The sequence below is a fragment of the Mercenaria mercenaria genome, chromosome 17, assembly GCF_021730395.1.
Source record: "Mercenaria mercenaria strain notata chromosome 17, MADL_Memer_1, whole genome shotgun sequence".
Classification (NCBI taxonomy): Eukaryota; Metazoa; Mollusca; class Bivalvia; order Venerida; family Veneridae; genus Mercenaria; species Mercenaria mercenaria.
The window spans coordinates 39,417,620-39,489,708 of record NC_069377.1 but is presented as its reverse complement, the minus strand read 5'-3'; the positions used below and the strand labels follow the sequence as shown (position 1 = coordinate 39,489,708).

Sequence of the window (72,089 nt, the reverse complement as noted above, 5' to 3'; positions counted from 1 at the left end):
AAAATGTACCTATATAGCACGTACATCTTTTGAAATAAGCTATAACCAAACGTGTTTCAAGTAATACAAAGTGTTTATTTCCATAGCGAACATATAAAGAAAACAATCAACATTAAGATTTAAAATATGTTTTTTAGAGGAGTTGATAACAATTTAATACCAAACATGAGAACATATACACATTGAATCTAAAAGTGTAGGTTTTCTGCGAAATTAGTAAAGTGTAATGGTAGAAAACAAAATTGTGTTTTTTATAAACATGATAAAAATCAAAGAACAAACAATCTAATGACACCAAAATTTTACCAGCATTTATAATGTATACTTATTACAGAAAATCAAAACTACAGTTCGAAACAGTTTCAATATATTTACCGTGCATCTTATTCACTTAATAGAGAGGGCAGATCTACAGACCATAAGTGCTTCGGCGTGATTTTCAGAGGGAAGGGGTGGGGTGGGGTGGGGGGGGGGGGAGGAAATTTACCCGTGACAGTTTGACAAAAGACGTTGTGACTAAATTATATACAACAGTCACAACACATTTAAAAGAATTTGAATTTGATAGGTTCATTTGAATTTTACTGGTGTATAAATTCAAATTATATTGTAATACACATCCTATACCTAAGTATATGTAATAACATTGAAATGGTCTAAATTTAGATATATCATTAATAACATGGAAAAATGTGTGATGCGTGTGTTTGATCTAGGTGTAAATAATAATCGAAAACCTACTTGCACGTAAAAGTATATTTTATATACATACACTGAAGAAAATACATAAAATACTAATAAAATACACAAAAGAAAACAATAAAGTTCTACTTTCTTCAAAAAATGACGACAGACCATGGTCAACTGGCACAATGCAACCCCACAAACCACATTTCTGACAGATACCAATGTACTTAAATTAAAGTTTGGCTGATTTGTTTATGTAGAATTCATTCGAATTACGTCATTGAATTCCCACAAAGAAGATGATTCCAAGGCATCAGGATCAAACGAATTCACCCAAGAAACGTTGACTCAGCCGAAGATTATAATGATGATTGCAAACATTAATGATTTTCATTAATCTCAAAGTTAAATAAAAGACGTCAATGCATTAAACCATCAAAGAGGTGAATTACAGCTGTTCATCAATGTCATTAGAAATCTAATCAAACGTATTTAAGATCACGTGACAAACCATGGCGGCTCATTAGATTCATAGAAAAGTAAACGGCATCTTGATACATACTCTCACAGTTTGATATCGATACCAAGTCACTTATTTGTTGCTAATTCTAAAATTGAAACGCAATCATCAAACTCTCATAAGTGTAAACATTTAATTAAATATGTTTGATCTATTGTGCCAGATTTTAGTTATTTGGGGACAGGGACAATTCTAAAATTTTTGAGGGAACGGATTACTGGTAATATCAGCAAAAATAATGCAACTCTATATTTCACATAAACTTATATAGATAGAACTTGCAGATTTGTAATTGCTGATTGAATTTTCCGAATCAAACCTTGTCATAGTGTCATAGATAACAAATCATGTCTAGCACTTCATTTTGACTGTTTTGTATGAAGTGTAATTAGTTGTTACAATGTAATTAATTATCAGGATATAGCGTTTTACGCCAACTGTCGGTTTAAGAGTCGTTTGTAACAATGTAAAACAAAAACTTATATATGGCACTTAGTATTTAAACTGTAAAACTGAAAATCTAACTTCAAGTTGGTAACACTGACAACAGCATGCCGACTAAGAGGACATTGAACCACTCACACGAGCATACTTTCTCCTAAAGAGGAGACAAACTACCATCGAGTGTTGTAAGTGTGTCAAACCATGTTTTGTTTTAACAAAGGTGTCAATTAATTGAAGATCCGATATAGATTAGACTAAATAATAACCGGCTTCTAGGAGCGGTTAGTCTCTTAATATTTATTGCAAATACACCGTTCGGCGGGAAGCTGCGTTCCGACTTGCAAATCAAGAAAGAGGTCAGAATTTGAAAATATACATGGCAGGCATAACGCGAAAATGTGCTTAAAGTAAAAAAAAATGCCGAGGGAGATAACGCGTTTCCTAGTTAAAATAAGCCTAAAATACAAGATATCAGGTAGGCTGCATGTTTGCTTAAGTTGATATCAAAGGTTATTTCGCAAGTAAATCCTTTGAAAGGGCGGGCCATCCTGGAGCACTAAAATCAAAAACATTTAGACTGTACTTATTTCTAATTTCTAAACAACTACACAACTATAACAACGTACTGGATGACGTATGTAGACAGTGTATTTTCTGGTATCACTTTGTTCATGTAATGCATTATTGGTACCAGCTGACAAACAGTTATGCGTATCATGGATGTAATTCATGCAGACAGTGTGCATTCTTCAGCAAAAACTGCAGGTACTTTTCGTAACTGAAGAACTCAACATTTATAATGTTTTTGTTTGGTTAGTGAAACATTATAAAATTTATCAGTCAGTTATAAATCATCTTCTAGACGATAAGAACTCTCGATTTTTCATGAAGACAATGTTTTAAGCCATGGCATATCCTCAAAACGTCCATTATATGGAGCAATTGCCCATCTTAGTATGTTGTGACTTTGTTAGTCCTTATTCAACGTTATTGGGGACTTTTCAGCTTTTTCATCTCCACTACGACTGTAGAAATTCCGGACTTTTACGTAGTTTACTGTATCTAAGCGACTCTCTACCGTCATGCGATTAAATATACTAAGCTGGCCTGGGAAAATGTCAGTAATTAGCATTTGCTCTTATAAAACATATGCAATAACTCTGCATCAAACACCCTGTTATACTGGTACTAATGAGTGACCATTGGCGATGTACGCATGTCTGACCTTATCGCATGTCAATGTGCTCATCCTTCAGACAGTTTTCCTTTACTTTCTATCATAATAGTCTACAAATCATAGGAATGTGGTACTCGTCAAACAGATGTAGTGCAAACTCATAAATATATGACATTCTATATTGATTCGTTCTGTCTTACTTCAAAAACAATATTCACCAGCGATCTATGCGGATAAACCAAATATTAAGTCTCTGTAGAATAAAATAGTATTCTAAATTATATTAAATATCTGCAACATCAAATACCCAAACTTAATTAATTGAGACCTCAAGGAGGAACACGAAGGCGATATTAGTATATTACGCACTTAATTGATGGAATAAAAATTGCATATGTTAAAGCGACTAACCCACACATTGTGAATTGTGATTTTTACAATAATTTATCACCGAAAGGCAAAATGCCGCCACTATTTCATATATCTACATGACACTTAATGGTTGCTAAGACGTACGGGAACATTAGTTTCCGCAGTTTTTCTCACGCACTTTTATAAACCGTTGCAACGCGATGTTTGCAAGGTGCTCGCTAAAGCCGGGAATTCCGTTTTTTATAAACCGGAAATCCCTTATCAGAAATAGGTTTATAGAAATAGAAATTCAATATTTTTATTTTTGATTTATTAGGAAAACAACGATTTTGGACAGAATTCTATGAAATATACATTGTAAGAACATAAACTATGCAACATAAAGGTGAATATAGGTAAACATTTGATTTTATAAATTCTTTACACCACAATGTTTGGGTTAGTCGCTTTAAATAACAACATATAATAGGTGACTTGGAAAACAACGAGTCTACAAAATCCTGCATGCAAAGTTTTGAACGAGCTAGTAGCGCATGACGATTTTCTCTCTGAATGCTATTTTAAAAGGAATTAAGAACCTACTAGTAATAAATCGCATTTGAGGTACTCAAAGGATCTCAGAGAATGACGAATGTTTTAGACATCTTGGTAATATGCATAATGATTTCGGAGACAATGCATTGAGTTAAATAACACAAACAAAGTCATATATATGTACCGCAAAACAGGCAACCAACAACATCAGCAACAAAAATTTTGAAGTTGAACGTTTAGGAGTGTTTCACATTATATTACCTATTGTGAACAGATTCGGTCAAATGTAATCTGCTATTATATTGCTTGGTTGCGTTCTATGCTTTGATCTTTTCACAGATGTTATTATTTATCAAAAAATACTCAGCAACGTATCTCTATTTTGCCTTCTCTCGTAAACAACAAAACATGAATAAAATACATTTGTTCTCAAATTACATCCTTTGCCAATTTGATACTCTGAAGATCCTTTGGAAGCATAGAAACAAATAAAAGGAAACAATATCACACTAGTAATGAAAAGTGTAAAACCCCTTACGCTCCTAGCAGAATTCAATTGTAGTTTATGCACATGAGCAGAATGATCAAGAACCGCACCGCCATATTTACAAATTTGTAGGATATAAATAAAACAAATAACATTTATAGAAAAGTGCTTTACACTTCCCTACATTTCCTGTATAAACAAATCCATGCACCTGTCACAGTATATTTTTACCTACGCAAATACCTCCTCACAATGTCATATCAAATAGAAAATGTTTTCCTTTCATCAATAGTTTAGGAAATTTTCCTTCATCTCTTACCTATATAAACTCAAGTATTAGATATTCATTGCCTCATTTTTTTCTGTGACAACTTAAACATTAGTCTTCAATGCATTTTGTCAGTGAAAATGAATGCACTAGAATTCTCGCACAGCTCGTCGTTCAGTTTCCACTTATGCAAATGCTTTTGTTTTTTATACAAACTTATACATTTAATATATACCTGTGCAAATACATCCTTTACTTTTTTTACTGCATTTCTTACGGATACAAACACATGCATTACTACGCGCCTTTTTTGTAATTGCTGACACTGATACGCATTATTTCTGTTAATATATATCTTCTCTGCATCTATGTAAACACTAGCATCAAATATTTACTACATAATTGTTTCTTATGACACCTGAAGTACTACTCCTCACTTCTTTTTTATTTTGCTACCAAATTCGTTTAAAACTCTACATTGAAACTCTTTATATGCAAATTTATGCACTGATTTTGATTGCATCAATTTTTTGTGCAATACATTTTTTCTTAGTAAAAGCATGCTATATATTACTCATTACTAAACATATTTGTTATGGAAACTCATGCATTAATTTTCACTACATCTTATTCTATTAAAACGTAACACTGCATTAACTTTCACTCTTATTCATGCAAACTCGTACATTGAATCTCCTTTGCCTTTGAAAATAAGGCAAGCCTATTTACTGCATTTCTTATGTATGCGAATTCATGATTTTACTGTAAACTGCAACTATTTTTGCTCAGCAAATTCAAACATTAATCAATCTTCACTGAATACCCCTGAATACCCCATTGTGAAAACTGATGCATTACTCTATGAATGCAATCTCTTGCGTTTACTCTTCACATCCTTGATTTGCCATCTATTGTTCCGGCTCGCCTCGACTGGTCGGTTTAATGATGGGATTTTTGTTTAAAAACAACGTAAAAGACCGAAGCCATCAAATCACGTGTAGATTTTTACCTTACTTTCTTTGCGAGCAATTGCAAATGCATTGGCAAGCTGAGAACCATTTATTGCAATATAAACCCATCGAAATAAAAGTTGAGTCCAGTTTATGTAACTGCTGATATACCAGTTTATGTACTTCACAGATTTTTTTCAGTTGCAGTTATTTTGGGCATTAGCATAATAAATGACCTGCTATTCACTACTCATTGCGTCTCTTGCATGCATATACTCATTTCTGCATTTGTACTCACATTTCATCCCTGATTGAGATTAAGACTAAACCATATCTCTCTCTTTTATCTTTTAAATAAAAAACAAAAAGTAAGGGTAGATGTTCTGGAAGAACAGAGCACAGTAAACACAGGCAGAGACACGCATCGTTAAGTAGGCCCACAGCAAATAGAAACTGTGTTGGAGAGATACAGAAGACGGATTGCTTCCAAAGTCCAGTGACAAGTGCATTCTAATTATATGCAAGATGCCAAAATGGATATGGGAAAGTTGGGGAAAGTAGAAAAATACAAGACTACATATTCACAAGATAAAACAGATAAGAATATACGTTTTTAAGCCCCTCAGAAGTTTGTGTAAAATCCTTTAAACACCCGACTTTTCACTTGGTCCGGACAGGGTTCCAAAGATCTCTTACAGGTTAAAAATAAAAGGGCATCGAAAGTCACTGGACCTTAGTTAGAATCAATGGTCACCTTGTAAACTAATCTTCTAACAATTAATAAAACTGTAATTGACGTTCTAAATCTAGTCTATATAAACACCCTTTTAATCGTGTTGTATGCAAAAAATCTGTATTACCAGCAGTCACATTGTATATTTAGTCACGAACCAATCTGTATTACCAGCAGTCACATTGTATATTTCTCTCTTTGATAATAATAAAACTCAATCGTGCAAGTTATGTAAACACTTATAAATTAAAATGGAGAATATAAAACATTTTGTAATCCTTAGCTCGACTAAAAGGCAATTAATCTGAACTACGTCTGATCTTTACAATGAGACATCATCAAAAGAATTCACCATATGTTTGCTAAAATATTTTCATATTAACCCTTTGTTCAAGTACCCTATGCCGTTCTCACTTTTCACTTGACACATGTTTGATGAATGCATTTTTGCCCGGACATAGCTCACACTTATGTCAACTGAAGTGATAATGGATTTCCTCCTTCAAGATAAATTGTCCATGTCTCTTGAGACGCATTATCCCGTATATTCTGCACAATCTATTTAAAAATAGATTGAGTTTGTCAGTAAAAAATAAAGTGACGAATGTATCACATAATAAACCGTTACAGTTGCCTTTATCGTGTTCAAACGACTTTGTAGTTTGTATCTTTGTAGAAGACAGGTTGAAAATCTCTATAACCGGTGGCTTTCGACTCTAATCCGTTTTCCTACATGTATCTTTTGTATTGTTTAATATGAATTGTTTATGTTGTAAAAATTGTTTGAAACAAACTATGTTTAAATCAAGAACAGGTTGATCAAATTCAAAGACGAAGGGTCATTTCTATTTCCAGCAAATTAAATTAGTTTGCTGTATTTAAATAAACAAGTGAATGGAGTATTGTCAATCAATACAAAGTCCCCTACTGAAAGGCAACTAATTTTCTCTACTGCGGTATGACATAATGGATGATGTATAAACAATGATGAACAATGTATACAATACAGTGTATGTTATAACACAACGTTTGGATTAAGCATATATAAAAATTTAGAGTTGTTGATTGCTAATAACATTTATAAATACAAAAAGGAATTTAATTTCAATTTTAATAGCATTCCGTTTTGAAATTGTTGGGAAAATATGAGAATAATTGTAAGAAATCATCAAATCAAAGGGAAGTTATTCTGAAGAAAATACTGCAATATTTTATTAATTGGGTCCAAATAACAAGTGAGTTTATATTAATATATTTAAGGAGGTTGGTTACTTTGTTACCAGGGTAAATTCAAATTAGTTGAACCGCAGCAACTTTTTTATTTTTTGTAATATGATGTTTTAACAGCTACAGTCTCACTTTCGTTTTCCTCTGGCTCTTCTAGTTCAATTTTTATCCAGGTTTAAAGACCATGGCCCTCCAAAGGTATTTTATAATGAAAGAAGAAGGACAACACGGATATTTAACACTTTTCATTGTATTTTAGTTTCATTGATATTCGTACAAGTCTGCATAATTGACAATTTTACTAGTATGCGCGTTAGCTTTCTAATGGTAGAAATGCTCGTGTTTCCATGGTAACGCATTTTCGCTCATTTTTAAACAACTATGTATAAAAACGGGGGTTTCGACGGCTTCAGTGCCATTCTGTTAATGACCAACATGGAATATTTGGGTAATATTATTAGCAAAATACCAAGCACTTTACATGGTACCCTATTTTTCTTAAAGTTTAAAGTAACCATGGCAACAGAGATGTTTAACATAGCTTATGTCTTGCTTTTTGTCGCAATTTCTTATAAAAAAATATGGAATAAAATTATCTTTCTTGTTAATGTAGCTGCAAAACATAATTTTTTACGTAAGTTATATTTTCGTGTTATTTGTATTTATTCAAACAAATTTCACAGCTTAAAATACTTACCGCAGTACCTTTCGTCTTGCATTTTTCATAGAAAAATCGTTCAGCATGCTGCTATTATTCTCATGGATATTGTTGAAAAGAAAATAAAAAGCCGAAGCAGTGTTCCTTAAATAGACCAGTGTCAACGCTTTGAATTTTACATTTAGACTTATAGGTCACGGGCTTCGTTTCCATGGTAACATCACTTCAATTCAAGAAATCACAATTTTCTACTGAAATTTGAACAATTTTAGAGCTTAGTTTTAGTATATAAGTAACAAATTATCAAAGAAAACTGAAAAATAGGTATTACAAATCAAACTGCAAGTTTTTTATTTGAAAATGGCCGTAACAAGTAACCTTTCACCCACCTATATTCCAAATAACATCGGTTACCATCATCCGTTTTCTTACATTCCTCATAACATTTCAATATTACTACATAAAAGAAGCAAAATATTGATTGTTATTCAGAGCAAAAGACTCATAAAAAATATTTCAGTAAATAATGGCTGTTTGAAATTAGTTCAAAGGAAGAAAATGCACAGAATTACGTACTTTCAAAATAAAAGCTATTAATTTTGCGCGGTAACTGACACATAACGTTATGACGTCAATGGCGTCATTTTAAGGCAACATTGTTTTGAAGCGTTTCTGTGGCAATTTATTTATTATTTCTGCATAATTAAACCATAAAGTATCAGATCGGAGACCTACCTCCTTAACAGACCTTACAGGAAAAGATCAATGCTGACATTTGATCTTCAAATGTGACATTGCCCTTTAAGCTAGGGGTTAGACTATCGCTCATGGCACGTTGTCCCATTATGGGGAAATCTGTGTCAGGTAATATTAAAATCCCTTCAAAGATTACGTTTAGGTATGTACTAAAGTGAAATTGTTATCCCTTTGTATAGTTACACACAGGACACAGGAAAGCCTTCATGTTAATTGACCTCCAAGTGTGACTTCGACCTTTAGGATAGGGGTCCGGGTTTTGCGCATGACAAAACGCCTCAGCATTGGGAACATTTGTGCCAAGAAATATTAAAATCCCTTGACGAATGAGTTATGGACCGGAAACGAAATTGTAGACGGACGGGCGGACGCACGGACAGAATGACGGACGGAAAAGCGCAATCATATAGTCCAAAAAACTGAAATTCAACCAGTAGGGGACTTATAAATTTACATCAGAAAAGCTACTAAACGTAGTTTGGGGTATTCCGGTGTCTCTTTTTATGTATTCTTTTGTATTACTCATTGAATGTTTGAAATGTCCTAGTTGATAAATGATCTTTAAATATATATATGGATAAAGTGCTGATTATGTTCTTGAATGTAGGTATTATTATAAGTGAAGTGTCATAGGGGTGTGCGACAAGTTATTAGCTAGATCGCTATATAGATTGTCAAATTCTGATACGAACCTATATCAATGAATATATACATTGCTGTTTCATAACAATAAGTGATTGAGATAACAAAATATTCATGAAGAACATTCTGTTGCCTATCAAATCTGAAAACTTGAAGAAATTACCTTCACTCTTTCAAGAGTAAGCCGCCAACAAGTTCAGAAATTTGACACAAAATCTGCCCTAGCTTGACATCATTATATAAATGAATATTAAGCAATTTTGATAATATCTTAATTTAAAAAATCTCTGTGTATTTTGGTTTAGTTCTAATCCTGTATTTTCTCATGATTTGAAATTTCAGTTGTTATGACAACACAAATAGCGTTTGTTTGTAAAATATGGTAGAATTTGATTTGTCTAAGATAACTGAATTACAATATACTAGTTTCTGCAGGAACCTGGCAGATTGTAATGAAACGAACATTAACTAGTTTTGGTAAAGAGAAAATGTCAACGTAAGATAAAATAGTAACAGAAGTGAATTACAAGTTTCGCATCAACTTCCTTTTTTTATTCTGCCGGGATCCTTATACTTCCAACCGAACATATAATTGAGTACCATGATAAAAATTGAAGCCATAACGACTGTTTTACTATGACTCTGATTTGATCTTCTATTGCGTTTTACTCATTTTTTGTTGGATTTAACGTCGCACCGACACAATTATAGGTCATATGGCGACTTTTCAGCTTTCATGGTAGAGGAAGACTCCAGGTGCCCCTCAGTGCATTATTTCATTACGAGCGGGCACCTGGGTAGAACCACCGACCTTCCACAGGCCAGATGGATGGCTTTCTCACATGAGAAATTCAACGCTACGAGTGAGGCTCGCACTCACATCAGTGAGGGGCAAGTGTTTAGTAGTCAGCGACCTTAACCACTCGGCCAAGGAGGCCCAGATTGCGTTTTATGTTTTGTTTTGTATAGTTTCTTAGGAAAAAGTCAGATTTGTAATGTTATTCATGTAGCATTGTGTTGAAATGATTTTAATAAAACAAGGACACAACTCTAATAGGGATATCTTCATTGAAAATTACGCTTCCTGAAACGAAACCCTACAGAAGTTTAATTATATTTTTATTTGCAAATAGTTGACAGTTTCACAAAAATATAAATAGACAAGGTAAAATTTACAACAAAACAACAACAATTACAGTAAAACAACAACGACAGACACAAAAAACATAGACAAGGTAGAACAGGAAAACAATAACGACAAAAATATATAGACATAGCAGAACAGTAAAACAACGTCAAATAACAAAGACTACCTCGTAAAATAACAACGCGGCCAACAAAAATATATGGACAAGGTAAAGCAGTAAACCAAAAACGACACACAACAAAAATACATAGACAATGTAGAACAGTAAAAAAACGACAAACAACAAAAATATATAGACAAGGTAGAACAGTTAAACAACAACGATAAACAACCAAAATATATAGCAAAGGTAGAACTGTTAAAAGAGAATGACAAACATTAACATACATGTATATATAAAGACAAGGTAGAACAGTAAAACAACAACGACAAACAACGAAAATACTAGACGCGGTAGAATACCAAAACAACAACGACAAACCACAAAAATACATAGACAAGGTAGAACAGTAAATCTACAACGACAAACCACAAAAATACATAGAGAAGGTAGAACAGTAAATCAACAACGACAAACCCAAAAAGATACATAGACAAGGTAAAACAGTAAATAAACACCGAAAAACAACACAATGCAGACAAGGTAGAACAGAAAACAACAACGACAAACAACAAAAAAACATAGACAAGGTAGAAGAGAAGGCAAAAAGAAGACAACAAAAATATATAGACAAGGAAGAACAGTAAAACAACGAAAAAACGACAAAAATATAAAAACAGGCAGAACAGTAAAACAACAACGACAAACGCCAAAAATACAAAGACAAGGTAGAATACCAAAACAACAACGACAAACTACAAAATACATAGACATGGTAGAGCAGTCAATACATAGACATGGTAGAGCAGTGAAACAACGACAGCAAAAATACATAGACAAGGTGGAATTGTAAAACAACAACGACAAACAATAAAGATATATATAAATAAGGGAAAGCAGTAAAACAACAACGACAAACAAAAATATATATTCGAAGAAGAATGGTTAAACAACAACGACAAACAACAAAAATAGATACATATAGAATGTATAGGTATAACAGTAAAACAATAACGATAGACAACAAAAATATATAGACAAGATAGAACAGTAAAACAATAACGACAAACAACAAAGATATAGACAAGGTAGAACCGTAAAACAACAACGACAAACAAGAAAAATACATAGACAAGGTAGAACAGTAAAATGAAAACAAACAACAAAAATATATATACAAGGTAGAACCGTAAAATGAGGACAAACAACAAAAATACATAGACAATGTAGAACAGTAAAATGACGACAAACAAGACAAATACATAGACAATGTAGAAAGTAAAATGACGACAAACAACAAAAGTACATTAGACAAGGTAGAACCGTAAAACAACACAGACAAACAACAAAAATAAATAGACAATTTGGAACAGTAAAATGACGACAAACAACAAAAATATGTAGACAAGGTAGAACAGTAAAATGACGACAAACAACAAGAATACATAGACAATGTAGAACAGTAAAATGACGACAAGCAACAAAATTACATAGATAATATAGAACCTTAGTATGACGACAAACTTCAAAAATATATAGACAAGGTGGAACAGTAAAATGACGACAAACTTCAAAAATATATAGACAAGGTGCAACAGTAAAATGACGACAAACAACAAAAATATGTAGACAATGTAGAACAGTAAAATGACGACAAACAACAAAAATATATAGACAAGGTGCAACAGTAAAATGACGACAAACAACAAAAATATGTAGACAATGTAGAACAGTAAAATGACGACAAACAACAAAAATATATAGACAAGGTAGAAAAGTAAAAAACAACGATAAACATACATATAAAGGTATTAATGAGACACTGCACTAGAAGGTTCAGTGACGAATTTTGACTAGTAAGTGGTGAATATCCGGAAGCAGTAATGATATATAGAAACAGAAGAAACAAATGAATGAAGTATTGCCATGCAGTACAAAGTCCCCTACTGGAAGGCACCTAATTTTCTCTACTGCAGTATAACATAATGAAACTGATATCTGTCAATGATGTATAAACAATACTGTACTATATATACAATATAATATAACAAAGCACTTGTATTAAAATTTGCATATATAAAAACGTAATTGTTTTCATTTGGAATTTTTTGGCCGATTATACAAAAAGTTATCATAAAAGTCATTTATAGTAACAACAAAGTGAAATTAATCCTAAAAAAAAAAAAAAGAAAAAAAATCAATAAAATGTAAGTCCACAAGAAAATCTTTACCAGGTAGAGAAAGATCAAAATACACCTAAATATTGGATGTAACATGCATGTTGTACCACAGAAAAGTGGTCTCGATTTTTCCCTACGGCCAGTAATAAAAAAGTTGCAAATGTAATCTATTTATAGTAACAACAAAGGGACGTAATTCTAAAAAAGTGTGCCTCATGGTGGTGAACATTTGTGCCAATTTACATCAAAATCTCTCCATGCATGAAGAAGAAATGCTCCGGACAAAGTCCTTCTTGAATTTGACCTTTGACCTCTAGTATGACCTTGACCTTAGATCTAGCGACCTGGTTCTGCCGCAAGACAATTTATCTCATGGTGGTGAACATTTGTACCAAGTTACATTAAAATCCCCCCATGCATAAAGAAGAAATGCTCCAGACAAAGTCATTTTTGAATTAGACCTTTGACCTCTAAGTATGACCTTGACCTTAGACCTAGGGTCCGGGCTTTGCACACAACATGCTGTCTTATCCAGGGGAATGTTTGTGCCAACTGATATTTAAATCCTGTTTGCATGACAAAGTTAAAGACCGGACAGGAAAAAAATGCTAATGACCTTCGATCTCAAATTGCGACCTTGACTTTTAAGCTAGGGTTCTGGGTGTTGAGCATGACACGTCATCTCATCATGGGGAAAATTTATGCCAAGTAATATTGTTATCCCTTGATGGATGACAGAGTTCTGGACCAGACAGGAAAAAAAACCTTATTGACCTTGGCCTCCAATTGTGACCTTGACCTTTGAGCAAGGGGTCCGAGTTTAGCGCATGACATGTTGTCTCATCATTGGGAACATTTGTGCCATGTAATATCAAAATCCCTTCATAGATGGCAGAGTTATGGACCGGACAGGAAAAAAGCCCTAATGACCTTTGACCCCCAATTGTGACCTTGACCCTTGAGCAAGGGCTCCGGGATTTGCGCATGACACGTTGTCTCATCATGGAGAACATCTATGCCAAGTAATATTGAAATCCCTTAATGAATGACAGAGTAATGGACCGGGCACGAAACAGACCCTGTTCATGCCATGTTAACATTTGACAACTAAGTGTGACCTTGACCTTTGAGCTAGGGGTCTGAAAGTTGTGCATGACACATTGTCTGATTATGACGTACAATTTTGCCAATTGATATTAAAATCCCTTCATGGATGAGAGAGTTATGGACCGGACAGGAAAAAAGCCCTGTTGACCTTTGACCTCCAATTGTGACCTTGACCTTTGAGTTAGGGGAGCGGGTTTTGCGCATGACACGTCGTCACATCATGGGGAACATTTGTGTCAAGTAATATTAAAATCCCTTCATGGATGAAAGAGTTATGGACCGGTCACAAAACAGACCCTGTTCATGCCATGTTAACATTTGACTACTAAGTGTGACCTTGACCTTTGTGCCAGGGGTCCTTCGTGGATAAAAGAGTTATGGACCGGACACGAAATTGCGGACGGAAAGAATGACGAATGACGGAATGACGGAAAAGCGCATTCCTATAGTCCCCGAAACTGGTTTTCAACCAGTAGGGGACTAAAAATGTTAATTTATCCTAATTTATTTTTGAAAAGAACGAACTGATTAGTTTATTTTTTTATTTTTTATTTTTTTCTTAGGGGTGGGGGGGGGGGGGGGGTAAGCATGGTTTTCAACAATATTTCAGTTAAGTAACGGCGAGCAGTTAAGCTAACCCGTTTTATCCGTTTTATCTGGATTCTGTACCAGCACTTACATGTTATCCGCAAGTAACTGTATTAAAGTCCATCATGAATTAGCGGCGGAGGACGACTGATTTCATAGTATTACACAATGTGCCACAGAGAACATACGGCTCGCCCAGGGATCGGACTAAAAGGACAAAATAAAGGTACATCAGATCAATTGAAGGTAGTCGTTTGTTAATATATGTTTTTAACCATCTGTAAAGTAATACTGGTAATTGTACAGTAGCAAACGTAAATAATTATACAGAATAACATATAAAAACATATAGGTGGATGTTTTCGTTATAGAAATTTCATCTTAAAATGTAAGATGACACTCTTGCTATATACACCATCTTAGTGAACTACATAGATAGTTGATTTATCCTTTATATGTAAAACGAGTTCAAATTCAAATAATTGCTTTGACCAAAACAATGAACAGTTGTTCTTAAAAAAAATAACATATATGAAATTATTTGTTTAATATTTTTTTATGTTATCTTATAAGCATTATATAATCAATATGTAAACAACTTTGTTGCGCAGTTTTAATTCAGGATACTACAATTACATAATTCAAAGCAAACTATATTTGATATAAAAACTTCCTCAATACACATTCAACGTTGAAAACATTTCTATAATAATTTGGTCCCAAGATAAGATAGATCATTTGAAATAGTTTGCCAATTTATATATTTATGTTACTTATGGAAGTGATTGCTTTTCATGTTTTGCTGTAAGCGTTTAACATTTTTGCGTTTTGCTTTTTACGACAGGCGTGCGTGCATATTATTTACAGTTAAGTCACAGACAAAATTTAAGATTTCGGCTTAAGCCGATGCTAGGGAGTGAAACTTTGCTTTTTTGTTTGCATTCAATGCTTCCAGGTGTTCTTCTTATAGATGTTTGCTTGATATTCTATCTTTTTTCTTTGATTTACGTGAACGCTTCTATAACAATATGAACACATGTAAAAAAAAAGCAAAATTCAGTTTGAAACGCAGATTGCAAAAAGCAACAATCAAGAAGGAAAATAGAAAATAGAAAAAAGCAAAATGAATTAAAATATCTCATATCCAATTCTTAAATGTAAAATAAAATACGTTGACGTTTTTATAGTTATCATTAATTAATGTCGCTTGATGGTAACAGCAATTAATTAGTTTGTAACGTAATAATGTTTCAAAAGCATATCCAAGTAATATTATAAGATTCTTTCACTGGTTATAGGTGCAGATGGGAATTTCCGGCCTCGAGGGTAACTGTTTAGGCGGTAACGAGGTTCCTACCGAGTTACCGCCTAAACAGTTACCCGAGAGACGGATATTCCCATCTGCACCTATAACCAGTGACAGAATCTTTTTCTTGTATACCGATATCAAGATATAATAATAAAAATAAAATCAGTCGAACGGCTTTCTTTTTAGATCTATTTCTTATAGCAGCGTATTTAAACAAAGCGCGGGAAATCAACGTCCGTAAACAGGAAAGACGTCATGGCGTTTCAAAGACAAATAACAATGTTCAGTTCCGGTTTTGTTTTATCAGTTCCAGCGTAACGTTATGAATTTTTGATAAAATAACGTGTTTTGAATCGAGAAATATACTATCAGGAACAAAGAGGAACTGTCAAGGTATTGGATTTTTATTCCGTTTTTCGAAATAAAATATAAATAACTACATAAATCTCCTACATATATGTAGTTCGTAATACGTCATTCAAAGCACGAGAGTCATCTTACACCCCGGGGTGTAAGATGGATTTTTCCAGCACCGGTAAAAATACCGGAAGTCCTCGTCTGGTATGCAAGAAATGTTTTTCTGAAATTTTGTTTAATATGCTCATTTACATTGCTTAAATTTTCCCTTGAGTGGTAAGTCAAAACGAGAACTGTAGGTGGATGGAAAAAGAATTGCAATGTAATTATTATGTAGCTGTCGCGATAATTGACTTTTAGTTCCCTTATATAACTCTTGAGCTGTTATTTAACTGCAATAAATATACCAAATTTGATATGCTTCTCATCGTTTATAGTTAGCGACACATCACAAGCGTTAATTTGGAAATACAAAAAAGTTCATTTATAATAGAGGCAATATACAGGTAATAAACTACATTTATCTTCGAAATTTAATTGTTTCAAGAAGTTATTAAAGTTCAGAAGAGAAAGTGGGAAAATTACACTGCGAAATGAATAACCTTCCCACGACACTTGTAGCGTAGAGACTTACTTTAAACAAAGCCCTCTTTCTTTGTTTATAGATGAATATTGTTGAGTGAACACTGTCTCTCAAACTTTATTTCAGTGCGATGGGAAATGAGTCAGTCTATGTTAGCTGCAATACAGGATAACACAGTTATGCGTACAATATTCCCCGAAAATATTTTCATACTTCTAAATATTTGTCTCATAATTTTTATAATAATATATTGATAACAGAAATTCTGCTATTTACATCAGTAGCTTTATAAACATATTTCACCTAATGAAATTCTATTGGTTTTAACTTTAAGTTCTTCCGACAGATCTCTCTACAGAAAATGTCACAGTTTCTCTAGGGCATCTCTTATTTGATCTTAATATACATTTATATTTTTTATACTAATTATGAGCTAATTAATACTTTTGAAGCAGTGGGATTTTTTCCGTAACGGCGCTTTAAAATACGTTACCACTGTATCTTTTTGTTTTAGAAATATGTAGGAAGAATTTGAATAACGATCAACAAATAGGTTACATTGCAATGCCTGGTGACCACATGTTATTTTTTGTATCATTTGAATGGGTTGTGTCTACTGAACAGGAGTTAGTAAATAAGATGCCCATAGACGATATGCAAAGATCATTAGAGTAATGTTTTCGACTGCGAAATGATGAATCTTACACTGTAAAAAAACCTACAATGTATTTTTCCATGTAATTTATATTTTCTTTTTCAGTAGACATTACACCTTTAAATGATACAAGAATAAGCTTTCCAGGCATCAACATTTGATATATTTTAATTTCACCGTTATACAGAACTTGCAAATTTGTGGACCGGATACCTTAAGCTTGATAAGTAATCGCTCGTTAGGATAAATTATCCTCCCACCATTTTATCAATATTAGCAAGAGCGTCGACTAATGGACGGAAAAATTTAAAGCAATGATTTAACAACATTATGGCAATAGAAAATTATATTTACAATGCCAATATTGTACTCAAATTGTAAAAGCTTTGTTGATGTTTATTTTGTAGAACTTATTCGAATTATGTCAACAAATAAGCTTAAAGAAGTCGATTCAGCTATTCGAAATGCATAGAGATCAAAGGCGTTCACTTAAGTAACGTTGACCTAGCAGAAGATTGAAATGATGATTGCAAACGTTAATGAGTTTTAGTAGTCTCGATGGTAAATAGAAGACGCCAATGTAAGATTAAAGTATTAGAGGGGTGAATTACAATCTTTCATCACTGTCATTAGAGATCGAGTGTATCGTCCCCACGATCACGTGACAAATCATGGCGGCTCATTAGATTTATAGAGATGTAAGCGGCATCTTAATAGGTACTCTCGAAGTTTAAGCCTGTATGATTAATGAATTCCAGAAGCTAATTGATAGCTCAGGATCTTGAACTTATTCTTAAAATGAATTACATTCACTGAACTCTGATGTATGCCAGTATTTAATCAGACCTGTCTGATCTATTATTCTTAGCTTTTTGCTTCTTTTGTTCATTTAGTTTCGTTAGTAATAAGGCAAAGGAGAGTAAAATTTGGGACACGGCTAGCTGCTCTCCCAACTATTTGTAGGGAAGGGATTACAGGTGGTACTGTTTTAAACTGCAATGCAGTTGTCAGCTTGTACATAATGCAATAAATATTGCTTTTAATTATCAAAGCAAATTTTTCAAGCGTTGTATGTAACAACAAAATACATTACTTGAAAATAAAACTGTTTATTCAGTAAATATGTAGCAGCGACAGGTGCATGTCGATCGTGAGGAGTTGACTCATACCAGTTATTTTATTGAGTGGATGTAAGAACAGGCTACCAGCAAGTCGCATGTCCATGAGATCAGACTTTATCTTAACTTTAGTAATCAAATAATTGAGTATTTGAACAAGGTTGGCGGTCAGACCGAAAAGAAAACATTCTGTATGAGTTACATATTCAATGTTGATACCAAACAATTAAGGTTACAAGATATATCGGCGGAGGGTTGTGTACATGGGCCTTATTATCTCCTAGGAACAGAACGTGATACAACACTGTGTCCATGTACGGGAAGACATTTAACAGGCGGAACACGGCAATTAAAGACATAGAACGATACCCTTTACATCCCCAGCTTTTATTATATTTGAACTGGCATTTCATAGTAGTTTTTCCCTTTTGAAATTCATCAGATAGTCAATATTCGTTTCCCGGCTGATAAAACTTTGAGCAATAGATTATATAGATTAAGTTTAAATGTGTCTTTAAGTTTGTGAATATTTTAGCAGATATGACAGCATACATCAATTTGATGTGAAAATATTTATTCTAACTGAACATTTTCTTGCTTCCAATTTTGTTTTAAAAGTATCACCATCACTTATATTGAGTATATAGTGAAAATTACTAAACTATTCAATTTCTTATGCTTTAGAGGCAAATTAATCAAATTATCCCAAATATGACAACCTATTAGCACACATGTAGGTGTTCTTGACTTTATGAACAATACGAAAGTATATATATTATTGTAATACGGTAAAAGCTTCTTGCAAAACTGTTGGATTTCTAAAGCTCTGATATAACTTAAACGGCGTTAATTTACAGAACTACATATAGTAACAATTGAGGATTTAATCTAGAATTTTGAAATAATAACGATCAGGCAAAAATAAAAAAAGAACAGAACAGAATAGAACAGAGCTTAGATTTTCATCCAGCTGCTTAAGGAATTGCAACTGTAGGGTTTGAGAACAATACGAATAAATATAACGTACATTAGTTCCAACTGAATGTTAATATTTTTGGATTATTGAAACATTTTGACGACACAAGAAAAACGTGAATAAGAATCAATTTCTTGAAAAATAGTGTTATCTTATTTGCAATTTAGGCGAACAGTGAAAGCAGGTTAGAGGGGCAGGGAATATTTATCTAAATAAAAAATAAAACATGAATTCCACAGCTGTACAAAGCAGGGGGAAATTAACAGACGAGCAATATCATGTCTGTTTCATAAATTAATTCCAAGCTTGAAAAAAAAGATATACTGAGTTTTTACGGTAGGATTATCTCGACCTTAGTACGATTTACATTTTGACACGGTTTTGTTCGCGGAAAGCTTGCAAAATAGTCAATTTACAGCTAAAAAAAATTTAGTTTAAAGACGCACCATAAAAAAACTATCCATGATGGTAATTATACATGCTTTGCATGCAGAAAATGAGAAATAACAAGTATTTAGTTACAAATTGACAGCGACATATATAAGGTCAAGACAATGTGTTTAATGTCTAAATATGTTATTAAATTAATGTAGTAGTATGCACAGTACTTGGTGTTTTAAGGTTAGTTTAGACCACACTTTGTTTCTACAGTATAAGATAGTTATTATTCTATGCTTATAAAACTATACTGAGAAGAGAATGACTGAATATGTTTGCAGATAAAGTTGTGTAAAATAGCTGTATTATACAAGTATTATCAGAATGATTTGCACCAAGTTCATGTGGGAGGAAAAAGTAGGTCACTAGGTCGTGGTTGGTCTTTTAACTGGTAAAATTTATTTTATGATTGGATTGTATAATAAGCACATACTGATATCTGAATGGCAAGTTAGATTTTTGTATATCATTGTTACAAGACGTGCTTTTTGTCAGACTTTGACATTATTAAATAAGTAGACAGGATTAATCAGAATTTTTTTTTATATGTAGGATTGGATATCAGTTACATTTTCAAAAGGATTATGATACACATATACAAACGCTGATAAGAAAAATCAGAAACTTGATTCATAATAAAAAAGATCATTCTTTGCTCTATGTATAAGCATTGATTTCTGTGAAAAACCTTGCAGTTTACAGTTATCTGACAACAGAAAGGATCAAGGCCAGTTAATAAAACTGACAATCAGTCAAATGTACGTGTGTGTTTTACTCATATGCATGTTTTTTTTCAAGTTTGTTAAATTGTTCGTTTTTTTTTCGCCAGTGCCTAAATCAAATACCGTATTGCTTAGTATATTACATTATTTTATCATGTTTTAAACTAGGCTCTATGCCATGTAAAGTTAAACAAAAGTACTGTTATATGGACCAAAGCACTCCAACAAAATGGGAATACATTTATCTTCACGTAAGTCTCGTTTTTCTCGAAGAAAATTACTATACATGTATAGCGTCAAAACACAGGAAAGAAATTTATCTAAATGCCTTTTTTTCTGTTACATGAAAACTCGAACTTATAAATATCATAAGCCAACATAATGTTTCATGCTTTTTATAGAAATGTTTTATATCTTTACAGAAATAATATTTCTACAAAACAACATGATTTATATCGAAAACAGCCTAAATGTAGAAAGTTTTGTTGCTTTCTTTGGAGTAATATGCGAGCGTTATTTCAATGTATTGCCGAAAACAATATCAAGATCATTGCAAAATTTATGACATAGAATTATTGATATGGGCCATGAATGATACGACTCTAGCTAATGTAAGAGAGACAAGCCAATTTTAGGGCATTGCTTTAACACAATCAATAATCAAGGGAGGGAATACTCGACATTTCTCGTTAAAAGCTGACCTTGATCATAGTTAATAGCCAAAAAATAATATAGTAAGCCGGGAGAGGATAATAAGTTACTTCGTTTTTCCTTGCCTTATAACGAAATTCGCTCGTTGTTTGTAGACATTTATGTTTATTTTTGTCACGTTGTAAAACTGGATTGAAGCCTTTAAATAACTCAATTAATACCATTGCATTACTAGGTTTTATTGAAGCTTTTATTTGTTTCTTACCATAATTGTTTTCTTCATGAGTGAGAAGTTTCAAAAATGTACTAGTCATAATATTGACAAAGACCTTCAACTGGTGATGCAATACTGGAACTATATATATATATATATATCTCATGGTTTACTCAGTTTAAAATTTAATGTCAAAACATTATTTCACCAGGTAACATCATAACAGCAATTAGATATATTGTCTGTTCTACTGCAACCAACTTAAACTTTCAGCTCTGTTGTTGATGTCCCTCTATATGTTATTTCAGCCCGCCCGCTTAGTTCAATAGGGAAAGCACAGATCTACGGATCGTTGGTCGTTGAGTTCGAGCCCTGGGCGAGGCGTATGTTCTCCGTGACGACTTAATAAAAGACAATGTGTCTGAAATCATTTGTCCTCCACCTCTGATTCATTTGGGGAAGTTGGCATTTACTTGCGGAGAACAGGTTTGTACTGGTACACAATGCAGGAACACTGGTTACAATATATATATAGGTTAACTGTCCGCCGTTACATAACTGAAATACTGTTGAAAAGCGGCGTTATACCGAAAACAAACAAACAAATATGTTATTTCAGGTACGAATATGCTCGTGCTTAAAATTACCGGTCCTTAGCAATCAAAACTAAACATCAAACATCAAACAAATTGACCTCCGTAGAGGATTTAACCAAAAGGAAAGCTATAGGAGTTTCAAAAAGTGACAATCCCGGCCTACAGAGGCTACTATAGATATAAAATCAATTGTAACTAGACATATATCCATAATACATTTCAAACAAAAGTGTTTATTTTTCACCAGCAGCATGTCGAAAGTTTTCCCTTTTGGGAAGGTCCGTATACATTTGAAATAAAACTATCAAGAGCATTCCTCGAATTTCCATCTCAAGTTTCCGAAATATGTCGCATTTGAAATTTATTGGCTTTACTATGACATTAGCGGACGTTAAAATGTGAAAGCGGATGCAAACGCATAAACAAGTCTTTATCGACTTACTTTGATGATGTGTCCTATATGTACTAAACGTTCAAACTCCTCCACAGAGGGTAGAAAATATTGTGTTTTATAAGAAGGATCTGAAGTTATTAAAAACATTGTACAAAGCAATAGTTTACTAATCAACATACTTCTTGCCCATTCATCCATGAAAACTTCGATGAAAACTAAATGCATTTCTTGCGAAACGTTTTGACAGAAATAATTTTTGGCTGAAATATTTTAATCTAACTTTATGGCTACAGTATGCATTTGTATTAATATAAACACAACATTTACTAAACTGCAAAAAAATGGGCTGTGACCATCTAAATAAGCAAAAAGCCCCTCAAAAAAAAAAACAAAAAAACAAAAAAAAAAAACGCTACAGTAATACCATAGCTTTGGTTACATTTAACACGCATATTTATAAGATAATAGTAGTCCTCGATAAACTCGTTTGTTTCAACTTCTGTTACAAAAGCCAAGCAATTTGGAATTAATGTAATATAAATCCCACATAACCAAACACTGCCTGAGTAAAGACTTACGTGCACAGATGTGGAAAGATAACGAAACATAACTATACAAATACAGAATTAAAAATATAACATTTACTGATTTCAGTATAAGGGTTTGATGCAAATGCATTTGAATATAATCTGACATTATTGGAATTATATCAACATATTTCAGTATCTAAATGACTAATATGCACAGACAGTTTCGTATTCGAGAAAATAGAATTTTTATTTATTATTGACAAGGCAACATTTTAAGTGCATTTGTTTTGTTGCGTTGTGATTATTAGGAAATTTAATAGAGCAATATAACTAGCCCCGCGTTCCTTGTAATTACACTCAAATGAACACGAACACTATTTATATTCCCTTTAAAGTGACACAAAACGCATGTTTCATTGATCCAGTTATCTTTTATGATTTATGGACCTTAAAAGTAATGAAAAGTGGACACGTTTTCAACCTACATCAATTAATTAGCAAAATGCGATGACGTCACGCATTGTAAGTTATTTTATTGGTTCTCAGCAGAAGCGTATTGGTTTTAAAAATTACAAGTGAGTTTCGCACTTCTATTTACAGTGCCCGTATTGACAGTAATATCTATTTAATGCAGTCGGTGTTCTAGCGATCGGAACTTTATGAAAAATATAAAATAGAAGTATTTTAGATAGAAGCTACATCAACGGATAAAACATATTTAGATACAGTAAGTGATATTTTGTACAATAACTTTACATGTTTTGTTGATATAATTCTACGGATAATATTTCAAAATTAACAAAATAACTTCAGAATAAAAATAACACCACACTTTCAATTTCTTTAGACTTAAATACAATTTGCATTAATTGTACTTGTATAAAATATGAACAGAACGGGACAGAAATATGGTTAAATGTGTTTGCATAGTATGAAATAGAAACTATAAATAGAATTTGTTATTCTGTTTAAAATATGTTATCAACCAAATGTACTGTTTAAATTGGCTTCTAAACACTGTTTTAATTTCGTTTACAGATATAAAATATCCCTAATTCATCAATATTAATGCAATTAAGAAAGATACAATTTAAAGTAAAACTGCTACTTTGTTTTCACAAACAAGAAACGTTAATAAACGTGCTTAAATAAAGAGAAAATATACTTTTAACAATAACTATTGGTACCTGTATGGTGTGAAAAGTTCTAGGTTTGCAATATCATTCAACATCTGCTATTGAAATAAAACAAGAAGTAAAATCAATATTTATGAATGTCGAGTTTGCTAATAAATTCATAGTTGATACGCGGTGACACTTTTTTCGAAAATAATATATACAGGATATTTGTTTGTTTCAGTGTAAGACTGAAATATCTTTCACGAGTGAAAATGTAATATATGGTGTTCATGAATGAAAACAAAATTCGATTTTACGTTTAAAGCAAACAAAGTTTCTTTTTATTTCATATTTTACTAAATTTAGCCTTTTTCAGTTTCTTACATGTGAAAAATATATATATTTTACTGTGAAAATACCAGATATAGTGTTTACTCAAATATTTCAATTATTCAAAGAAAAACGTTTAATAAATATGTGTAAAAAATATTTTGAGAAACAAGTGTAATTGAAAACAGTTACCTTACAAATTGTAACCGTAATAAAGTACAAAACTTTTTTTTTTCTTTGGCAAAACATATTTGAATGAAATAATATTGGAATGTATTACGATTCGTATCAATTATTAGAGTTGATATACATTGTATATACTTTATTCGACCTGCTCTATGTGAGTCTTCCTAAAGTAGCCGACAGTCAGTTTATATAATTTCAATGGGTTTTCAATGAATGTTAATATAACTGTTTTCCCTGATTATGACGATACAGTTAAGTCCTCTGGAGATATCATTGATGATTGCTTACGACATACTATTAAACTGGCAAAACATATAGAAAAATAGACTTGAATTTTGGGTTTGTAATTTGCATGTAATACAATGTCTTCGCTAAATAAATGTTTATTTGGACACAGAATATGTCCCGTGTTACAATGTAGAGCTTGGTGTTTAACAATATGTTGTCTTTAGTAACAAGCAGTTTATCAGGGGCTTCTTCTAACGGGCAAAAAGCAAAATTAGCAGGTAAGTTTGCAATGTAGGCCCAACTCCTATATCAGCTTCCAACTAGGCAAGTTTTACATGTAAAAACAAAAGGTATGCAATAGATTGTAAATGGTCTTATCGGGCGACTAAGCTTTTGCGAAGTTTAACACTGACACTGAGTACATAGTTCCTAAGTTTTTCTTGTTATAACAAATATTATTTATTCTTTTGTATACATGTATATCATGCCTTTGTTACCATTGCATGTGCTGGGGTTTAATTTGAAAAGAAACACATTCGGGCATAAAGAGTGTGAGTTTGTGAACAGTTTAGTAGTTTAAACTAAGCAGTAGTGGCTTTGCAACAGATTGTTTAAAAACGATGCCCCAATGTATTCCTTTTTCTTTCCGTTTCACCTCGTTATCTACATATTTTTCTCTGTCAATGTGTTTTTGTGTATGTTTCAGCCATGTACACAAACACACATACACCACTGTTATACTAGAACGGTTTGAGGTGTCGTTTGTCTTGGAACGTGTCCTTTTTTATTGCAAATATATGCCTTTTATTCTATAAAAATAATGACCACGAGTGCACAATCAGTCATGAAATAACATAATGTTGATGTCAAGCGAAAAATATGAAAATTGTCTCTTGCACTTTCAGCTCACATTTAATTATATAGCTCTCAAGAAATAGAAAAGGCTTTTTTTGGTATAATCAAGACCCTCTTAAGGCATTTAAATTTAATTTGATACTTTGAGAATTTCCGCTGAACTTGTAAATCAATTTCTTTGCGCCTTCAAAACACATTATTATCTGAATAAAAAGTACAATTTTCAGAGTAACTCTATGTATGATAGTTGCACAAACATAGTGTAGTGAAAATTAACACACAGAGGGTTGCGTTATACTCGTTTGTTCTGGTTCATTCTCAATCTATAAAGCGAAAATCAAAGCTATTTTGCTTTTATTAATTTCAATGCAGAACGCTAGCTGATCACAGATAGCATCAATTAATATATATCGCTATTATTTAAGTCATTAATTGCAAAGAAAACTGGAAACATTAATGTTACGAATTAGAGTGTCATGGTCATTTTTATCAAAAGTACTACAAATAGGCATGGAATTTATTTTCTGGTGCGCTATCATAAATCAGTGAAGCCCTGGGTATTCCAAATTGTTCATATTGCAGCTTCAGTGGAGACTTTTATTCCTTTGATGCTAATGTAATTGATCAAAACATGTCATAAACGTTTTGAATGCAAATGAAATTGTATATCCTTTGAGAATACTGTAATAACCTCGCGGCAGACACTGGAATGAACATTTCTTATGTATATATATATAAATACTAACTTGAACGTATTGCGGTTTTTGAAAATGTCCTTAACTGCAATACTATATTTCATTAAAATGAATCAAAATTCCAGTTGCTTTATGCATTTTAAGGTATTATAAGCGACCGTTCGTTCATGTAAAAGACTGAATGGAATAAAAAAATAAATAATTCAAATTGACATTAAAAACAAATTATTCCCATCACTTTTATAAAATATTTTGATTATAATTATATAGCAAAATTAAATATTGTCTTACTTGTTTTTTTATTACCTGTTACATCATAACTGAATCTTTAGCATATATTTAAATCGTACAACCATTTAACTGGTGACTATGATCTAAATTTCCTTAATGCTTTAATGAATAAAATTGTATTTAATCACATAATGTTTAGGAATACTGCTATTTTATTTTTAATTCTTTTCCCACCAGTTGCGGCGTACCGTTGAACAGTAACATCGGGAAAAAATGGGTAAGTCTAACAAAGGTATTTATGTATTGCAATTTAACTTTGGAATACATTTTGACTAATAGATAAAGTGAAGAACTAACTCCAGATTATACTTTTTACTTTAAAACTAACATGTTTCGTCCATTGGACTTCATCAGAGTATTATAACAAAACAGTATGACGTCATAGGAAAGTACGACGTCAAAAGACGTTACCCATTTTGGCGTAATATTCACATTTGGTATAGGATCAAAAATAGATACTTATTCCCTGCAAAAATTGCAAAGCAAAAATAATTTCAATATAGGCAAGGAAAACAAACGTGTTAAAAAGCTTTTTCAATGCCTATGCATTACTACCAATCCAAATTAGCACTACATCCATTTCAAGACATCCTTCGAAAAGTTTACAGTACTAGTTTTCGTTAAAAACAAACTTTTACAGGTTGATATATCATAACAGTACAAGGCAATTTTGTTTTTATCTACTGAGAAAACTCATCACTGTTTTTTTATTAACGACACAACTTCTATAAAATATCACTGAGGCATTCCGTCATAAATTTTTATTGTGCATACAACACATATTTATTGCAATTAACAATTATGAAGAAAATAATCTGATAAAAGTCCAGTCGGGGGTATTTGATCATAAAGGTCCGAGATCCCAAACCACTGAGAAAGGTAGAGTGACGTTTTTTTTGCGGTTTGCGCAAATACATGCTGTAATATACATAATATACTAACTTTCAGATTTATAAAACCAGACATACAATTAGTTTATATTTCCTCATTTTGTATTTTCAACAAACAAAAAGGGTAATATTTACTAAAAATAATAATTTAGATATATCATTTAGACAGTGCAGTCACTTTTCATCACACAAAAGATTAAGTTGAAATAAACATAAAAGACAGAAACATTTGCTGTTAAAACTACACAATCATCTCTCGTGTTAATTCTGGAGGAAAGAGGAAACACTTTAGTCTTTAATTTCTGACCTCTGTCACAATTGATGTAGCAGAACACATTTTAATGATACTCTCGACGCTTCGCGTTTGTTCGCAAAATAGTTATAATTACATGACATACACACGATGAGAACAAGACAGTCTATACATTAAAATGTGTCTTAGACACGGACATTAAAGTGGTATTGCCACAGTATATACTATAGAGATTTGTATGGCATTCTGTAAGATTTGGTTCGTCAGTTTACTCAGCTTTAAAAGTGATTTTGCTACCTTTTATTGAAAGCTTTGCCGGATACTATAACGGGCTTGCTTGAAATAAGTAAGTTGTTTCAGTAGACACCTTTCTGTCTTATACTAAAAGGGAAATCTTTTTCATATAATTCACATTATTATTCAACTATTTGTGCAATGTACAAATAGAAGTTTTGCAATAAGTGAACTTTCGGAGGTCATATTAAAACAGCTTTAGAAGGGGAATGAATTGTCCCACGTCGCTGAATTTATCGTTTACAGAATTTACTTAGTAAATTATCTGCGAAACAGTAACACTAACTTAATAGTCTTCTGCCAGAATATTTATCATGTTGATTCAAAACATTTAAGCGGAGGAAGTGACCGGTCAACCACTGTATAATACCAGTAATTCGATTTGCGAAAAGTGAAAAGACCTAATTTATTTGGGAGGTTTGGACTAAAATAAGACACACATAACAGAAAAATACATAGCAGAAGTAAGTATAGGCAAGTCAATTCGGACAATGTGACAATAACAATACTCTAGTATATACTTGGTTTCTTTAGAAAGTATATTTTAAAGAACTAATAGCAGGAAGGGGTGTCATTAGTGGAGAAGATGATTACGAAGTAAAAGCATTGTCCAACAAAATAGCAGAGGTGCACGCTATAATTTAGGACACCGTTAATTTATCATCGTGGATAATTCTCAGTTGAGACCTACATGGACTGCAAGAAAGACAAATACTCAATCAAAAGAAGATACATTATTTAGATTAAATCCACCCTTCTTAGTGCATCTCATTTGCCTAATTGCCATGTCAAAAGATCGAACGTGGCTGTAACTACCATCTTAATAATTGTCACACAATGTCAATATATTTAGTTGTATTGATTCGGTTGGGCCAAGGAGAAAATACTGTTGCATAGTTAAATCGAGTGCTACATTTGTTTTATTAGTCCGGACGCAAGAATCTAGCAATTGATAATATCCGTTCTAACTACATCCTTCGTATACTAGTAATGTGTATAAAAGTTATTTCATCAATACATGAAATTTAGATAAAACATAGACAAACTTAAACATTTGGACAACAAGAACAAAATAAACACATGAAAACAAACAACTGGACACCGCATTTGGATCAGTCAGTGGAAAAAGGAACTTAAATTGTTAAAAGCACACATACTCTGCCTGTTTTTTTCTAGAGTTTAGCAACGTTTTACAACAATGTTTTTATTGTGTAACGACGGACAGTTAACCTTACAGATGTTCCAGGATTCTAATTCTGTACGAGTAGTAATCTGTTCTCCACAAGTGATTGCCAACTACTCCACATGTATCAGAGGTGGATGATTAAATGACTTTATCCTTGTTTTTTATCAAATTGTCACGGAAAGAACATACGTTTCGTACATCGCCCTGTGATCCGTAGATCTGCGATCTCCCTATTAAGCAAAGCAGGTTCCTCACTTTTTATCCCCAACATATCCCAAAGTTACAGAGCAGTATGAATGCAAGTTTTCCCCGATAGATGAATCGTTTACATACGTACATAATATCTGATCGTGTAGAACTATATGAAAAGAAATCTGAGTCCGAAACCAGTATTAAAGTAACACAGCCCCATTAGGCTTTAGGAGTTGTCTGTCATTGAGTATCTCACCATTTGTTCCTCACACACAATCAAAGAATAAAATGTCCAACTTTAGAAGGGCTGAATACCAAGCATGTAATGCGTCTCAAAATAGTTTCCAGAAACACATGGAAAATTTCTATGACATTGAATCTTATTATGTGGGCGAATGCTTAGAAAGAACATTCTTTCATATGAATTTAAATAGTTGGTATTTTTCAAATTGCTTTGAGATAGTTCTGTACATTCAGATCGACCTTGCTAAAACAATTTAATTTAACAAAACACAGAGTCGTTCATTTGAGACTTTTCCTAGGCGATATGGAAAAACATGTACCTCAATCAAATGTTCATAATGTGAGTTTATCGGAAATTCTAATATGCTTGTTTCTGTTAAAACACACTTACGCTAGAATGACGTCACGTTAACGTGCGGTGATGTCATGTTTTTGTTGCGACCAAGAAAGAGCGCTACTGTATTTTATCTACTGATTTAGATTAACGGCATATTAGAATCGAAATAATTTATAGCAAAACTATGGTGGCATATTTCTGCATACGATAACCAGATAAGTTTCGCGAAAATGTATCGAGATTTCACGAAAAAACAGAAAATTTTTCGCAAAAACATAAAAGCTTTTCACGAAAAGAACTGCAAATATTAAATGGAAAAAGATTGCGTTAGTGCCCACTACTGCATAGGAAAACCAGATAAGTTTCGCGAAAATGGACTAAACTTTCATGAACAAAGTAAAGTTTTCGTGAAAATAAAATGTTTTCGCGAAAATAATATTTTAATTTCACAAAAACTTTACCGTTTTTCATGAAAATTTGGTCCATTTTCGCGAAACTTATCTGGTTTTCTTATGCAGAAGTGGGCACTAACACAAATTTATCCACTTAATATTTGCAGTTCCTTTCGAGAAAAACTTTTATGTTTTCGCGGAAAGCTTATATGTTTTCGCGAATTTTTTTATGTTTTTCTTGAAAACTCGATACATTTTCGCGAAACTTATCTGGTTATCGTATGCAGAAATATGCCACCATACAAAACTGTGTTTTAACACTATTTATACAATCGGCCGGTAATACGTCGTTCAAATAATTTCACTCGGGCTGCGCCCTCGTAAAATTATAACGCCCGACGTATAACCGCCCATCGTGCATAAATAGTGATAAAACACTCTTTTGCTATAAATCATTTTTTAATCATACATGTATGATGACATTTTCTTTCAGAAAAACGTCTACGATGTATACATTAATAAAACTTTATTCTGTTTAAATTTAAATATTGCCTTTTAGTTACAAAAACTGAAAAGGTCCATGTGTTTATTGTTGAAATATGTGTCTATGAATTTTAACTTGAATTCATTTGGAGACTTCAAGTGTCAGAGGTTTTGTTCATACATTTAGTCACATTGCACTGCTGGTTTTCCATATGTCTGATCTGTGCTTTGTTCTATGTTATAGCTAAAATAAAAGAAAAACATAACACCAAACCTTCCGATGATTTAAACGTGCGGAACTATCATGATAATAAAAACGGAAGTTGCGTCAATATTCATAGTTATTGCCAAATAAGGTGTTTTTAATCTCTTGACAGAGAAAGAAATCATTTTCCATAAAAGGCTGACGTACATGTGCATTTAAGACGAAGTATAATTGCAGTATCCTTAATTTGTTCCCAAGAACATCATGAGTTTTGTCAACAGCAACAAATCTTGTTAAGTTGCTGTTCTGTTTTTTTTTGCCAGTCGTCAACAGTTGGTTAGTCTAACAATCTGGCGTAGAATTAGAGGCATAATTTAATTTAGCATAAATCGGAAAGTACAAAAAGTTCTTTTGAAATGTTACTTCACGCAACTGGTTACAGAGAAGCAACTTCGATTATACGAATTTGTACTACACTTAATGAAAAACACAGCCGAATTAAATCTAACTTCTTTAAATCTATTTTCCAGAAATACTTTTAAAATCAGTAGAACGCTTCTGTATTGAGATATCTGTTTGTATATTATCCTTCCTTTGATTTTAAATTGTTCAATACATTGAACTGGCATGATAAATAATGCAATAGCTTTCCTTTACCATGGAGTTAAAACATATTGACCTTAACCAAAGTAAATATCTATGTTACATCTGAAGACATTTAAATAAAGAGTCAAGTCATTTTGAAACTGGGCTAAATATTGCATCACGTAATAAAATTTAAAATTATTTACAATAATATATGGCTCTTCAAAAAATATTATTGAGTAAAAATTAAACACTCCAATATTTGCTCTAGTGGAACATGAGGAACGATATTGAAGTGCATCGGACTGCCTTATTAGCAATTTCATTTCAAGAAGAGCAAAAGACAAACATACAAGACAAAATAATCGTCAACGAAAACATCCAGAAGTACATGCAATATTACACCATGCAAATTAATAAATTATCAGAAAATTGTAATTAGGTAGATATGTACGAGTACGATAAACCTGTTCAGTTGTGAAAAGTAGGCAATGCATTTGTTCGGTTGCAATTACACAGATTGATTATTTTGTTTTCTACATTTAGTGTAGATATAAAATTTCGTACATAACCATTAGCTTAAACAGTAAAGCACATCACATTTTATCTACTTTGCCTTGATTTTCAAAACTTCGAAAATGCAAAATCCTAAGAAATAAAAACAGAAATGAATTCCGTAAGACATACCCATTACTTCCGAGACATAAACAGTACAAATCAATCGATTCTAGTTTAAATGATAAATATCCCTTACATAAATATGTTCCAGTTCCACAAACGCGAAATATTTATATGTTTGGATCGGCCGTCTAAAAACTGAAATGGATAGCCAAAGCGTTAGAACAAGCAGATGAATCCAGTCAAAAAGGGAAAGGGTCCCTAATCTGATATTAACTTGTTCTCTAGAAAGTGAATCTTAATAAACAACAACAACAACAACAAAAAGGACAAGGGTTTCATGGTTTCATTGGTATTGGTTTTCAAAGGAAAATTAATTGCTGAGGAGCTTGCGTTAATCGACTGCATATTTTTAAATCTTAGAAACATATCTATTGCAAGTCTCGATAGCCACTGAGGAACGATAAAATCCACCAAAAAATAAGACATATTACTAAGGAAAATAGTATCATTTTGTCAGTACATCTCATTTTTTTAAATCAAAATGTCAATAGATCGAGCATTGCTACAACTACCATCTAAGTAATTGTCACACAAAATGGCATTGTATTGTCTAGATGCCAAGTACGGCCAGAGGGAAACGACATAGCATAATTAATTTGGGTGCTACATTATTTCATTAGTTTATTCGGAAGAATCTAGCAATGGAAAACGTCTGTTCTAACAATGTTCTTTTCGTTATATCTGTAAATTCAGTGACTTTATTAGTCCTTAGTGTAAGACATTTCAATATTTCAGTGATATTGCAGACATATATGTGGTTAGGATATAAACTCCAAGTGCCTCTACAATGCCCTTTAGTTGTAGATAAGGAAATCCTAACCAAGACAGTTCTCAAACCAAGGAAAGGCTTAATGAACAGACTCAATCAAACCGAGTCTGCAATTTTCACTATTTGCCTTGTTCTCGGTGCTTCCGAGGGATCTATTTTCCAGATTTTAATTAGTATCACAAACTAACTGGCGTGATAGCTTTCGTGTCGTTTATTTAACAACTTACCTATCAATCATCGAAAACATACCCGACTGTATAATTGACGTCATATAACACCAACTTCGTATATAGCAAAATGACATAATGTAAACGGTTGATTTCTTAAATAAAAAAACTGTCTGACACTGCATATGAAAGATTAAGGATTTTAGCATAATATAGTGTTGTAGACAAAATATAAAGACATAATAAGATAAAAAAAATGTATTTGACTGATGTGAGTCATTATGTCACACATTTGTATTGCATTAGGACACTTTGTTCCATAAACGTAAAGGTGTCTTCCATAGCCAATAATATATTTTGCAGTGTGTGTAATTAGTACAAGGTAATTTAAATACAAGGCACGACTTCCTTTGCAATATCAACCTTCAAATGTTCAACTAAACCTAAACATTATTTTTGGTATCACCAACAAATTAGGTTACTGTTAGTGATATGTTTATGCTATTTATTTAACCAGATAACAGTCTCTAGAATATGTGAAATAATTCTACTCAAGACAAGTTTTATCACTTTGTTAAATTGGTTTTTAATATTCATAAACGTTAATTCATTATGCATTATTACAATAAAAGTGTGCAATATTTTGCTCCTTTTTTCAATATTTTACTCAACATATTGTTTGTGACACTTATAAATGACGGAAACAATCATACACTCACATATTATTGCAGATAAAAGAATCACCAAGCATTAAACAATTCATAAATAATGAAAAGGCCAAATACAAACAGCTTAAACATTGTATAAATAATCCATTACTTCAATTTGTTTTGGTTCTACAGTTACATGTACTTGTACTGAGTAGTGTGTGTTCTTTGAACGTGGCTTTCCCTGTAGGATATTTACATTAGGATTCATCTATTTACTGCTTTCCAACATTCGAAGAACCATTTGTCATTTGATTTATCTGATTGTTCCAACTAAAATACTTATCAAGTGGCTCTCAGTGCACACGAGGCCATTACTTAAATGAATTTAATACACATTTAACAGCACTGAAGAGGATTCTTCTGTTTACATTAAATTACATTTTTCATGTACAAAAGAAATTGTTGATATCAATTGATGTTAAATAATGAATAAGTCAGAGCAGGAAAATAGAAATAACCAGGTTATTGACTACCTAACACTACGGATCGGTGCGAACGAAACGCCAAAAAAAAAAACCCCCTGAAAGATAGTCCCATGTGACGTATCGCTTTACACAGACCAATTGCAATTAGCACACTTGCACATTTATAATAGCTGTTTCGCACTTACCTACACATTTTATGAGAACTTGAACGTCATCAAATATTAGAATAATTTGACCACTTCAGCAGTCATGTATGTGTCATAAATGTGAGAACCGGTAGTTTAAACTAATACACTACGTTCATGTAGAACACTTTGACATTACAATGTTGTTTTCATAGTGTAAGGGAGGGGCGGACAGACAAGGTGAATATATTCAGTATGGGTCTGAAAAGAGCAATTAACGAGCAAAACGGCTTTCTCCCTACAGAAACAAAACTTATTTTATTAGTAATAAAATGAGGTATATCATTAGTTCATTTACCCGTTTCTTTTGTTTCGGACAAATATTTGCGGTCACAAATTAGCGGTGGGTAATGCATACTTTGCAGTGCACTCCCTCGTACTTTTGCTTTCACAGCTTTATGTTCAGTATTATCTATTCGCTAAAATACCCACTTTTCAAGAGATGAATAACTTGCACATGATGTAAGCATTAACAGTATCTACAAAATGGCATATTTAAAGTTCGAGGAAGTTTATCGATCTGAATACAAACAGTCTTTATCACATTTATGTTTATATCTTTGGTAAGTGGCTCAATTCCACCTTCAAACAGTTTTCCTTAAATTGCCCCAGTAACATGTTCGCCCCCATGCATTTTTTTCCAATTTGATAAGAAGAAAATGATTTTCGAATTAACTTTCCTATATAAACGATTCACTCTAAAATATAGAATGCTTTACCATTTAGATTTTCTTAAAATGTTATGTGAAAAACAGTCCAAAATTAAGTTAATAAACCGCAGGCAGAGTTTCCTTTTAGCAATTAATAGCTATGGACGGAGGTCATTGTCGAACTTTTAACAGTCAGATAAAAAGAAATTGCATATTTCTTCAATAGCGCAATTCTTGCGATTTAAATATGATTTGTTGTGCTTTCTATATTATGCTTTAGTTAGCAAGTTAACACAAGAAATCAAAAGGTTTTCCAACTATAAAGATTCTAGCTCGGCTGCATCAAATGATCAGAATGTACCAGTTGTAGTTATTGTTTACTATTTCCTTTGATTAATATTTGCTTTTTTAATTATGAAAGATATTTAAGCACGATATGCATGTACGTCTTAAACAGTTATATTAAAACATGAAAAGAAACAAAAAAGAACGTACATGCTTTTGTCCTTTTATTGAAACGTTTACATTGCTTTTTAGACATTAAACATTTTATCATAAGGCAGACATTTATGATACGTATACATCTTAATTGGCGAAAATATATATGAAAAACTTGCACCGCCTAGCATTCGAGAAAGCACGAACACATTTAAATATATAAATATTCCTTTATCAAGCTTTACCCGCTGACAATTTCAAGAGTTCATTAATTCACACTTTTGCAATTGTTTGTTAAATTTTGTGTTTATTGTATAAACGATTTGTCATATAATCCTGGATCATATTTACATTAATAAGCTCGTTAATTCTTGTAATTTAAATTTATTCTATAAACAAGGACTTGAAAGTGTCAAATAATTTTATATTAACCTTAAAAGCTGATATAAATTGGAAGTAAAATTTGACTGTCAAATATTTGTAAAATGTTTTTGCTTTTATCAATATTGTCGAGAGCACACTGAAATAAATATCAACACGATGCATGGATTAGAAACACTTACATTTAATACATTAAAAAACGCAAACCCATAGTTTTTCTTTTTTTCAGAATACATTAACCTTAATATATTTTACCATTTCTGAACGATTATGCAAATTTTCATGAATATCGTCATAAAGATAAAAGGTAAGGGTAGATTTCCCGGAAGCACAGAGTACTCCAAACACAGTCGTAGTGCCATGCATCGGAAAGTAGGCCTACAACAAAAAGAAGCTGTACCGGAAAAATATTGTAGACAGGTTGCTTCGAAAATCCAACAACAAATACATGTATGATATGCAAAATACAGAAAAATAGTGGGGAGGGGAAAGGGATAGATAAAAGGGTCGGGTGTTAGGGGCAAGGAAGAATATTCAACAGGGAAAGCCACGTTTCTGGCGCAGTCTCCTTACACCGTAAATCACAGCAGCGCAGACACGCACGTACATGACACACACACACACACACGCGCGCGCAAACGCACGCACACGCACACACACAACTAACATACACAGATAAACAGGCAAGTAAGTAAAAACAACACTGTGGGGCACCGCCCAAGACAAACACAAACTCACACGCACGCAGGCACGTACGCACTCATAAGCAGGAAACAAACAGTCGACGGCCAAAATTATGATACAATAATTTTTTAGTGATATGAAGATTTCTATCATTAAAGTCCTTTAACTTTGAGCAAAACGAATATGTTGCGAAACATAGACATAGTATAATGTTGCTCGTGGGACATCTCCATCAAAGATGTTGACAATTTCTAAATTGAAATCGTCTCTTTTATCATATATTTTGTTTCTAGATTACTATTCACAATTGTTAAATTTAAGTCCAAAAAGGACGCTTCTTAATCTGAGGTATTAGCCTTGTTAAGCTGGACAAATGTGTTTCACCATTTCTGAAAAAATATATTTTTATTAAAAGTTACGCCAAACTTTACGCATTATCAAAATAATAAGACAACATGAAAACGTGTTTTACTAAGCATTTATGCCAGAATACATTTCTGAACAAAGACAAATTTATTAAAATCCTTATTAGGACAAAGACATTTTGGAGTATAAATCAAAACTTCAGCTTTTTAAATCATTGCAAGCTACCTTGATTTGTTCCTATCACCTATAAAAATCACTAAATTTCACAATCTGCATTAAGAAAGCATTGAATTTCATGAAATGTTCATAATGTAAGTTTTTGATTAAATTCGACGGAAAATAAAGTTTTCTGACTTTTGAATACCTCGTTTGCAGAAAATGACAAACTAGTAGATCATTTTATTGATTTTTTTCTATGCCTTCAATATCCCAATGGCAACTTAAAAAATACAGAAAGTGAATTGAAAGGATGAAGTCTTCAACAAAATTGTTAAACTGGAATTTTACCGTAGTATTGAGCTAATTATCCCATTTAAATTGAGTCACTCTTGGATTACACAAACGTGTTGTTTGCGTATGCCAAAAAGAAATCTCATACCTCCGTTCGATATGATGTCTTTCAAATGATAATTTAAAATATAATTTGAATATATTTAAAGAACGGTTATTTATGATATAGTATTGAATTTTTGGACTGAAAATCTGACCAGCTTTTGAGGAATCTGATAACAAAATGTGTACTGAGTCTATTTTGTAAGAGGCTGATTTCGATCCAAAGTTGTCATAACTTTGGTATCACCCGCTAGTACTGAATATATCGTATCTTACATTTGATGTTAGGATTTATAATTCTCCATTTTCAGTTTAAGGAAATGTATAAATAGCGTTTGTTTAAATATACATGTATACACTTGCATCCATGCTGAAGGCAGCTTTACATATTTTAGCTAAGGCAAGAAATTAAAGATGAATATCACCTAGAAAATTGACTAAGTTTAACTGGAAAAGAATCCAATGATGTAATAAAACTGATTAAGTAAGTTGCCACAGAAGTAACCTATGAGTCGGAAGAATGGTGGATTATAACTGAAATTGGAATTTTGTCTGCTTAAATTACCCTTGAGCGTCTATTAACTTTGAGGTGTTAAAGTGTCTCTAGATGTTTATTTCAGAAACGGCTTTTTAAATACACGAAATATAAAATAAAATTCATTCATAATTCAATGGAAACATCAAAGTATACTTGGCGGCTTACACAAGTGACCGGTTTATTAGGTTAAAACTTGTTTTGATTTATATTCTGCTTTTAAATTATAAATAAAGCCTTGTACCAACTTAAGATTTTTTTCACATAATAGTACAAAACGTAGTTTTAATGTCCGGACAGTTTATAGAGTCGGCTGCGAACTTGACATTACTGCTTTCAAAAAACAATTGCTTGTAATCAAATACAGACTATTAGTAATAAACATAGGCATATGTTGTGAGTATGTGTGAAGGGGTAGGGAGGGTGTGGCGCCATAGGATCTACTTGTCTGTCGATGTGAAACTAAATGCAATGAAACAAACAATTTAATACTGCGGAGCTCCCAATTATTTTTGAAATATGGCTCTTCTGGAGAGTTTAAATAAAATGAAAACTATTAACTGGAACAAATATGGGTTTTTAAGGAGGCGCTCGTGCTTATGACGTTTTACATATTGACACAGAAAAGAGAACTTTACTAACTATAATTGAACATGCTATCGTAAATCTATTGTACTAAACCACGTTGAATATATGAATATAAAACTCTAGACCATTTTATTAGTTTCTTGAAAATATGAAAAAATCTGCTAATTGTCTTTGAATTACAACTTCCTAGTAATAAAAATACACGTAATTTATCAGATAATATCAACATGTTGACAGATTTTGACTGAAGTGTTTTTTTTTTCTTAGATAAATCTACTTGTATTTTAAAGCTGTTTTATCTAAATAGTTCAAAAGAATGGCATAGTCTTTTTACAATAAATGCAAAAACTGAAAATTTTATAAAAAGCACATGTATACCATGCAAATTCAAATATTCCCCTTTCTTCCAAAACGAACATTCTTGTAGCCCTTGAACGAAGTATGAAATATTATTATCGGATTTCAAGTAAAATGCGCTGCAGCAGTTTAATTCGCGATTAAGAGTATTTCTTCAGAAATATATAAATATAAATATATATCTCTTTGTGTCATTTCTATACTGTATGATTATAAATATTGCGAGATGAACATGTTTTAACGACAACTTGCATTCAGTAGCCACTTGCCTTGAGCAGCCAGACTGCTAAATTTACAAATTAGATTTTAGTTTAAATTTCAAATTTTCTTGAGCAGTCACTTGACTTGAGGAGCAAAAGTACGTCTCTGCCTTTGTTGGCTGCTTAATTTACATGGTTATATTAGTACTTTGTTTTGTTTTAATAGTGTCGCTAACAGTCTGGTTAAAGACACCCCAGGAACGCCGATGGTTTCCATAGCGTCTTCCGTTATTGTAATTATATACAATCTCATGACTTTGAATGATTCAGCTGGCTTCTTTAAAAAAACATTACTAAAGTAATAGAGCTAAACAATCTTTTGACTTCTGTCCTATTCATTGAGCACTGTTACATGTAAGACATGCCTTTCACACCATGCGATTCTTTAAACGAGACATAGGGTAAATACTACTTAAACTACAAACAAGGTATATCTTTCATTGACACCGTCTACTGAAGCAACTTCTGCAATATGTAGAGAGACTCCTCTTTAGTTATCCTTCAAAATTATGAAACTTGAGAATATATTGATATTTTTGTATAGGGAGATAATAAATTAACAGATAAAAAGTCATTGACAGGGTTTAATCTTGAATAGAATCTTTTGAAATGCAATTTCACGAAATGTAATTCTGCAAACACTACCCGCATTTTACCAACAATTTCAAATGAACCCATGCAGTACATGACGTTTTCTTAGTAACAACATCATTCCAATAGTGTTTCCTTCTTCCGTTCGATGCAGTTCTATAACATTTACTTGTTTTATATCCAATATTTATTTTCAGGAAATTGTCACTAATGACTACAGTAATTATTGAAGTCAGAAAAGGCTAATTTCGCGTGCGTTTTCAGCGATATGAAAAATAACAATCTTTTTCTTGTTCTGCATATCAGACGGATTTCCAATTACAGACAGACATTTCATTCAACTGACAGGGCCATTGTAGTTTTGAATGGAAGTAAATAAGAAAGAGAAATTGTATGAAATTAAAAATCAGAAAGTCATAAGTAAACATCAAATGGTACAGAACATGCCGTTATGCCATAGTTATAACAAAGCCTAGAAATCTTGATGTATGGCAAGCGGACCTAGACAACGATATGTAATTAATAAAGTTAAAATCTGCATGTTTATTGATACATGAACATGTAATTTACTTACTAGCTTGATGTATTTTCTGTTTCTCATTGTTCCAATAATTAGCTAACTAGTGAGTTTCTTTATTTTCATTCTGTCACTGAAATCTCGTACTTATCGTTTGTTTAATATCGTAATATCTAAGTAGTTAATATCGATTTCATTACTAGGATAGATGTCTTATTAAGTTGTCAATTGTAAATTGAATGCGTGTTTTTCAGGATGCATAGTCTTTTGCGATGTAACCTCAAAAAAGGGAAGAAATGAACAATAATCTTATATAAGTAACTTGATAATATAGCGAGGTTTCAAACTACATATAGAATATATCTATTGCTCATCCAATACACCAAATAAATCGTCACTTAAGTTGAATGTTTCCCCCCTCTACCAAGAGAAAACCGATCTTTGAAGGTATCATGGTTATTGTTCGTTTCAGATTATTTTTGATGTATTCGATTGTGGTATTGTGTTTTGTTAGCGTCAAGATTGCGCAATGCTTCATTTTGTTGAACATTTTATTGTTTCACTGTTATAAGAGTTTATCTAGGTTTCTATAATTGTTCATGTGCCATTTGACTCGTTTCATACCATGTGCGTTGCATGCACCGATACTTAATGTTAGCGTGCAAATAAAATGTCCGTTGATCGAAGGCTAAAACATTTTTAATAGACAGGATTGCAATCTATTTTTCTTAATATATTTACTGATCTGATTATTTCATTACTTGCCTAATATAGAACACATGTTTTATTTATTCTGATTCTGTTACAATCACACTACAATACTCGATATTATGTAACAGTTTAACCATTGTTTCAAGTAGATAAGAATAGTTTGTCAATGAAGATATTTCCTTCGGTGAAATGGTTGTCTCAAATATGTATAATGGTTGACTGAACTTACAGTTTTCTGCGTCTATTGTATTTTTTCAGTCTGTTAGGGCTAATATTGATAGTTTGTTATTAAATCAAAGAACTTATCGCTTTTCACAGTCTTCTTAAAGGATGTGATACACGGTGTGCTTAAGTCTGTAGAGCCCTCTCCTTGAACTTTAAAACAACCAAAGTAATCCATAAATAAATCAAGAAATAACTATGTGCCAATTTCCGGAAATGAAAGTTACAATTTTTGCTGTATAAAATCGAGTGTAATCTAACACTCGCCAATAAAAGCAGAAGAAAATCGTTTGGAAAAGTAAACTATTGAATCAAATGTACGATGTTTCAAGCATGTATTAATAACTGATATATAATAAATACCAATTTCATGTCATTATATTTGTTATTTTAACAATATATAATGATTGCATATTCTTTAATAACGCTAGCGAACACATTGATTAAGGACGAATATTTGAATTAATATATTTATTTGAATGGCACAATGTTACAATATGTGTTTGAAATGTTAGGGCTAGAAAAATGTTGGCTTTTGCTGCAACAAAATATTAAATCTGCCTCAAAGCTAGCTTTATTTTATGTACCAAGGCATCATATCAGTAAATACATGTTTCCCGTATCAGTCGAAGTGCACGCAAAATCTTGATAAACAAAGCCATTAAAAAATAACTGTGGCTAAAATCTTGTATAATTTTAACTATCCCTCAAGTAATGAACCGTCGCTGAACGGATTGATTTGAAAGCAATAACGTCTCCTAAAGATACACTGTTTCTATGAATCCTCTATTAACCTTTAGCCTGCTAGCGGCAAGTTATTCTGCCTTTGCAACCAGTGCAGACCACGATCAGCCTGCACATCAGTGCAGTCTGATCATGGTCTGCACTGTTCGCTATTCAATCAGTAAATGTTCAGTGAACACCTCTAGTAATAATAAATGGTATTGCCCAAATTGAATGAAGGACCAGTCCATTTTAGAAATTTAGCAGGCTAAGGGTTAAGCAACCATAATCAATATATAAAATTGCAGAACGCTTTGACAGTACCAAATGCTATTTTCTGCTTGAAAATGAGTTAGGTACTCGGGTTTCAAAATCTATCTTAGATATTGATAAACTGAAATTAGAATAAAATACCGTTCATGTTTTAGTCGCTTAGATAATGAAGTACATTGATATATATCTTTTGCCATATTTTAACAGCTTGGCTCACCCCATCCCGGGCGTTAAATTGAATATTCGTTTTATTTGAGGTCTCTCAAACAAACATTTTTGACTGACCTTGATTTTATATAAACATCCGTTATTTTTTTTGTAAGAGACAATTTTCTAACTTTGTATGTTATGAATTCATTTTAAACAGTAACTTATTGTAGCTATGGCGTTATCACTCTTAGAAATTGGTCGTAGTGTGCATCTTATTACTTACGCAACTGTTCATACAATGATTGTTAGTGATTAAGGTTATTAACTTCCAGCTGTTTCTTGTTAAGATACTGGCTATTATAAACATGAGAAATGTAGATGTATTGTTTTGTATATTATGTATTGGGGATATAAGACAATTTGGTTATTGTTCATTAGTGAACACTGAAGTAAATAACTCTCCCCATAGACAAAGTATAATATGTTATACAGATGTTACACTTTAAATTATTGGTATACTAGAGCGTTATTGATAAAGGAAAATATCAAAATAATTCTTCACTATTAAGAAACTTTGAAATAGGATGAACTTTGTTAAAACATAAAGATAACTTTTATGTTCCTCATGAACACTTTATCCTAAATCAAAACTACACCTCTCGTGATAATATTGCTTCTTGTGTTCACACGGTAAAAGATATTTCTATCTTACACGGGAACACACAGATATCCACTACTTAGTTCTTTCCGGTGGTAAATAATGGGTTTTCATTACGTTTTGACACTCTAAAAGATAATGAAATATGGCCTTTTATAAACTACACACCTTATGATGAAACTTGCTTAAAATTAGCAAATCTGCAAACCTCCCCCTGTGGCATTCCTTTTATCTTGCATTGAGTCGTTTGATATGAAATAACCGCTAATTGCTCTAACAGTAATCAAACAATTACTACCATTTACGGGATACCTTACGAGACGTTATTATTTTATGGTATTGTCAACAAGCCTAATAGGAAACTATAAAAAATTCCAAACGAGGAATAACTGAAGAAGCAACTGTACTGAAATCGAACATGCACTTTATAATGATTTGTACAAAGAACATCATTAAGATAGTATACATATGCAAATGTTTTCACGTCTGAAAGTGTAAACTACATAAAGAACATAACGTCGTTGAGGATAAACAATACATGCGTTTAAAAACTTCAGTAGCAGACCTTTATAAAGAAAATAGTTGAAAAGTTCTCTTTTCAGCTTGTCTCGCCCATAAGACTTAGCACATCATTTTCCGAAGTGTTACTATGAGGCACATGTATCATTGATCTCTATAAAGGTTCAGTCTACCTTTTCAACTAGATAGACTCAGAATTACTGGTATTGAAATTTCAGAGCACTTCGTGTTATACAATGTTAAAGCTGCTTTAAACTCGTGTTTATTTCTCTCTATCCCTACGAATTGGTTTCAAGCATTTTTGTAGTTATTTATATTCATTTAAAAGCATAAAACTATTAAGACAGGCCAGTGTTAATAATATTATAAACCACAAGCTTAAGTGACAAAATAATAGTTCGTTTTAAGGCTTCAGGAGGAAAGCACATAGAGCCTAACACTTGAGTAGACACCGCACCATTATATTTGAAAGTCTAGCGGATCAATCACCAAACAGTATTTGATTACAATAAGTAATTCATAAACTTCTCCATAGTAACACGGTAGGTACAAGGTCAGGAGATCTGTGGAAAGATTTTATGAAATCCTTCCGTATTTCGTGATAGATGTAACCCTGTAGTAACAATTATTTCGTAATTTAAATTATTCAATAATTAAAATCCACTAACTTGGGACAAGCTCTAGCACACTAATAAGTTGTGATATAGATACGGTATGATTTTGTAGAAAACATTTCCAATTCCTTTGATGAAAATGCATTCAACAAGTAAAACAAAGAGAGTTCAAATTCACTAAAATGTTATTTTCAATGTTGTTAAAACCCCTGCCTTATTTAAAGGCTAAACCACAATTTGATAGTACATAGTAGCCAAATTAGCTTTAATTGCCATTGTTATTGGTGCTTCCGCAGATTGCTCAGCCATCTTCAGTAGCAATTTTAACAATAACGGAATACGTACACAACACCAGTAAGTTTTTGCAAAAATTGGTCCCAGTTTAATAAAGAGTATAAAGATAGTACTCTAGGGGTTGTCATGATTAATTCATTCCGAAACTTTGAAAGTGAAAAACGGTTTACTTTTATTTACACTGTCCAGTGACTTTGGGACATGGTGAGGGTAAAAGTGAAGTTGGGGGCGCATCATAAACCGGTTTAAGCTCCCCAGTGGTGTTTTTGCCACTGACCGTTCCAAAGCGGTGCCCACTGTATTCCTTTATTTGTTTATTTTGTCCTCGTGTGTTTGCTTTGTATGTGAGTGAATGGGGACGCATTTGTTATAATTTCAATATTTGATAGTAATAGCACCGCATTTTAACAGTGTATATTTCATAGTTGCATGTTCTTGTCTTTTTTATATCGGACTATCCCTGTATTCCTATTTTTGTATGCCTAATTTCTGTAAACCTGTAAACCCTAGAGAATATGATTGCAATTAATTACCACATATCATATGTTGAGACTGCCTACTAAGTAATAAAATAACAGATAACAATCAATTAAATAAGGCTCGTCTGATATTTGATATCATCCATGGACATATTTCTTTGTCCGATATTGTGTACGAATCAATGAGTCTCTTAATAATGGGTCTATGTGCTGGTATTTAATATGGCCATTGTTATGAATATGTGAAATTTGGCCGTTTTAATTCTTTGTTTAGTTATGAAAACATTGTTTTATTATTGATGCATAAGCATATTTTTTCTCTGAATACATTTGTCTCTGAATACATTTGTCTCGGGCAGAAACCATATACATTTGTATGTATTATAAGCTTACATAAACCAAATGCACGTCAATAAAGCATATGTGGAAAATTTGAAACAGGGAACCATTTTTCTCCAAGCATGTCTTCTTTATAACATACGGAGACAAACATTCTTTTCAAACCTACCGTGCCCTACCATATGGCTTAGCCTTAATACAAGGCCATGCTCTTGCACGTCTAATCATACATCGTCGCATCACGACGTTTCACGACATTATCGTTCATTATAATACCTGAATTGTCGGATCTGGGGGCCTTAGGATGACTGTGGTCAATTTTGTTTATCTTATTCACTTAGAACACCACATAATATGTTACCTAATAAATAAACACACACATACTTCTATTTTAGACCAATGCCAATCAACTTTAAACTAACAAGGATATTAAAGAGTTAAGTATATTTCCGTAATCTACGTCTTTAGCGCAAGTCCTTTAACGGTTAATGGTTATAAGGAACACAAGCTTCAAGGCTTAAAGTTATGGCATATTAGATATTGACCTGACATAAAACCGGACGGACGAGCAGTTTGACTTTTCTACCTTAACTACTGACACATGGACATAAAAACAATAAAAACAATTATTTTCTCGTCTTTGACGAGTGGTGGGAAAGAAAAAAATATTGCAAACATTCAGCCAGAGTATTGTAAGAAAAACATTTGACATTAATGTAAAACCGGGTCAGTGTAATATTTTGACATACTATTTTGATGAAAAGAGAGATCAAAAGATTTTGCATTTTAAATTTTGAAACCAAAAAAGTATCCTTGTCATTATCGACTATGATTGAGATAGATGAATTTCTGGTGACTAAATGTTCCTTACTTTTATGATCTCGCAAGTCTAGCAATGTAAAAATTGGGGTCGAGGAAAACGGTTGAAGTTTTACATATGGAAAAGTGAATCCATAACGATGATATTGTTTAGTTTACGTAACTTTTTATGTAACAAATGTCTTACGTAAATTGTCTTTTAATCATGTTCAGCAAAACTGCTTCAAGAGGTTGTGGTATATCATAGTAGACAATGACCGAATATAAAACCGGAGAGACAAACGATTTAACAGTAACTGATATACCGACATGAAAATAATCATTCTTCCGTTTTCGACGAGTGAAAAAAAAATCAACAAAGATGTAGGACATTCAGTGAGTAGATTATTTTTTTTTTGTTTAATATAATTCTCTTTCTCTTCGATGCTAGGGTACTTGAGATATTTTGCACGTTTTAATATCTCTCGTCAACAGGTACGATATATTCCAGTTTGCTGCTTGCGTTTAATGCATTCAAAAGATCTTCTTTTTTAAGCGAATTTGATTAACACTCTAAACAGAAGTTTGCAAGTCCCGTGTGGTGGACGTTATATGTCCCATGATACAAAGCAGAGTCGGTCAATGTTATTACAATGTCTTTTCCTGTCCCGAGCAGATTCAAACCAATAGCTAATCTGCTATTTAATCGAACATATTGGCCACATTGGTAAAACTTTTCAATTTAAATTTTCGCCTTATCTGATGATATATTGTTATAAAGCTTTCAGCATATCATTTCTGTACGAACATTGTGTAAGATGTATTTTTGATTTTGCTTAAATTGACATTCTTACAGATATTATAAAATATTTGAAAAGGTCTTACTAATGTACCACCGTCGGAGATCTTTCAAATGATATACCGGTACTATTTTTTTCTTTATCCTGCAAAATAAAGCCGAAATCTGCTATTTTTCGCTTCTATTGCATTGTTTGTATCTTAAAGATCTCATAAATTCGATAATTTGGTAATGCACATTGGTAACAAAAATACTTATGCTTAATATAAGTTTCGAAGTACATTGAGATACATATGCTAAGTAGTGTTTAGGTTCTTGCAGTCCTTACATTATCTCAATGTTTCAGTTTCGTCAAATATTTTTCATTCTAAAATGTTAAAATGTGTGGCAAATAAAATACCAAAAGGGAGAAATATAATTATTCAATCAATTATAAAACTTAAAATAAAATTTTCTGTATCATTTTTTCTATGGTGCCTCAAGTAAACGGATTTAATAAGACAGAATTGTAACTCCCAACATTGAAAAATTAAGGTCGAGTCCTGCGAGACTGGTTTGAATTTTGCTCACTTCATTCAAAAATAACCTTGGGGCAGAAGTAAAACCTACCTACATTTCTTCCACAATATGTAACCTAAAGAATGAAGGCAAAATGGAGAACTTTTACCGCATGTAACTCAGTATTTTTAAAGATGTCTAACTCTACCCCTTCTGTTTTAGAGGTAAATTCACTTTGAACAGCAAGAAATCGCTTATTAAATGATTTTTTCTACTTTAAAATTTGTACAATAAATCAATTATTTTTAATAAGTCTTGAAAGAAGTAAAAACCTACTAGAAAAAAAAAAATAAGGGAAAAAAATTGGTCCCAGTGGGGCTTGAACCTACGTCCCCCTGAAAATTGCAGTCAAGGTAGGTTTATTGCAGGAATTGAATACTCTTCAATAAGGAGGTACTCTATTATGGGCCTAATACCTTAAGAAATAATATATCCCAAACAGTGATTTTTTTATTGAATAAAGTCGTTGTTTGGAGTTTAGATGCGGAAGAATTATATCACGAGGACACGTTATGAAGGATTAATTATGTACGTCCTTGGCGGTATCCATCAAATATTTGCCTGATTTCTGTTTTTTTTTCCAGCGCGCCGCTATGCCGACTAACGCTATGATGCAATGATTGTGACGTCAGAAAAAATGAATTGCTGAATGATAACACACAGTTTTTTATCCTTTTTTGTTTAATAAGAAAACAAATCGGCCCGTGTTAGAATACAAAACTATCAGGATATCTTAGGTAGAACAAAGGGATTACGATTAAACATTAATCAAATTGCTTAAGTTCAATATAACGATTTACAGAAACTGCGATGTACGGAAGTAGCAAGCTATGGTGTTTGGTATTTCGTTTTAACAAATTTGCACTTTAGGTGTGTCAAAAGTAAAAATACGTCATTTATGTATAAATGTTTAATCCACTTAATCCAAAACAGATTTTTTTTCGCAAATTCCGGCTTTATTTTGCAGGATAAAGAAAAAAATAGTACGTCATTTGAAAGATCTCCGAGGGTGGTACATGTAGTAGGACCTTTTCAATTTTTTATATCTGTAAGAATGTCAATTTAAGCAAAATCAAAATCGAAAAATACATTTTACACAATGTTCGTACAGAAATGATATGCTGAAAGCTTTATAACAATATATCATCAGATAAGGCGAAAATTTAAATTGAAAAGTTTTTTTCTAATGTGGCCAATATGTTTAATGGAAATACCCCCATTAAAATCGTTTTTCGATGATAAATTTAAAATCAAACAACATTTTGACCTCCGTGGCCGAGTGGTTAAGGTCGCTGACTTCCAATAACTTGCCCCTCATCGATATAGGTTCAAGCCTCACTCGGGGCGTTGAATTCTTCATCTGAGGAAGCCATCCAGCTTGCTTGCGGAAGGTCGGTGCCCGCTCGTGATGAAATAATGCACCTGGGGTCTTCCTCTATCATCAAAAGTTGAAAGCCGCCATATGACTCATAATTATGTCGGTGCGACGTTAACCTCCCCCCCCCGCAAAAAAAAAACCTAGACAATTTGACAATATGAAAAGTTTCTGTTACCACACTAGGAGTTCTTAAAAATGATGTAGGATTACATTTAAAGGAAAGTCGGTGAAAAGGAAGATCATCAGAATACACTTTTTACAATTTTGTAATTGAAACTTGATCAATTATACCACACTATCAATATTTGCCCGTGCTTAGCTTTAGTGTAATAATGTATTTGTTGGCCCAATGTATCTGCATAATAGAATTCCGCTGAAGCCGGTGCTAGGGGGATCTTTTTACAATTTTTGGTATAATTCTTTACACTGTTATTAAGATTGCACTACTAAACTTTATTTAAAAAAAAATATTTTATTCCTCTTAATATGAACCCTTATGCATTGTGTTTTTGTGAGAACGTTCAAGGAAGTTATTTTTTGTTGCAAGGTAATAAAATGATTAGTGAGTTCTACGTTTAAGAGTCTTCCCAGCAATTCGCACACCCAGTTTCTCTTCCTTTACAGCATTAAATGCTTTGTACTTGTACTAGAATTAACAAAGCTTTACTAGCTATCTACTTCAGAACATAAATGTGAAATTTTAATTGTGTCGTATTATGTCCCATGCATTTGAGTGTGGTATAAGAATAATTAAATTAAATAAGCATGCCCATTGGGTTTACAGACCTAACTCATGCCTACCGATAGAACACGGTATTGACTTCTAATACTCGACATAAAAGATACGTGACAAATATCTTTTCAGCGGCTTTAAAGATTTGCTTATTAGACACTACTGGAATCATTTAGTTTCTGTTAGATAAGGCAGTCTTCAGTCCGTAAATAAATGTATGAACATGCTGTCACAAATCATTCTAATCTAATTGCTAAGGTTTAGCATTTGCCATAAATAAAACATCTTAAAGACAATGATGACAAGTGCTGCATATGTTATATACAAGACAGCCAAGTAAACGCGGTTATAAATCGAACATATGTTAGTACATACGTACTTGTTTAAGCGCATGCGTTGTTGTTCAATGTTTTCTTCTCTGTTGATGCTGCATTGTGGAGGGCCCAACATTTCTGACTGGAGAACCGCAACTGAATCACATAGCGGCGGCAGTTTGGAAACAAGTCAAGTTCAGTCTACCTATCATGCGCGAAGCAATTATAACACATTGCCATATTATATATGAATAGTATACCACGTAGTTGGGCATGATATATCAATACACAGACATAATCAAATTTCTGAACATCGGCAAAAAGTATACCAATCCCTGTACGTCGTTTAAAATGATGCTTCAATTTTTAAACCTGTTTATCATCGTAAATATAACATAAAATACGAGATAAGAACAGTTTCGGAAATTACTGCAATCATTTTCATTTTACTAATTAGATAGGGAATAAATGTGTTTCTTAATGGGTATACAATGAGAATAATCTGCCAAAGCAAACAGAGAAAGTAAACAAACCAAGTCACATCAGAGTAATCTAAGAGACAAAAGTTACTATCTACAGAAAATTGACTGGTTTTAATTGACTCCTGTATATAGAGAACATAGTTGTTACAGACGGTAAAATGAACAATGGTCATGTTGAAAATATGTTACACTAGGTATATTACAGATAGCCAGTTCATTAATGTTTAATCGAGACTTACAAATATACGTTTCATTACAACGATAATCATCATATCTATCGATTTCTTGAATTTTAGTTTTTGTTCACGTTTTTTTTCATAGCTACAGTCCACGTGCACGTGCAAATATTGAAGAATCACTTTCATACCTATCGATTTTTGTAAATTGTACGGCGTTTATCGACCTACGCACCTCGTCCGTGTCAACATATTTCCTTAAACATCTTCTCTCCAACTATTACTCTGAATCACACCAGACTTGATCACAAGCCGCCTTGCATGGACCTCTATTCAGTTTATTTAAATGTTTCAGTTTGATTCCTTTAAGGAACCACGAAAGCTAAAAGAGGAAATAGTCGTTTCTTGACTTCTACATCCGCACTACATTTGGTTGGTTTGTTGCATCAATGTATAGTCATCTTTTAAATTTGTTCAGACGGTTCAGCTTGGACACTTTATGGCCACAAAAGCAAAAACTGTGTCTGTGCAATCTCAGAGGACATCAAAGCAATACCCTGGGCCTCATTTTACGGTCGCTAAACAAATGGATCAAATACGAATAGCGGCATTCCAGGAACACAGCCTCTACAGTCCGAAATAATACAGCAATGTATGGAAAGATGTGTAGGCAACAGACATTTACATACCGGTATGCTATATAGACGGAGTCAAATGGAAAATAAAAAACGCAATGATACAAAAATACATGAGGGAACACACTGCAGCATCACCAATGAACAGTCAGTTACAAAGCAGTACCAGAAGTGGAACGAGTTATTTGCGCATAAACCTTAGCTCTTGATCACCACAATGATCTTAAGTTGCAGGACTTTGTACGATAGGAAGAATATAAACAGACATTTTACAGTCACATCCTTAAACAATTTAGTAAGAAACCGTAACTTAGAAAATGGTTATCATAAACATTTTTAGCATTACGTTATTACAGAAGAACAATTGTATCAGTTTTTTCTTCTCAAAATTTCGTTTTACCTTAAATGTATGTTGAAATCTACACGAGTCATAAAGTTGAAAAAATCACATCAAATTGCTTTTCACCGTCATGTTACCCTATAGATTATTACACAACACCCACTTGTAAACACGCATTACTTATAATTATTGAGTTTAAGAGAAAATATCCGAAATTATTTGAAAATGTTTCCCCCTTGTATTTGTAGCCGCTTATAAATTGTCTTTGAATAGAAAAATATTTTCCAACTACTAAAAGAACAAATCCAACGTTCTTTACTACCTCGAGTGTTGTATATGAAACACAGTCAGTTTTTTTCTAATCTATAGAATTATGTTTATGCAGATCGATTTTTTTTGTATTCTAAAGATCTTACTGCAATTGTATTAATGCTTCCTATCTGCATCTACAATTTTCGTCGATTCAAATTATACACCAGATACAGCAGATAGGGCCTAGTGATAAGAACACGAGATCATGACTTGTTGTTCAGAGCTAAAGTTTTAGTGTTAGCAAACGGCACTGATAATGTTCAAGATTGTTTTTCCAAATTTCAGTTTTATTTTTTTAGTCTAGTTTATTAGCGCTTTTGGATCATCGTTCGTTAATACAGGTCTAGTTTATTATGCTTTATTGTTTTGACTAGGAATGTTGCTAATACATTGCCTCTGGTTTATAAACGTATGCATTATTTAATAGAAATATCTGCAAATGTTCCCTTAATTGCTTTGCAACAATCTATAAATTTACGACAGTTGAGAGAAACGACACATTTTAAATATCATTCAGATGAATAATTGATTTGTTAATGTTTACGTCTTCAGGACCCCAGTGCATTGTTTCTAACATTTGTTTGATTTCAATGCAAACTTTTAAAGAAATATTCTCATCCTAATATACAAACAAATGTATCATCAAAATGGTGGCAAATACTTCAGCAATAGATTTTGTAATTTAAAAGATCTTATAAAATCATTTGATTAATTTTATCAGTAAATTGAATATCTTATATGACCGTATATGAACTAACACCTAGTTTACAATTCCGCCTGCTTTCAATGACGGCATTGAATTAAATGCATTCTTGCTTAAATGCATTCTTTTCACTGGATTCTGGATTCGCTTGAAAAATCGTGTGCAATCAAGGCAATTCATGTGCTGTTAATACACGATTTTTATTTTTGACATGCTTTGCCAGGGACGTATAAAGGTATCAAAGGTGTAACTTTTGCCATTGTTTCTATAGAATCAAGTTAATAATTTTGCTTAGTATCAGTCGGTATGTTTTATCTAATTTCTCGCGGAATTCATATAAATCTTGAAAGCTCGTCACTACGTTCATACTCATTCGTACTCTTCATGTGCTCGTACTCTTAAAATTATGTTTCTATTTACCACATCTTTAAGTAATATGCAAAATTATGGGTAATGTCGTGTTTAAAAAAACGAGAAATAAAAAAAAAAAAATAAATGCCTTATATACATGCTTTTGGTAGTGTTGTTGATTTGCGGGCATTTAAATATTCTATAATTGTATTCGATGGAGGGGTTGGGGCAGAGCAGACTCCGTTTTCAAGTGGTTAAATTTCTAATTACATGCACCTTGCAGCTGTGTATAATTATTTCGTGTGAGGAAACCACCCATCAGATTTAGGAAGGTCAGTGCTCCAAGAAAGTTCTCCACCCATGTTAGAAATAATGTGCGAATGTGCACATTGTTTCTCCCTCCATCGTAACTCCTGGAAAGTCGCCATTGACCAACATTGTGTCATTTTGTAAAACCGAAGCACCTATATTAGAAAAGAATAACTATATGTATTAATTAGAACACCATGAATGCTTCACACGTTTACGCTGCTCTTTTACATCTTCAAGAAAAAATATCATTTATATATTCGTAATAGGTATCACAACGGTAGGAGTCCCTTATGCTGATGGCATAACTGTACTTAAGTGTTTTATAGATATAACCCAGAATTTATCTTGAAACGAATGTGTGAGCGCTGCAAGCCAGTCACAAGGCTCAGTAGATTTAAGCTACTGACAATCCTGGGTTGTATTTAACCATGTATAAAGATGTTTTTCGATAAATGTGTACAATTACCCTTTTTAACGTTTAACGTTTAAGGATTAAAAAGAGAATGATAGAAATAGTAAAATCAAAGTGGTTCTAATTTGGTTTGCAAGTAAAATTTCTGGGCCGTAGTTTTAACCATTAGGCTAAAAAGGCAAATCATTTATCAGCGTCTAAATATGGTTATACAACATTAATGGTAATTTAATCCTATTCCAGTAAAAGTAATATATATTATTGATTTGACAATGACATTTTGAAATGAATCTAATCAATGTCGGTTACGGTAACTATAAAATATATGACAGGGCCACTAAAATATTCATAACTAGACTGAAACTATTCATTTTCATCGCTCCTCATTTTTATATGTCCATTTTAATGGGATATTTTTTTATATCAAGTGACTAAATGATCTGATTTATTAAATACGGAAAGAAATATTACTCGTTTAGCTTATCATTTGCTCGTATTTATGTATAAGGTGCGTTTCAATATTTTTGAACAAAGGCATTTATTTCAGAAGTCTATGCTACACTTTAGACTATATTCGGCCTAACTGCATAAGATTACAATAAAGTTTGGTAATTAGTATTCAGTGATGCAGAGAACAAAGTTTAACTGACAAGGTTTGACACATAAATACCAGTTTCATGTTTATTTATTAAATTGTATAAATCACATATTTATACAAAATGATAATTTCACAAACTTACTCATTACTGTTTTGTCATCAAGCATCAAAAATGTTCTTTATTACATAACATGTTAAGAGCAGTCGTGGGAAAACACTATGCATTACCATCTTATTTAAACCACAAAATGTGCTCTATATTTGAGGACGACCAGTTTCGACAAATTTACACATTTATTATGCATGAGATATATGCAAGACCATCATAAATCTTCCGAAAATGTCTAATACTGGCATAATATTTTATTATTTTACTGCCTAATCAAATTTCAGAAGTTATAAAGTACCTATATATGTTGTAGTTATATTGCTTTAGTCCCTATTTCAACTACCACTAGAATGAATGGAAGCGTGTCTTCGGAACGACGCAGCCTGGGAGCGAAGCCATGACGGGGCGCTCTACCACTAGGCTATCAAGGCGGTTGTTATTTTCATTGTCTGAAGCTGATCTATTGGTATATTATTTATTGCTTGAAAACGCTAGGACAATCGAAATATAACAAGGAGTCAACTCTTTAATATATTCAAAAACCATTAATGCTACAGGATTATAACATCTGCTTTTAAACATTATTCAGTTCAATTATAAAATTAATTTGGAAGATTGTGTATGACAGATTTTCGAAATACATGTATAATATTTACAGCTCTTTTCTGCAATATTTATTCAATTGTTCATATTTTTCTTTTGCAGTTACTCCAAATAATTTTCCCATAATCAAAACTATATAAGATATAGGTGTTATATTTCTTTCATTTAAGCTTACGATGTGCGTTTTTGAATTGTGCTAGTCATATAATATTTGCACATTTGAATCATTGAAACATTTTTTTTTCTTATGAATATGTTTTTTTTATTATTGAAGCAATACTATTTTAAGTGATCACTACAAGCTTTTAATACATGTGTTCCAATTCCAGCTATTTCAGTTGAGTTTTTCGTTATCATTGTGATTCTCATGAATACTTGAAATGGACTTCTTTTGTCAATTTACTTATTTATTTGACATGATCTCAATTTCAATTTTCATCTTTAATTTATCACAGTTTATGATAATGATTTTATAAGGCTTGTCACGCACGCCAGAATGTGAATTTACGATGTATCAGTTTTGACCTGAATATTGTAATTATTTATCGTTAAATATCTTAAAGATATAAGTAAAGCCAAAATTTAGGTGTCCAGGTCTCGAGTATTTCCTGTTCTAATTCTATTAGTTATAAAACACATTTACTATATTCATATTTTTTTTGTTCGATAGATGAATGTCTTGGTAGAAAACATGTCTTTGTTAAAGTTTTGAAGCTTTAAAATTATGTATTACTATTTACAAATCAAAGCCCGAAATTCGTGTTTTATGACAAAACATCAAAATATACTGGAAAAAAAAAGAAAAAAGATACGAGTCTTTACATCCTTTCATGTCTGTATTTAACACAAATATTAAAATCAAAGCACTTTTGGGAAAGAAATCCAACATTTTCAACAATATCATGACTTTAACATTTATGTAGAATGTATTTGAAGGACTTCATACTAATAGTATTATTTAAATTTAATTGTCTAGCGATTAATACAATTTGTCATCTATGCCATTATTCAAATATAATTAAACTCTTTAAATTTGTTTGTTTCGATTATGGCATGACTTCTAGCGCAAACAAAACGTCATCAGCTTAATTAATCATAATCATTCTTAGAGATGCCATGCCCGTTTTCTGTCAGCAGACTTTGTTGGCATTGTGATTGTATCAGTATCTGAAAATGTTATTGATGAAACATCATCTCATTGTGAAGTTTTGATGTGTACACGAGTTGACATGTTGCGGGGATAATGATAAAATGTTTTGTGAGAACACTTACTGATATGTTCCAGATTATATCTACAGGAAATCCAAGTATCGTGGAGGTGGTACTGGAAATAATAGAGATTGAATCTGTCAAGCGTAATCTAATCTCGTAATTTTGCCTAGTATTATATTGTCAAATCAGAATAAAAGTAAGACGGTAATTTATGTACAAACAGTACAAACAGAATGTTTTTTTCTCTCTTTTAAATTAATAGTATAGTCATGTGATAATCGCCAAGCCCTAGTGTGCCGGTTCAAAAACTGTATTTGTGTCCCAGTAACACATGACCATTTTTATTTTATTTTAATCGAAACCTGTTAAATTAAAAGATAGTCCGTAGCACATAATTGGTTAAAAGACAAAAACACCGCAGTTTGTAGCGACTATCTTCATCCATCCTCGTTCATCTGTACCAATCGTCTGTATTTCTTTTCAAAGAGCGTATGTATCCAAAGGAGTCATAATACATTGACAAAAAAATAAAGCCAACAGCTATAAAAAGAGAAAAGAACCGAGGCAAATAAAGTGGTAATATTACAAATCACTTTTTTTTTTATTGTGGTCGCTGTCATTTTTCTCAGTATTGTAAAGCCTTTTTCTGCTGAAGGGCAAATGTCGCGTTCATTATACCACACAAACACCATTTTAAGCAAAACTGAATATGAAACAAAAACAAAGTGCATACACAACAAAATACTGTAAAGATAATTCTATAAAATGTATTTGCGATTTCAGTTGTAAGCACATTGTTCATATCACATCATAGAAACGTATACACGTTTTACAAAGTGATGATTAACATAAGACGAGTAAGCTTAGTGATATCTGCAATACATGTTTTGTTTTGTTCATGACTGGATTTGTCATAAAGTTTAAAACCATGCCATTGTCTTTAAGTGATATTTAGATTTTACCCTTTATTACATTAAATATGAACGTTCGTGGGCAGTATTGGAAGTAGCATTTTCCTAACGATGTGATTATACATATTCTTTATTTGTATAGCTGTTCTATTTTACACCTTCTCCCCACGAAATACCTGTTTTTGACAAATAGAATTTCATACCCAAGGAATTCAATGATTTCATAAATACAAACGCTTAACGATATTGATTAAATAAATTCCTTAAGTAATTGCCTTCCATAAAATCTTGGTACATAACGACACGGGAGCCTCATATACTTTTACTCACGTACCTGTGAATTATTTATTTAATCCAGTTAACATTGATGAATTATACTCACTCATATATAGTGACAATGTTTATAATGAAACGTAAGGACAAAATAGAAACCAAAGCCTGGGGTATTTGCGGGTATCTCCAAGACAGATATTTTCTGTATTATGTCCAATCCGTGGTAGTTTCATAGTGACGTTAAGACTATTTTTCGTTTGGTGAATTTAATTTCAACGGTGTGAAAAAGGTCTTCAAGACAGAGAAACTTTGCTGCCGTTAGGGGTATAGTGTTACAGAAGACAATTGTCGAGGTAGCTCATACTATAGGCTTTTCAGAAGTGAAAGTTCTACAAAAATAAAGAACTTACAGTTATCAAAACATCTGTCAAAATGAACGCTAATAGTAAAGGTTTGAAAGGCGTTGCAGCTTATTTATGTCAATTCGCCCCACCCCTATGAAATAGAAAAAGTGGAAACTCCTGTAAAGTCAAATTGTACAGAACGTCTTGGAACAGGCAAAGATGAATAAGGTTGAGTACAAACCTTATTTTCTTAACCTCAGAACCAGAAGTTTTCCTTGATTGTACGTTATTTCATTGATGCATACGAAGACGAGTGACTCTTATATATTGTATACGGCAATTTCGAACTCTATATTAATGTAAAAGTGCTTGAACAGCCTATAAGTCTGTAGTTAGAATAGTAATAATAGTAATAATGTTGGTTTTAAGTTTTTGTAATATCCACTTTTCCGTATACCCACTTAATAATATGCATGTCAGGAAGCTAATCATTTTACATTTAACAACTACGTGTAAATAAATACCAAGCTTATGGTGCATGTACTATACACACTGTCCTTTACAGATACATGCAGGGATGGTTTAGTAACACAGTTGTCACAATATTTAAATTTTGGACCTGTATCGACACACATGTATATGTTTATACAATTCACAGACATTTCGAATTGTTTTGGCTACGCACCTTCGTCACAGACTGCAAGTAATATTGAACAGTGTAAAACAATACAATGCAGTATAAGTGCATAAGACAGGAATATAACTAAAACAGTTCTTTAATTCTACTTTTTATTTTTATTTTTCAGAACATATCAAGTGATAATAACACAATGAGGAAGCGATGTCAAACTATAAATCTCGTTTTATATTCTTTGCTATGGCTAGCAGCTGAAGCAATTTCAATTAATGGAGAATTGACAGACCGGTCCGAAAATGAACTCAAAACGCTTTCAAAACGAGACGCTCATGATATTGACATGTTACAAGAACTAGCCGGTGAGAAAAACGAAGAGAGAAGTTTAAAAGATCTTGCAAGTCGGATATATGACATTTATGGTGAAAATGAAAGTAAACGTGCTCTGGAAACGGCTGATGATATGGACTTAGATAATGTAGATAAGAATGAACCGCCTTATCTCGTTCTAGAAGAATTAGATGAAAATGAGAAACCAGATTATTATAATGGAAACACGGAAACTTTAGATGATGGCGAAGAAAAGCAAAGCGTAGACACATATTCCTTATTTGGTACATTAGGGAAAAGATTTAGAGCTCCGATGGGGTTTAGTGGACGACTTGGAAAAAGGAAAGCTTATGCTGATGATTACGACAAAAGAATACCTCTTGGCTTTGTCGGTACATTAGGAAAACGGGCACCAATGGGATTCAGAGGTCAGTTAGGAAAACGTGCTCCAATGGGATTTAGGGGTCAGCTTGGCAAACGAGCACCTATGGGGTTCAGAGGTCAACTTGGAAAACGCGCGCCACTTGGATTCATAGGTCAACTTGGAAAACGTGCACCTATGGGTTTTTTTGGAACATTAGGTAAACGAGATCCTGTATTTGTCTTGTCACCAGAAAGGAGGGCACCCATGGGATTTAGAGGTCAACTTGGGAAACGTGGAGGCCCCATGGGATTCCGGGGTCAACTTGGAAAGAGAGAAGCGGTGAGTTATTTTGTAATATCCAAAAGACATTTTCCTATATTACCAAATATGACTCACAATTCCTTAGTCTTTCGATAACATGTTCCAAATAATGCCATCTTTTTACACGGAGCGAAATAATTTCAGTCTTTAGTAAAGTTGGAAGCATTGTATTGTCTACAGATATTGTTTCATTAGGCAAGTCTTGTTTAGGCTATTAAATGAAAATTGTAAATCACCGTGATTATCTTGTATATCTATTGAGCAATATATTTCAACGTTCTGAGTGGACACATTAACGATTCGCGTAAGTGTTAAAAAGAATGGTTTCGGGATTGACCTGTCGCTTTAATCCAACCTTTGGTTACTTACAAATGCAACAAATTCTGCTATTGTTTAACGATAGAAGTGTCCATAAATTTGTGCATTTTTTAAAGTTCTATGTAATATTGGTTGGAAAAAGATTTTCTTAAATATTTTACTGACAATCTGTAATGGCTTAAAACAATCAATATACTGGATCTAGGGAGTTATTTAAAAAATCTTTGTAAGAAGTTGTTTACAAAATTAATGTATTAAAAACTTATGCATTGTGACACAAAAAGCATTTTAACACAATGATTTAATAAAATCATTTTCAGCTGATAGTTTTACCACAAAACATTTCTAGTTCTAAACCACTCTGTTTTTAATTTAGAACGTTTTCTGTTCCCAATTGTACGAAAGTCATATAAAACTACCATTACTTGAACAGGTTTACCAGTATTCACATATGTTCAATAAAGGGGTGTAGTATTTACGATTTAGAGAAAATAATCATCGTTTTCGAATATTTCAAAAGCTAACGACGATAATGACATAGATGTCTATTTGTATTATGTATAATTATGAACCAAATGTAAAATTAAACATGGAAATCTTTTTCATAGTTTGGTAAATCATTTCTTAAGTATCGCAGGTAAATATAATTTTCCCGATGTCTTTGCAATTTATCAAAATATCGGACATTTGTCTTGAAAGTTGCTGAAATAAAGCATTCCGTTATAACGTGTCTATCACTTTTCAAGAATTATACGGGTGACCGATTGTAAAACATTGTGACGAAGGACTGCCTGAATTTAATAGAAGCTGTTTATGTTTTATCTTACATTTCTGTTAGATTTTTACACATCAGTATAATAAAGGCAAGCTGACTTACATAGCATTAATTCTTTAGATTTTCAAAGTCGTATGTGAATTCTAACTACTCCTTACATGGAAAGAAATGAAATTGTAGAATGTCTCTAAGACAGAAATTTATTCGAGTAACTGCATCACATTCGGGGTAAATGGTAATATTAATATTTTTCGTGGTTTCTGAAATATATCAATAGGTTAATTCTTTATTAGCTCATTGTTATCTATATACCTGCAAATCACATTTATTTCTAACATCGACATAAACCTCGAATAATTTTCAGTAACTCCTGCACACTAACTTATATGTTTTCTCATTTAACTCTTTGCAGTAAAAGACGCTTCGCCATCAAGACGGTGCATATCTGTGTGAATGTCATATTGCATTCTTGTGAACCTGTGTGAACGTGATATCATTGTTAAAACTTTTGCAGTATTTCGGCGACTGATTGATATCAATTTGGCAGCTTTTCTATAACACCGACATACAGACAGAATTCGATAGTTCTAAGTGATTCAAGCCATTTACACATTTCCAAATGTCACAAATCACAAGAAGCAACCACAGTCAGGAGAAAGGAACTACAGTTATTCTTATGAAAAAGACCAAGTAATCCGAGCTTCGACAATATGTTTCTCTTTGATTATATGGTCTGTGGTAAAAACTGTGCATCATAAACACCGACGACTATTCAATTTTAGCGATGCTGACTCTATTCAAAACTTCGTCATTTTGTACACTGATATGGAGCAATCGATCAAAATAGAAGCAACAGCTGACTTTAACTTTTGCTTGGACTTTCAGTTTGATTTATATATGTTTTATGCTCACCCAATTCTGGACTTAGCAAAATCTGTTTTAATTGGAACATTCAGAAAAGGTCTCAGATACATGTTTCGTTAAAACAAACCTTTTTAAAGAATTATAATCCTTAGTTAATATCTTTTGCGATATACTAAGGCATGTACCGCATGCAAATATTGGATGTTCTGTATGAATGATTGTATACATGATGACGCATTTTCACTCGTTCATTGATGGCCTACATTTTTACCATGCAGCGATTTGATATAGAAACACTGTAACAATTAGTCTCTTCTTTGGAAATATTTACATGTCAAGGGATATATCTGTGAAAAGTTTTGACAAATATTGATACACCAAGCGATTAGTAGATACTTCCTTTCCAACAAGGTCATGGCCTTTTACTTAAGTAGTTAAGACGTAATTCTTAATTGTAACAGTTTATACTTTACAAAGAGTTCGATTAAAAAAGAAATTTATATATTCCGAAAACAGGCCATTTTCCAGCATTTCCTGAATAAAAGACACCAAAATTCATTGCCTTACGTTAACAAAATTTATAAACACATATGTAATCAAATACCTGTTAGTAGTTAATTTAGACTGTAATGATAAGAAAGATCAAATTTATTAAATGCTTATCATCCATTTTAAAAATTAGGTGCCAGTCATTTTCTACACTAGTTTCTCCTAATGACGCATGTCGAAATCGCTTGGTATTTGATTATATAATTTGTCGTTGATGAACATACAATCTTATGTTCAAAATATATCACCCGAAGACTAGACACACAATCATATTCTACAACATTTTATAATTAATATTTATGCATTGTTTTTTTAATATGTTCCTGGACAGGTAATATTAAGTAAACAAATTCAGCATAAATATATTAAACAAAATGCATGTAATAATTCGGTTATCAAAATTAAAGCATAAAAGCCTTTCGGTGTAATGTTTCAAATCAATATAAAATCCACTCGTTTGCAGGTGCAATATTGAAAGGAAATGCACAGAGACGCGTTTAGAACATTTCAAATGTGTGTTGCTTTACCATAATTTTATATTTTTGACGTATTAGATATATAATTGGAGAAAACATTGAACCTGTAGCGAGAGGCTGGCACCACCTAATAAAAACACTGTGATATCTTTATCTTATGTTCCTGAAAAAACCTTTTTTTGCATTCTTTCTAGTATCTAAAAAGAGTAAAATTAATTTTAGAAGAAGGTGAAACAGATCGCCATTTACTAGTAGCCAAAGTCGGGTTAATAACCCGCGTTTGCATGGCGGACACCTAAAAAGATGTGGGAGATTTCCCGGAAGCATAGAGCACACCAAACACAGCGATAGAGCCATGCATCGCAAAGTAGGCCCACAACAAAAAGACAAATCCGGCCTTCTGACGAACCGCGTTACCGCCACAGCATAAAACAGGTTGGTAAACTTGACACGGTCCAACATGAACTATAATATTTCAACAGCAAATATGAAATTAGAACTTAATGAAGATTTAAATTGACTTGGAAAAAGAAAATGTGCTATTAAAAATATGATAGTGATGTCACTATGAAGACTAAAACTCTTTTTTTCCAACAAATGTTGATTTCAATTTTGAATGAAGGTATAGGGTTTGTACTGTTTTCAAATATACATGTTTTATGTATTTCTTAGTTTTGTTTGACAAGTTATAAGAAATGTTCAGGTGTACGTGTTTACGTGCATTCTCTAGAGGAAATCATATCAAAATCTTATCAATTACAAACCGGCTACATTGTTTTTGACTGCTACTGCATGCTAATAAAGAATTATAACAGCCTTTTTTTCAAATGGTATTTACTTTGTTGTAAACGCCTGAAATCAGATTAATGTTATTAATACGACAACCACACACCGTTTTATCACACATAATACTACAGAGGAGTCACAAAGCATATGCATTATTTTCGCCATATCTAAGCCACCGTATAACGCATGACATGATGCCCGATAAATTGCCTTACAAATTGATTCTAAGTCGAAGGCGACAGCATTTCAGTGCACAAATACATGCAAAATCAGCGATAGTAACCCCATTTTACACATGATACGTAAACACAGACCGACAAGTGTTGCCAAGTGTTGGCAATGATCAGGGATTGCTCGGGACTTCTGATGATTCTAAAGTAAATGCATCGAACAGTTATGAGATATTGAAATTTGCAACAACCCTTATGCTCCCTAGTACCGGCTTCAGCAGAACTCCATAAAAGGGTGATACTTTTTAAAGGGAAAATAATATTTTATGATTAAATTGTTAAAAGTATTAGATGTTATGTGTAGCTGAGATTTCCAACGAATAATAATAAATAGTTTGAAACATTCGTATTCAGTAATTCTAAAATATTACTGCAATTTATTCAATATTCCCTCCGTTAGGGAATAATATCACAGAATTGCGATAAATGTCCTAAAACTACAGTTAGACAGTAATAATACTCAAATAATTCACATTATTTCATTTTCAGTAATTATTATAACATTTACTTAGTTTTGTTTAGATTTAACGTTTTGCAGACCCTGGTAACAGCTTGACACTGGTGTCAGCATATCACTACATAAACATAAGTTATGTGGTTTAGAAGCGCCATTTATGCCTACGAGCAGAGACCTAGAACAGTATACACAATAAAATGATAAAATAATAAATAATAAAATAACCGTCATGTATTTAAAACAACCAAACTTTTAATCACGTCTAGTTAAAATATATAGGTTGAGACTGACCTTACCGCTGACCTTGGAACAGAAACCGAGATCAGGTCAACCAAAATACATCACTTCTATGAATACATGTTAAAACTGGCTAACTTCGAATTACACGTAATTAAGATATACTGTAAAAAGCTGACCTAACCATCAGACACGATAGAGATAAGACAAATAAATACCAGACCAAGGAATACAGAATACAGAATTTGTTTAAAAATGTATCCAACGAAGCCTCGTTTCAGATGTAAATATTCTGTGAGAAGCTGTAACGGCTAGTGGCAAGGATGAGTACAGACGGAAGGGATATTAATCATAATCTAATATCAACTACCATTGATTCAACTAAAAGAAATCTGGCATTTTTTAAAGAGAGTCTCTATTTCTGTCATTATTTGAAAAGAACTCATCGGAGCTAGTTGGACAGGAAGTATAATAATACCGACATTTATGTAGCATAACTATAAGGAACACTTCTTCTTTAAACGGTTCTTAGCAGTAACCTTTAGAGATAAAAGGTAAGGGTAGATTTCCCGGAAGCACAAAGCACCCCAAACACAGCCATAGATCCATGCATCGCAAAGTAGGCCCACAATAAAAAGATGCTGTAACGGAAAAATATTGTAGACGGGTTGCTCCGAAAATCCAACAAGTACATTTTAATTATATGCAAAATATAGAAAAAAGGGGGAAGGGGTAAGGGGTAGATAAAAGAGTCGGGTGTTGGGAGGGGGAGGGGTGGGGAATGGGGAGTGGAGCAATGATGAATATTCAAAAAGGGAAAGCCATTCCTTAAACGCAGTAACACTACAACGTAAACCACAGCAGCGCAGACATCCACGTGCAAAATACAAACACACACACACAACTAACATATACACGAGTATCAAAAAACACTGTGGGGCACCGTCCAAGACACGCATTAATTGTATTATGTGCCCTTACATGTTCAGTGACAGAGCAATACTCTGACACGGTTCCTGCAAGCAGAAAATAGCAATTAAAAATTTAGAAAAGCGGTCGGGTGATCGGGTGTATAGAGTTACTCCTAGCCGTAGCCCTTGTTAGTAACAGATTAGTAAAGCCAAATGTGTTCCGTTAAGTGGTCTATATCGTTTCATAACTTTGTGATCAATTTTGTTTTATCTAATCTATATGTTTAAATACTTGCTCATGTTCAAAGATATAAACATTTTAAACTTTTACTGAACATAATTTCATAATGCGTTAAAACGCCTTAATGTAGTTTTGCACGTTTGATAAACCGGAAGAGATGACGTAAGGTCATCTATCCGGATAACGTAGAATAAAGCCTGGATTCGGCGTACGGAAATAAAAATCACTTTATGAATTAATGGCAACCTGTGAGTAAATTTATTACAATGACAACGGTACTATCTTTCTAAAGTTAAAAATGGTTTTAAAACATGTGTCAAAATAATGGCTTAAAATCATCTTAAATGTGTGAATCACTTTAAATCATTGGCAGATATCTCAAAAACAAGCACAAGGATCTATGCATTTTATTTAACCATATTGTAGGCCATATGTTCATTTACTACTGTGAGAAGTTTCATTAAAAACTACATTGTAGAAAAAACTATGTTCGCGGAAATGTTATTAATATTGTGATTTCCTCATATACTCCCATTATGAAAACTTGCCTGAGGTCCCAATTTTTCAAATCAGTCTAGCAAAACTAGATGCCCACGGGCAACTTGTCGAGCCCGCCAGCTGTCAAAAGGACTGGGAGTTGCACCTGACACCCTGTCTCACTGAGGCAAACATTTATGCCAAATAAAAAATGATTGCAAAAGTTACAATATAAGTTATTTATAGTAACAACAAAGGGAAGTAAATCTTTAAAAGAATCTAAGGCCATACAAAAATCCTTACCAGTAGAGATAGGTCAAAATACACCTCAAAATTGGATGTAACATGCATATTGTACTACAGAAAATTGGTCTTGATTTTTCCCTACGACCAGTAATAAAAAATGTTACAATATAAGCTATTTATAGTTACAACAAAGGTAAGTAATTCTAGGTTCTTGCACATGACACTCCGTCTCATGATGGTGAACAATTGTGCCAAGTTACATCAAAATCCCTCCATGCATGAACAAGAAATGCTCCGGACAAAGTCATTCTTGTATCTGACCTTTGACCTCTAAATGTGACCTTGACCTTAAACCTAGGGGTCCTGGTTCTTGCGCATGACACTCCATCATATGGTTGTGAACATTTGTGTCAAGTTACATCAAAATCCTTCCATGCATGAAGAAGAAATGCTCCGGACAAAGTCATTATTGAATTTAACCTTTGACCTACAAGTGCGACCTTTACCTTTGAGATAGGAACCTGCGGTTTGCGCATGACACTCCGTTTTACTGAGATTAACATTCAAGCCAAATATAAACGAAATTGCTCCATGCAAGTCAAAGTTATGGTCCGGACAAACAAATCCAGACGGACGCACGCACATATACCGAACAGCCATTTGGACAACTTTGTCTTCGCTTCCGCAAGCGGGCTCGACAAAAACCACGCGCACGAAGCTATCTTTTTTATGCGTTGAATTTAATTTTCTAAGTATATTGTGAGGTTTCGAAAAATCAGGGTTTTTAATCAAATTCTACATTGTGGAAAAAAACTTTGATCTGAACATCCAGTACTGTCATTTACATTCAAGGATAGTTACAAATTATTGATTTATGCTTATTTCACTCATCTTTTTTTTGCTTTTGAGACAAACTTTGTAACGACTTATGTTCAAACTAAAGTATTTCTACTTAAACATTTCCTTCGAACCAACTAAAAAATAAAACACGACAAAAGATGTTACGTGTGCGTCATCAGAAATCATCCAGAGTTGTGTGAAGTCATCCGTAGAGTGCACATATCAATTTGTAAATGTTTTAACGGTCAAAAAGTGTGAATCTGAATCTCAATTTGTAGAATCTAAGTTGCAGGTAACATCTATTACATTCTTATTCTTGCGGCTAAGATGATGACCTGCGCCCTGACCTTCAATAAAGGAAAGTAAGTAATTAAGTGTACAAAATCAATACAGTTTCAATGTTCTGGAATTTTAAGCTCAATTTCAACCATATTGTTTCCACAAAAATAATTTTCTTTTGCGTGAACCTTCCTTGGTGCAAGTTTACGTCCGACCTCCTAGAATATTATTTCACTTTTCGACCTCTCCCCTCCCCGAAAGTTATATCTAAGATTAAAATCGTTACGAATGCATGTCTTCATCTCTGTGTTGTTATATTTTCTGGTCCTTCGGGATCATTGATTTCAATTCATTTAGATTTGAAGATTGAATACTGCTTAAGCCGGTGCTAGGGGGCGTGGGCAGTGTTGCATTTTCCATTACTGCTCATGAACAGACTCAATCAAACCGAGTCTGCAATTTTCACTGTTTGCCTTGCTCTCGGTGCTTCCGAGGGATCTACTTTTCAGATTTTATTCCAACCATATTAGGTGTTTACAAGAAGTTCGAAGTATTATACCTATCTGTGTGTATATTGAAACATCCATAAATGATGGTAACTTTAGCGATTGATGTCAATTCATTATTAAATAACAATGGAATTAAAATGCCTCAAATATTAATCATTTACGATCAAACTTTGACTGAGGAAAGATTTGTGCGAAAAGTCTGTGTCCAGTATCGTCCTATCAACAACATGACTACTGAAATGTTAACTCAGTATGATACGAGTATTAAAAAACAGTTTGCTTTGCTCACTAAATTAGCAGATCTGCTTAATATTTAGATGAAATATTGAACAAGACGTGTCTTTATATTACCCTGACTTAATTGAAATCTTCCACTGAAAGTATTTCACGATCGTCAGAAAATCGGTGTAATTGAATTTTAACCACATCTTTCTTCCTTTTCTTCCTATCTAAATGAAAGAAATCCAACAACAAAGATAGGCAGACCATATCAAGTTGACACAACAATAATTCGAGTTTGCCAGGTTCTAGAGTAAATTCACTCAGAAGGCAGATACTAGAATATTCTTATATCGAAGTTTTTATTTGTGGCTATGCCTAATTAATATACTTCTTAAGAAATCAATCACATTTGTAGACTACCAAGGACAAAATTCTATCTGACATTCCTTGCTCAATTATTCCATAATGTCTGGCTAAATGACTAATTATATGTCGCATTATTTCTTTTATGTGTCTGGCGGAACATGTCATATCCATAAATGATTTTTATGTTCACTTTTAGCCAGCAGGGATCATGACATTATCTTATGGATGTATCTAAATATTACGACAGCCGCGTTAAATAGCTGTGTTATACATTCTTCCAAAGTTTTAAATATCAAATTATTTAGTTACAGAGCATGCAGGAATACATAAATAAATTACTCTAGTTTACCAGGTGTAATATGCCATGCAATATGCTTTTTGAAACAAAAGTGGCACATATCTCTTCAGACTGAAGTGATAACACATATATTGATATGTAACATTGTACAAATGATTAATTTAACCACATAATATGTGTTGAAAAGAACATTCAGATATATCATAAATTATGCACATTTAAGATACCAAATTCAATAGACAATAAAATTCCAACAAGCGCCACAGGTCTCAGACAAAACAAGAAAGGAACCTTTTCAGTGAGTTCTAAGGTTAAAGCTAAACATGAATGTTTTGTTCATTCTTAGAAAGTTTACTTTCTTGTCTACGTAATTTTTTCGTGTTGGCAACTATAGAAAAACGTACTGGATTTGGAATTTCAAAATACTTCGTTAAGACATGAATAGTTTTCAGACCTTGGAATATAATACATGTATTTTAAATTACAATTACATTGCCGTTTCAAATGTAACTAATTATATTATGATTACTCCTGATTACATTACAGTTACTTTGTTAATGTTATCAAGATTACTTCTTGATTACCTAGATTAATGCTGGTAAAATGTCAAACTCAAATTAGTAGAACTATTTCTTGAAAATAAAAGAAGGAACAAAGAAACATCTAGATATACAACATACAATTCACAACATAAATTTAATTTTGAACTATTTTTACGCAAACTTTTTAAATGTGTTCTAGTCACAATAAGTTTTACCTTATTATTTATTCTAACACGAGCCAGTTTATTTCCCTATCAGACAAGATAAGATTAAAACTGCGTGTTATTATACAAACCGTGCACTGTTTGCACGTCACAATTATAACGTGATATAGCGGCGCGCTCGAAAAATATACATAAAAAGGCAAATATTTAGTGAGTACCTTCAAAGATAATAATTCTCGATAACTTGTTTACAAACGAAAAAACCTACAAACAGACATTTACTCTTGAATGAAATCGTTGTTTGCCGTTCAGATAGTATTAATATTTGACAGGGGCTGCAATCTCATTTTTTATTTCCTTTGCATCTGAACTCCAAGCAATGATTTCATTCATCGACAAATCACTGTTTGTGATATTTCGTAAATATCATGAATTTCAGAGAGTGAACACGATCTTTCCATCTACACGTATGCTGTGCAGCTGATGATGCTACAGTAGAGAGTCTTGGGCATGTTTCCTTGTTTGAACGCCAGAATTATAGTGGATTTGATAATTATCTAAGCATGATAGTGCTACATACTTCGTAGTTTCGATGTGCCGGACAGTTGCTTTTTTCTGCCAATAGACTGTGACTTAAAACAGAACTGACGTAGTTGTAGTATTTTCAGATACAGTACAAACTCTCCAGAGCCGCCCTCTGTTAATCAAAAACCTTGCCATAACAGCATCATCAAAATTTCCCTAGGTTGAAATATACTATCAAATTTACCTCTCCAGAACAACAACCTCTTCACAACAGTCAATATTTGTATCTCACAAAGGGTGTTGCTCTACAGAGGTTGCACTGTATTGTACTAATTTGCATATTTCCAGTTGCCCCCTCTGGTACTTCAAAATCTGATACAACAAATGCAGCCATTACAAATAACAGGATAACATACACAAAATTTGACTGTTTGATATTATTTTCAAGTTCTCTTTCACTTGATATTTTAACTATCATAGTTTTTTCACATCTTATATCTATAATTAATGACCACCAGACTGTATAAAGGAGTGTTAACATGTGAAATGAACGTTATGTCCTCACAATATTAAGAACGTTTAGATAAACTTTAAACACAATTAAACCAGTCAGATATATAAAAAGTAATAAAACGTAATCAGAAAGTAATCTCAATTACACGGTAGTTTGCCATGTAATCAATTAAATGTAATCAAAAACCGAATGATTACTTATTACCCTTGCTTATTTGAATAAATGTAATCGATTGCAACTGATTACAGTTACTGATTACGACTACCCAAGGTCTGATTGTTTCGTACATTATTTTCTCACCAAACAAAAAAGCTAAACATGTTCTGGGATTTATATTAAAACATTGCTTTAGAAACTTCGTTAAGACATTCAATCAATTTATATCAGCCAAAAAAAAAAGTTTAATTGAACTAAATATAACAATGGAAAACATAATACTTTACTATCTTCTCGCATGACAAATCCCATGCGAAATAAAAAGGAACAATTATCTTGTTACATTTTAAACCTTATAACTATATTTGCAGCAAACCACATCTTAATGATACACTTGAGATTTATTGTTACTTCAAAACCTGGCTGTTATAATGTGAAGAAAACAAGAGACTTCCTTGAATGCGTGTATGAGTGGTATCTCTATACATTTCCTGCAGTAATTGATACGGCGGTTCAATTAGATTTGGTTCATAAATTTTCTAAACTCTTAACGTTTAATCTACGTTGCATTTGAAGATGAACTCTAATGCTGTCACTTACTGATGCCCATTATTATATGTCAAAATTGTAACTGATAAGTATTCCCTTTTAACCCTTACCATGCTAAATTTCTATAATGGACTGGTCCATCTTCCAATTTGGGCAGTACCATTTATCATTTGAAGGGGTGTTTACTAAATATTTACAGACTGAATAGCGAACAGTGCAGACCATGATCAGACTGCACGGATGTGCAGGCTGATCTTCGTCTGCACTGGTCGCAAAGGCAGAATCACTTGCCACCAGCAAGCTAAGGGTTAAGGTGCTGTATAAGTTAAAAATACAAGATTTGCTATATTAATTTTTTGGATGACTCGTGGAAAATCTTCTTCAACGGGAATAAAATTTTCCGTGATGATCATTTAAAAATATATATAATTTGCTTAGTTGTTTAGGAAATGATGTAAGGTGTATAAATACTGAACTAAGTATAGCAAATCTAATAACACGCATATGTTCATTATAAATCTTGACATAAATAACAGCTTGAGAGAGTGACCGTTCAACCGCTATATGGTTAACAGAAAAGTATAAAGTTTCAAGCAAGTTATTTCTGACAATGTCACTGTCACTATTCAGTTAACTAGTATAAACTAACTTGTTTAGAAATTAATTAAATCGTAAGTAACTCGTAGCAGACAAGGGCGCTACTGATCCTAGGTCATTGGGTTTTCATTATGATCGTAAAAAAGTATCAGTTGCGAGCTACAGGAACTAAAAGAGATGCAGAAAATTTTCCAACTGAGGATGTTTTGTTTAGTATAAACTTTTCCCCCGTTTGTTC

At 32.7% G+C, this 72,089-nt stretch overlaps 1 protein-coding gene across 1 annotated transcript; it reads left to right on the top strand.

Moving 5' to 3' along the window:
• Positions 1 to 23,694: 23,694 nt before the first annotated feature.
• Positions 23,695 to 62,646, top strand: LOC123536975 (buccalin-like). Its single transcript, XM_045320502.2, has 3 exons — positions 23,695 to 23,847; positions 58,881 to 59,741; positions 61,229 to 62,646. Exons 2-3 carry the CDS (start codon positions 58,905 to 58,907, stop codon positions 61,229 to 61,231), a joined length of 840 nt encoding a protein of 279 aa, XP_045176437.1. The 5' UTR covers positions 23,695 to 23,847; positions 58,881 to 58,904; the 3' UTR covers positions 61,232 to 62,646.
• The last annotated feature ends 9,443 nt before the right edge of the window (positions 62,647 to 72,089 follow it).

What these genes read in the sequence shown, in the direction of transcription:
- LOC123536975 (XM_045320502.2), top strand. Translation starts at nt 58,905, where the DNA reads ATGAGGAAGCGATGTCAAACTATAAATCTCGTTTTATATTCTTTGCTA.